We start from the raw sequence: 60,948 nt of genomic DNA, 5'->3' as shown, positions 1-60,948 counted from the left end.
GGGTGCATTAGACATTTACCAGTGTCGTTGACATCGAGTGAGCACAAAATTAGGCTCAAAACAGAGCCTTGAGGCAAACTTTTTGTGATAGGGATTTTATTAGGTGAAACGTTGTCCACAGAAACAAGCTGAAAATAAATTTTGATTTAAAGCTTTCGTGACTGCAGTAATTCATATTCTTAGCTCTTTTGGTAAAGTCACGTTGAAGGGAAACAATAAAATAATAAAATATATATAACAATAAAAATTCTCACGACGTTTCAACCATAACACAAAAGGTCATCATCAGGTGTGAAAAACCAACGGCAAGAACATTTTTATTGTTATATATTTTTTTATCTTATTATTGTTTCCCTTCAACGTGACTTTACCGAAAGAGCTAAGTATATGTGTAGTGGAGTAAACAATACGCATAGGAATTGGCCATATACAGTACATACAGACAAGGAGAACGGGTCACATGAGGTCGAACAGGTGGTCGAGTCGCGGGTGGCGTAAACAACCCAAAGTAATTAAGGAAGTCGTGGCACGAGGACTGTGATTGGTCGAGAGGCTGTTAATGTTAAGTGGTGGCGTCTGGATGTCTGATGGTGCGAGCTGGCGGAAAACAGCCAGCGAGCCACGTGGCAATTAATTAAGGCTAATGCGAAAGGGGATAAAACGCGAGGTGGTTTTGAATGGAGGGGAGTTGTTGCTGGGGAGTTGTTGTTGGAGACTGTCCTCCAGACAGTCTCGTCCCTTCACCTGATGAAGGCTGCTTGTGTTGTAGCCGAAACGTCATGATTTTTTGTTATTTTTTGTTATTTTATTTTGACAAATAATATTAAATTATGAAAAATGAGAAAAAATAATGTAAAAATAAAAAAATGGAATATTCTTGATTTGAAGCTTTCGTGACCTTATTAATGCTAAAGGTAAAATGTAATTAAACAAAAATTGTGGTGTACTTAAGAATGTTATTGTTTTATTAATGTGATTGTCTGATCTCGTGTGTATAGTTATTAAGTTGTCCGATTATTATTGGCTCTCGTTGTCTAGAGGAATCACCAATCGTGATATCAATGATTCTCGCTTTAACATTTATGATTCTCGCTTTAACAATTATGCGTATAATTAAGTCAGGTCTCGGGATTCACCACAAGATACAGTTCGTCATTACAATGATGCACGAGTTTAGGAAAGAAGCACTCGGAAACCTGTATTTAATCGAAGCAACTTTAATCTCAACTTACCCTTACATCCAACAACTCTTATCATCAGAATTCCAATAACAGTGCCTATGTAAATATGCATACTCATCAATCCGTACTGGATGATGATAAAAGCATCAATGGTCAAATCTCACGATCACGTGGTTAAACCAGATTAGGAAACGCTGTACAAGGTACAGTTAAAAATAGTGAGTGTAAAGTTAATGCTTCTCATTATTTCTTCTTTTTTAACAATACCTCAAGTCCCACAACGATGTGTAGAACGGCAGGCTTAGTCCACGGCTATAGTGCACTAGCGGCCCCACTGCTCGCTGCTCCTTCGCACCGTTGTCTGTGCATCGTCGTGCTAGATCCACGCTGGAGGGTGTTCGGGGGCTCCCGAGTCAGCACGCTCGTGGTCAGCCGTTAGCTGCTGCAAGTTTTGCAGGTTATCTGCACGTCAATCTCGATCTGCAGTTGGAGTGCTCTGTGGCCACGCTGCTCAACACATTCCTTGTCAGCAGCTGCCTGCTTCGCACGAGCACCCTTGGTGCCCCCCCCTCCCTCGGGAGATTTAACGCTGCTCCTCACTCACTCTCCAAAACTCTCCAAAATTCATAGAACATCAGTCACTTTGACAACATAACTTTTCCAGACTAAAGTTTGGACAACATTTCATGCACAGTCATAATTGGTGTCTAACTCAAATATCCACTTAACTTCTCACATGTATTAGCTGATCACAGTATTATATGAAAATGCATTGGTACACCTCTAAGCTTCTTACAACTCTTAGCTTAGTACGTCTCTGCCATGCGGAGACAACCTTCTGAGGATCAAACCAAAACAATCACTTTACCGTACATAGCAGGGGTTACCAAAAAGATTTCCAAAATCTTAAACAAACACAAGATCCAGGATCGTGTCAACACAGTGCACAAAATCCGTGATTTAATCCCATCTGGAAAGGATGTGATTCCTGACATGCAATACCCTGGTGTCGACAAACTGAGTTGTGGTTGTGGCAGCAGTTACATTGGGGAAACGAAACGTCTCAGACCGCGTCCATGAACACAAGGCAGATCTGAAACACAGCAGGACCAATACCTCTGCCGTTGCCGATCATTGTTTTAACGCTGTGGGCTCACACGAAATTGATTTTTCCAAGACGGAGGTACTCTGCAAACCTACCGGCTACCTTCAGAGATTTGTTCATGAAGCCATCCAGATAAATAAACACAGACACAACTTCAACCGAAAGGATGGGTACAAACTGAGAAATCATTGGAAGGACGTTATTAACCAGGTAAAGTCTTAAATGACTGTGATGTTTTCATCCTACCTGCCTGTCAGCTGTTATTCCGACTCTCTCTCTATGCCTCTCTCTTAGATCGCTCATGCTCACATGTCCTTTGCATTGCACTCTCATGCCTTTGGATTGCACTCTCATGCCTTTGGATTGCACTCTCATGCTCACATGTCCTTTGGTTTGCACTCTCATACTCACATGTCCTTTAGATTGCACCCGTTGGGTTGCACTCCCTCATCGAGGCGGCCGCTCTCCTCCTACTATCTTACAGTTACATGCTAATTTCTCACAATAACATCACTAGCCCCGGAAACTTCTTTAAGACCATTGGGCTACACCCTCAGCAGCAGACCATGCTTTCCCACCTGATGACGGATGCTTGTGTTGCGCCCGAAACGTCGTGATTTATTTTATTCCTACGTGACTTTACCGAAAGAACCAAAGAGTATGAAAAATGTAGAATAAAACTTTCAGCGATACTCAAGAGTCTGTCAGCGAAGAACTCAACACTTAGCGACACAGGTCCTTTTCCTCTGCAAAACTCAACCCTTGGCTGATTACGGGTGCCAGTCCCGGAAGTTGCCTCTGCAAAACTTAAAACATGGCTGGTTATTGGGTGCCCCTGGAGTTTGTCGTTGCAAGACTAACTTATATGATTTTCGTATAATGTATTTCTTCCTTAAGACACATCAAAAGGCCAAAGCTCCTCCCACTATCACGCCCCTTGCATTAATCTGGTAAGCCGCTAGTTCCACTTTTGTTCTGGCTGCCTGGACATCCTGATGCCTGATGTTATAACCCCGATCAAACTCCCTCACTCCGGAGGTCATCCCACAATTTGAGTGGGTACAGACCCACTTAATTGCCTCGAGGTGTGGTGTTCATATATAGGTTTATCCCTTCTCCTATTGAGCCTGGATTGCAGAGTTTGAGTCCCACTCACAACTAGGACTTGATAGCTTCATTAATTTACTAAGACACATTAAGGCCCGAAGCTTCCCCCACATTTGCAAATGTGGTGCATCCATTGGGTCAGCCCGAGTTCATCCTTGGTTCTGGTTCAGCAGACATCCTGGCGCCTGATGCCATAACCCCTATAAAACTCTCCTCCCTCCGGAGGTCATCCCAAGATTGTGTGAGCGCAGACCCACTTAATTGCCCCTAGGTGTGGTGTGTCTGTAGCCTTGTCTATTGTGAAACGGCCTTCCTCCCTCTTTAGGTCGACTCATCTTAAAATAAATTCCTGCTGCAGCATGCAATAACAGCCACTGGGAAGACAAAGGCGGTCGGGTGTGGCTTGGTTGTATTTCTTGCATTATCAATACATTTTTCCTGCTTATTTCAGACCGTATGGCATAATAGTAATTGTTAATCAAAATATGCCTAAACTAATATTAAACCTTTTGATCTGAGCTACATCATTATATAACAGTACATTTGATCATCAAGTTAATGTTTAATACATTGATGTTTGAAAATATTCCAATTAGGTGGTGGTCAATCCATACTTTTCCAAGCCAAGGCTTGTGAATGATTAACTTTCAAATACGAGTCTCCTTTGACTGAGGGACACTGCCGAAGCAGCACGGGGTGTTCCTTTGTTGTTTCAAGGGAGGAGTTCACAGGCCTCCATTACTGCATTTTTTTAGAATGCGCTAAATCCAGATAAATGAAAAAAAATAACTTACGTAAAAAATAGGCAATATCACTCTTAATATAAAATTTTGGAAATGTCATATATACAATAGAACCAATAACATTCACATGCATTAGAAGTGAGATGCAAAACCACACGGCACAATGAACACCTGGCACAATTAACATGTGGTAACAGTGCAAAACATAGCGCAACTGCGGTGACAAATGAAAAATGAACTGCACAACTGTGCTGGCAATTGGACAATGAACTGAACGCGACAAATGTCAAGGACGTCTCTGTGGCGAAGAAATTGCCATCAGCTGTTGTAGCCAAAGGCTCACGTATGTGCTCGGGTCATGGGCCCCTGGACGTTGAGTTTCTTTGGGCGAGCTGGCATGGGGGAAGCCACTGCTGAGTCTACAGGTGGAACAGACCCAGGTACATCAAGCAGAGCAGCCGGCGTTTGGGGTCGACGTGTGACACCTCAAGTGTCGTAGGACGGTGGTGGTGTGGGTGATGGTGTGTTATAGGATGCAGGTAGTGGCGATAGAATGGACAGAGGCTCAGCAGCGAAGGGCTTAAGGCAAGATGGGTGGACGTACCACTTACGACGTCCCCACTGAATTAAAGCACATTGTGGGCATAATACTTTAAGGACCTTGACCGGCCCTTACCAGAGCTTATTCAGCTTTGGTGAAGTATGTGGAGGAGCCTGGGGGCAGAGAAGCCGCCGTGTCCCTGGGGTGAAAGGTCGGCGCATTAGCTGTGCAGCCCGGTGTTTTTTTTTATTTTGCAATTGGGAAGGCAATGAGGCTGACATTGCCCATTCGTGCACCTCGTACCAATGTGACAGCATGCTGCGGATGGACTGCGGTCACAAGGACACACGAACAGGAATATCTGCCTATTTTTCCTTCCAAGGGGGAGTTGGCTCTCAACCGTATATTAGAGAAAATAGTGAGTAGCCAGTCAATGCATGAGGAGCCAGGCAGTATGCAGAAAGGGCTGCAGGAATATGTAGGTGTGTGTCGTTGACGACGTGGGATAGCATGAACGGCAGAGTCCTGTTCATCCCCTCTACCATGCCATCTGTTTGTGGGTGATAGAGTGAAGTTCGTATCTTTTTGGTGCCCATGATAGTGCAAAGGTCGCGTATTAATGTTGACGAAAAATTGCGGCCCTGGTCAGTCAAGATGCATTCTGGGGGCCCCTTGTCAACGACATAACCATTTAATAATGCTTCTGCTATGGACTTGGCCATTTGGTCGGGGAGGGCCAAGGCCACAGGCCATCTGATGATATATGTATTCCCCCTCGAAGTGTGTGGAAACATCCATAACATGTCAAGTGCAATTATTTTGTTCACACGGGATACAGAAATGGATTGTAGTCGAACTTGAGGTTTACGTTGCAGTAGGCTCCGGCGTGTGCATGGGCGTATATCCTTACTTATGGCTCGCCAGAAGTAATGCTTCTGACATAGTTGCTGGGGTCTTTTTATATCCTAGGTAGGGCAATTTTCCCCCATGGACGCGGTCGAAAAAGTTTTTCGGACAAGAGAAGGCACACTTATCCGTGTTCGCTGTAACTGCATGTCCCACCACATTAACAGTTTCTCCTGTACAAAGTTGTGCGAGGCCTTTCCCGGTGCTGCAGGCTGGCCTAATATAGTGGGGTGTTTCGGCTAAACACCTGAGGGAGGTGTCCTGGCCTTGAAAGCTAATTCAATCAGCCCTGGTGAATCCTAGATTATGGTCAGTAACAGGCAGGTGTTCACCCATCGCCATGGGCTGTACTGGTGCAAGAGTATCCACTATCTGTGTATGAAGGGACTTGCGCGTCGCTGCCCCTTCATGGCTGCATGTAGATTTGTGAGGGGCAAGCGAGATAGAGCATCGACATTTGAATGTTTGAGCCCCTTCTGACGAACGATATCATATGTGAACTCCCATCTAGCTAATTGGCTTGAAGGCTGGTCAATTCGCAGGGTATAATTCAAGGCGGCGTGTTCTGTCCTAATGGTGAATTTTTGACAAGTAAAGCATAAATTATTCTTGGTTCTTTCGGTAAAGTCACATAGAAGGGAAACAATAAAAGAATAAAAATATAAAACAATAAAATTCTCACGACGTTTCGACTGCAACACAAGCAATCATCATCAGGTGTGAAAACCACAGCAAGAAAATTTGAAAAAATTGGCGGTTTTTTTAACGTTAGCACCACGGAGAGCAATTTGGCAGTTATTCAGATGGACGAGTCCATTTATGTTCGGAAAAGAGGAGGGGGGAGACGAAAATAATGGATGCGGTTTGAAAGCCACCGTAAACGTAAACAATCAATAAAGACCCGAAATGGTTTATCAAATCCTTCCAATGATTTCTAAGCCAGAATCCATCTTCTCGGTTTAAATTGTCTCTGTGTTTGTATATGTGGATATCCTCATGAACGAATCTCTCATGGTAGCCAGATGGCTTGCAAAGAACCTCTGTCTTTGAGAAGTCAATGTCATGTGAGCCTACTGAATTATAACAGTGATCTGCCACGGCCGAGGTGTTGGTCCTACCGTGTTTTAGGTCTGCTTTGTGTTCACGAATGCGGTCCGAGACATGTCGTTTGGTTTCTCCAATGTAACTACTATCACAGAGGCAACTTAGTTTGTAGACGCCAAGGTACTGTATGTCCGGAATCACATCTTTTACAGACGGAACTAGATCACGGATTTTATGTAATGTGTTGAATCGGACCTGGATCTTGTGTTAATTCAAGATTTTGGAGATCTTTTTGTGATCCCCGCAATGTAGCGTAAAGTGTTGATTTTGAAAGGCTCCTCAAGAGGGTCCTTCTTCATGGTTGTAGTGATAGCTTTGCGGATTGTGTAGTCAGAGTAACCAATAGCCTTAAGAGCTTGGTGTACGTGCTTGAGTTCACTGGCTATGTGTTCCTGGTTGGATATGCATTGGGCTCTATGGTGCAGAGTCTTGATGAGGGATGGTGGTGGGAATCAGGTTTGGAAAAACCAAACGACATGTCTCGGACCGCATTCGTGAACACAAAGCAGACCTAAAACACGGTAGGACCAACACCTCGGCCGTGGCAGATCATTGTTATAATTCAGTAGGCTCACATGACATTGACTTCTCAAAGACAGAGGTTCTTTGCAAGCCATCTGGCTACCATGAGAGATTCGTTCATGAGGCTATCCACATATACAAGCATAGAGACAATTTCAACCGAGAAGATGGATTCTGGCTTAGCAATCATTGGAAGGATTTGATAAACCATTTCGGGTCTTAATTGATTGTTCACGCTTCCGGTGGCTTTCAGACCGCATCCATTATTTTCGTCTCCCCCCTCCTCTTTTCCGAACATAAATGGACTCTTCCATCTGAATAACTGCCAAATCGCTCTCCGTGGTGCTAACGTAAAAAAAAACGCCCATTTTTTTCAAATTTTCTTGCTGTGGTTTTCACACCTGATGATGATTGCTTGTGTTGCAGTCGAAACGTCGTGAGAATTTTATTGTTTTATATATTTTTTTATTTTATTGTTTCCCTTCTACGTGACTTTACCGAAAGAACCAAGAATATTAATTCCTGCAGTCACGAAAGCTTTAAATCTAAATTTAAAGCATAAATTGTTGAATGAAATGCACCATGGCTAGGAGTTCTTTACGAGTAACACAGTAGCATCATCCTGATGCTGACACGACCCTGCTCCCGGATGCGATAACCATCTCATGACCACCCTGTATTTGGGAGAGGACTGCACCCACCCCAATGTCGCCGGCGTTTTTATCTCAGATAAATGGCAGGAAAAAATCTGGATATGTGAGTGGCGGAGCATCTATATGAGCGAAATTAGGCGAAGTTCTCTTGTTGTTATGGGCCCCATACGAATCTCAGATTTTAGCCTGCAATGGCATTTAGTGGTTTAGCAATTGATGCGAATTTAAGGTACGAAGCAGCAGTAATTGGAGACAAAGCCTACGAACATGCATACGTCTGTGACTGATGTGGGTTTTGGCCAATTGCGTACGCATTCTGTTTTTGGAGGATCAGTGGCAGCTCTGTTGGCACTTACAATGTGGCCCAAGTACTTGAGAGACGTCTGTATTAAGTGACATTTTAAAGGCTTTAACTTCAAATGTGCATCCCTCACCTGTCGCAAGCAATTCAGATGTTCATTGACTGTCTGACTGAACACTCTGACATCGTCTAGGTATATCAACCAGTGTAAACCTAACATGAATTCCATCAACCTCTGAAAGGTTGTGGGGGCTGTATTTAAGCTTATTAGAAGACTAGCTGTACTACCCGGCTTCGCCCGGGACTTGGATTCACCACACCCGGCCGCCGTTGTCTCCCCAGTGGCGATGTTCACACCACAACAATTACTCGTTTGAGGGTGAGTCGACCTAGGGGAGGCCCAGGAGTGGTTCAAATAATCGTCACCAGTGGTGGCTGTGAGCGGGAATCGAACTCGGGTCGCCGGGTTCGTAACGCAGCGCGCGAATTGCTACGCAGTCCCCCCCCCACACACACAGGATAAAGACAAAATCCCCTGTGTAGCCTGTAGGGGGCAAGTGCTGTTAGCGAGCACCTATGAAGGCCGGCACGGCACACGAGGGGGTGGGTGGCCAGCAGCACGCCCGGCCGCCTTTGTCTCCCCAGTGGCGATGTTCACACCACAACAGTTATTCGTTTGAGGCTGAGTCGACCTAGGAGAGGCCCAGGACCGGTTAAAATAATCGTCGCCGGTGGTGGCCATGAGCGCGAATCGAACTCGTGTCGCCAGGTTCGTAGCGCGGCGCACTAACCGCTACACTACAATGCGTTACACTTCTACATGCGAGGGTCACGTGACAGATTTTGACGTCACAGCTCACTTGCCATGCAAAAAATATATGCATTATTGAGCTCCCCCCCCAATAAAAAGTGTACTTTTATAATTTTTGCATGGTGTACAGTCTGGAAAGTACCCACATGGCAAATTTCAAGTTTGCTGCATGTCGGGAAGTACGCTAAACATTTTGAACAGACACACATATTCACAACTTTGTCTTTTATATATATATGGAGATAATTGAATTCAAATAGGCCCTGAGATGTCCGAAAAAGTGTTTTTGGTCTTGACTTGCTCGCTCGTGGCATTTGCCAAAATCTGCAGGACAAGGTGCTGAAAAATGTGGGCCCAGAGAAGGTGTCCAGAGAGCCGTCTATCCTTGGGAAGGGATATGCATCCACTAGAGTGATGTTGTTGAGGCACAAGAAGTCAAAACAGAATTGGGAGGACCCATTAGATTTTTTCACCAGTACCCCAGGTAATTTTTGCCTAGAGTAATTCCTGCACACTCTTGGATTTGTGCCTTTTCCTTGGGGCTCATCCTGTGGGAATTTAATCAAATCGGAGCAGCGTCTCCTGTCTTGATGTGGTGTTTGAGGACAGAGGTCCGTCCAATGTCATAAGTGCACCAGCTAAAAATGTCTAAATACTCGTGCAATAATTGGTGAAGGTGGTTCAATTCCTGTACAGCTACCTCTGCGTTCCACAAGGACATAGTGTCCATCCATCCATCATTGTATTTGGATTCTGGTTGTTGAACGGCCCCTACTGTGGCGGGCCAGTGACTGTGGAGCCCAGTAAGTATGGTTGCAATCAGTGTCCCTGCATGTACCTTAGTGCGCGTCTTAGTGGTATTACGAACCTGCATAAATAGTTGTTTATCCCTTCTCAGTAATGTATCTGCAGCTATCAACGCATGGTGTTCAATGGTTTTGGTGACCGGCATAACGATGAGGTGTGAGTGTGATTAGTTTGTGGTGAGAGGTGTGCGGCAGCGCAGTGGAGTGTTTGTGCTTAAGGGGGAAGGGTTATGTCCTGACTTACGAGAGCATGTACTGCGGATTTGCTGTCCTTTGCTTCGTTGGTTTTAAAAAATAGAGGCAGTATCTGATGGGCGTTGACACCCCTCTGCTGTGAATATTTTTAGGGGTATTCTCCTTCGAAAATCTGTCCTTAATAGGCAGGGCACCGTGTGCTGGAGACCAAAATCGGTCCTGCAAAGGACAGTCCTCCAATGCACACTGAGCCTCCACCTGCCCCAGTATTCCCATAGACCACCCCTTAGCTGCTATGTATTGGGTGTATACAGGGTGTAGTTTTTGGACATAATGGTCGCCGCTGCCCCTGTGTCTACCAGAATCCATACATTGACCCCTCCCACGAAGCCTGTGAACAGTGATGTCCCCGAGGTCACACCAACCATCTGGCTAACTTGCGCCACCGAGTCCTCGACACGGGCCATGGATGATTAGGTTCATCATGGGGTATTGATCCTGGCCATGTAGGTGATGCCTTATTGGTGTCTGGTATGGCTCGTGGGACCCTGTGATTGTGAATGTGGTGAATGTCGCTGGGGGCCTGAGGTGCCACAACTCGCCTGGGTTCCACCTGCAGAAGTAGTCGGCCATGGTTCACGAGAAGAAAACCCAGGTGGAGCAGAATCTGTTTGGCACCCGATGACGATGTGGCCTCCTTGGCCATAGCAGTGGTAGATTACTGGACCCCGGCTCTGGCTTCGGGTCTCCGAGTTCCTTGACGGCCATCTTCATGGGTGATGTGTCGGCTCCCTCTGCACTGCAGACCAATCTCCAGATGGAAGCTGCAGCATCGGGTGTTGCCTTGTGCCTTCCAACCCCTGTTGCTGTGCTTGTCACCTTGCCAACTTGGGCTAGGATCTGGACTGGGCACCTTCGGTCTTCATACTCTCGTATATTCTGAGCGACCCATAGAGAAGTACTGTCATCTGCACTTGCGATGGACAGGAGGATATCAGCCCTCCTGGTGTAACTAACAAGACGCTCGGCTACCATGCAGTCGATGTTCTCTTCGTCGACTTTTGGGAAGGCTTTTCCGGCGAGCATGATGATTCCCCAATAAGCCAGTGCTGACTTGGAATCGAATTGGCCTTTGAATTGGCCTTCTTCGCCGGGGAGATTCCTTTCCAGATGCTGAGAGCTTCATCGTTGAGGACAGTGGGAAGCGATTTCAAAGACTCAGCTTCCCGCCAGTCCTGAGCTTGATACGCAGATCTGAATCACCTAACAAACTCCATCCAATCACTGTGGGTTGAACTCAGTGGCCCCTGCTCGCAGGCCCGAGAGGCACTGCCGAGGGGTCGCAACCTCCACCTGCAACGGTGGTGGCTGATAGTCCTCCGTGCTCTCCTCCTGATGGGCCCCGGCTTCCAGTGTCTGCAGCGCACCTCCTGGCCATGACCGTCGCAAACGGAGACGTGGCGAGCTTGGTGGGGAGACGTGGCGAGCTTGGTGGAGAGCCGCGCAACTATCCCCAATGAGGGATGGACCTCTCTGGAGACCGCTGGGGCAATGTGTTGAGAAGGCCCCTTCACGTCAGCTGTCTCACCAGAATCGTTATCACCAGGCTTCAGCACTCCACATCCAGAACTCATCTCTCTTGCTCTCGTCTCTTATACCCTGGTCCACATTCCTTGCCAGTCACTGATTGTTCAGGGCCTTTGCCTCATACTATGATAAACTGGACAAGCATATTTGAGTTTCATAGTTAATCCCTGCCAAGGGTTTTGCCCCAGGTTATGATAACTGGCTCGGTGCTGCCGAGTCTGTAAATAAGGTGAATGCTATGGAACTTCTTTGTGTCACACTCTTGGTTACAGATCTTCCCAGACTACACTTCACATGTGCAGGGCCCTCCTATTCTGCTTTTTCCAAAAAGTCGACCCACACCTCCACATCCACAAACTTCTGGGGATCGCCTCCCTCTCCCTTACAGTCCGAATCCTCCTCCTGCTTCACGTTGCTGCCATGCACCTGGAGGTCGGGTCCTGAAGTCGAATCTTCATCTTCACATTTCACTTCACTTTTCACCTTCAATATTTCACATTCCACCTTCACTTCTTCACATTCCAGCTTCATTTCTTCACATTCCAGCTTCACTTCTTCACATTTCACCTTTACTTCTGGCCACGATGCAAAGCTGGAGTTTTCTTCTGGTTCTTGTTTCATGATAGATAAGCTCATTGCAACACTCTGAATTTCACTTGGTGATTTTACTTTTTTCTCCTTGTGGATCTTCTCATGCTTGTTCCGGACTCCTGACCGTGCAAATGCTTTACCACACACAGTGCACTTGAAGGGTTTTTTTCCTGTATGTATTCTTTGATGATTGCAAAGATGTGAAGACTTTATAAATGTGTCCCCACACACAGAGCACTTGAAGGGCTTCTCGCCTGTGTGTGTTCTCTTGTGAATATGAAGATCTGCTGGCCATGTAAATGCCTTTCCACACACAGTGCATTTGAAGGGCTTTTCACCTGTGTGAGATTTCTGGTGAATACGAAGAGATCCTGACTGGTTAAACGCTTTCCCACACACAGTGCACTTGAAGGGCTTTTCGCCTGTGTGTGTTCTCTGGTGAATATTAAGATATCCTGACCGGGTAAATGCCTTCCCACACACAGTACAATTGAAGGGCTTCTCGCCTGTGTGCGTTCTCTGGTGAATAATAAGATTTCCTGAATTTGTGAATGTTTTCACACACACAGTGCACTTGAAGGGCTTCTCACCTGTGTGTGTTCTCTGATGAACATTAAGAGATCCTGCCTCGGAAAATCCCTTCCCACACGTGGGGCACTTGAAGGGCCTTTCTCCAGTGTGTGTCCTCTCATGATTCTTCATGTTGCCAATGTGATCCGTGCTGTACAGACACTGCCCACATTGGTGTCTTTTAGCATCAGGTTGTGCCGAGTGTCTCTGATCCATGTGATTGAGTCTGCAGATAGAGGTATACAGTGCACACAATACGCACACATGCATTACATGCACAGCGCACTGACACACAACATATAGAATCACATTATAAAATAAAAAATATCCCCCCTAAAGCCTAAACAGACTCTTGGGGCAAGTGCTGGTAGCAGCACCTATGAAGGGAGTAATGAAACAACAGGGGGTAAGTTGCCAGCACAACGCCCTACCACTGTTTTCTCCCCAGTGGAAATGTTTACATACTGCACCAGTTACTCATTTGAGGCTGAGTCGATCTAGGGAAGGCCCAGGACCTGTTCAGATAATCGTCAGTGGTGTTGGCCATAAGTGGGAATCGAACTCGAGTTTCCAGGTGTGTAGCGATATTTGTCATTTCCAAAATTTCATTTCATATATGTGTGTTCATTGCCTTCCGAAAGTTGAAAAATCACATGGGACAAAAAACAATTAGCACTCAATTGAGAAGATAGCTTGGGATGACAAGTGGCAAGAACCTGTGAAACATTTTCCTGGTAGCGAATACAGATATACTCCCAGAATGGCCATGAATGGATACCCTGTTGTTTTAAAAGTGCCCATGGCAGGAAACCTACCACACTTGGCATCAGAGCTATTTTAATTAATAATAAGTCTTGGCGTTTGGAGATTTGAAACTACGCTTCTGCGCTCTTGCACAATGGGGCGATTTTAATTAACAAAATAGACAGGAAGGACAAGATCAAAGGGCTCGCATAATATACATGCATAATGTACGTTGCCTCAGTAATCCCCCCCCCCCACCACATTGTGCAAGAGCGCAGAAGCGTGGTCACCACATCTACACCTCTATATAAGGAACGAAAAAGTAAGATTTCTCCACAAACCTGGCTGTCGCCTGATGAAGCTAGTTGTAATTACTGGTGAAACGTCCTTCTCAGATTGTAAATGTTGTGGCTTGGCTCTCCAAAACACCGGTGCGCTGTACTAGTGATGAAATGGCACGTTCTGTTTACATGACAACCCTTACTAGTTGGCTGTGTCAGGTGGTGGCGGGTTTTAACGACACATTTATATATTTACGCGATCTAACCCCAAAACCTCTATTATGGACAGAAAATACTGTCTCTTTTTACAGTAGGATATTTATTTTTGTCTATTTGTATGTTTATTTATGCTAATTTAACATAGTAAACTAATTTAAAAGACTAAAAAAATATATATAACGCCAAAAATGTACTCTTTGGTTCATTCGGTAAAAGAAAAAATAATAGATCACGACGTTTCGATCACCACACAAGCAATCGTCCTCAGGTGGGAGAGCGAAAACAGGCTGCTGAAACATGTCCGTATATATAGAGCCGAGAGGGGGGGAGGGGTTGCCGCATCGGGCAAGAGGGTGGGGGCTAGAGATTGTGCCTAGGTGAGTGGAAAATCCTAAGATGGGAACTGAGATAGAGGGGGAAGGGGGGATAACCTCCACGACGACGAGCTGAGGAGGTGGTCATTGTATTGTGAGAGATTAGCATGTCAATGCAAACGAACCAACGCAACAGCGGCTGAGCTCGTGAGACATCCAATTTGTTAGAAAACAAGGGGAACAACAGAGGGACAAACCACATCGAGGGAAGGAGAGACACACACCGAGAGGCACACCCACGCACAGAGAGAGAAACACACAGAGATACACATAGAGACACACCTAGAGAGACATAGAGAGAGAGAGACACAAACTGAGAGACAAACACAAAGAGAGAGACACACACATCACAGCCAGTTGTAGTCTGCTAAAAAACGAGAACCACCACCACATCGAGGGAAAGGGGCAACGTTGGATTTGTTAGTGAGACATTTAGCCCGTTAATATAAAGACATTTAACTTGGTAATGTAAATTGGTAATGTAACTCAGAGTCAGAAATATGCAAACATTTGATTTTAAATAATGCTTAGTGATCATCCAGCGTTTTGAAAATCCGGCACCCCGTCCCCCTAAGCCACCGGAAAATTGATTATCGACCCTCCATACATACTCACTGAGTCGCAGACATTGTCTTGGGAGCAACACTATTTATTTCACCATCTCAACATAACATAATAGAACCTACACTTGGGTGTTGAATGCCCATCTAGCCACGCTACGGCAGAACTAGACATGTTTCGCTATCCCGGCCCGGACCACAAGCTGGGTTCCGGGCCATGTGGCTAGAGGCTTCTTTTACCCGACGTGTATCTTCTTCACCAGAAACCCGAAGAACCCCGAGCTCCTCCCGGGGCCCCCGTTATATTGGACTGGGCTGGGGCTGGCTCCGCCCCTCGCCCCACCCACCTTCTACATCTCTCGAGCTCTTTCCCGAAGGCTCCCGAGAGCTTTTTATACCACGTGACCGCCCAGCGGCCCCCGTCCACCGGTGGCCCCCCTCAAATATCATCCAGTCACGTGTCGACAGGTCAACCGGCATATCATGCCCCAACGTAACCCTGGCTGGCTGACGCTCCCTCTCAATCCTTCACCGGGAGCCTGCACTTAACACTGGACGTGGTGCCTCCGCGCTGACCAGCGCTCACCCAAGCCCCACTAGGTCTGGTACTATGCCCAGTAAGCGGGCTACATATAATGCCAACACATTATCCGCCGTGGCTTCGTAAGCCCGGCACCACACAGTGACATTCACAGTCACTACACACTCACACACCATTGTGACATCCAATTAAAAGCCAATCTCACCTAACGTGATGCAAGAAGAAATCTACATTGGGCCCTGTTGATCCATCATAATATCCTTATTGGCAAATCTGCGATATACTTGGCTAATTATTTAACCCAAAAAAGCTAAGACATTCGTCTAATTGCCTTTTAACCATCCCTGAACAAGGTGACAAAGCCTTTGCCGTTGCAGCACCACCAACACTACAGAACAACCTCGTTTCCTCCCGTAACATCATAAATCTTCCTTCAAAAAAATATCCCAAAGCAGAAGATTAGTGCTAGATGCGACCACATGTGCAAATGTGATCTGTAACTATGGTCCTTATCTATGTATCGATAGTTTTAAGTTTAATGTACATTTAAGAGAGTACCGAAAAGGATACAATTTCAAACTCCAAAATGTTATTTCTTTTTATTTAAAATGTCTGATTTTTATTTATTTATGTGTATTTGAATATAACTGCCAATAACCCAAAAGAAGGGGTAATAGCATAGGTAAAAAGGTAAATGTAATTTGATTCACGTCGTTTCGATATTCGTCGCACCTTTCAGGAACAGATCACTGACGTACACACATCACACACATAATATAGACACAACAAACACACGCAACATAAACATCTCACACACAACGTACCCTAGAACAACCGCCATTTGACAATAAGTGGCGGTGACATCACCACGGCACCTGTGCCTGGCTATGTGCACTTTAAGGCCACGTGAAGTGTCGAACACCCGCTAAGTAGGTCACGGGACAGACCCAGGTGCCATGGGTTGGCCGACTGAGATGACTGGCCGATGCACCATCACACTCACAATGTACACATCATCTTACCTATGAACGTAATTTTTAGTCTATCTGTCCATCTGTCAGTCTGTCTGTGTACATGCAACTTGCGAAGGATGTGGCTCGCGAACCGTGGGGTTTACATTTTTTATATTCTTAGCTCTTTCGGTAAAGTCACGTCGAAGGGGAACAATAAAAATAAAATATATATAAACAAAAAAATTCTCACAACGTTTCCACCATAACACAAACGGTCGTCATCAGGTGTGTCGGTTCTCATTAATTTATTTATTTTAAAGCAGTGTATTTATTTATTTTTAAAAAACGTCAGCGCCACGCACAGCGATTTGGCAGTTTATTTAGAAGGACTAGTCCATCTATGTTCTGAAAAGAGGAGGGGGGAGACGAAAAATTAATGTATGCTGTCTGAAAGCCACTGTAAGCATGAACAATCAATTAAGACCTGAAATGGTTAATCAAATCTTTCCAATGATTGCTAAGCCAGAATCCATCTTCTCGGTTGAAATTGTCTCTATGCTTGTATGTGGATAGCCTCATGAACAAATCTCTCATGGTAGCCAGATGGCTTACAAAGAACCTCTGTCTTGGAAAAGTCAATGTCATGTGAGCCTACTGAATTATAACAATGATCTGCCACGGCCGAGGTGTTGGTCCTACTGTGTTTAAGGTCTGCTTTGTGTTCACGAATGCGGTCCGAGACATGGCGTTTGGTTTCTCCAATGTAACTACTACCACAGAGGCAACTTTGTTTGACACCAGGGTACTGTATGTCCGGAATCACATCTTTTACAGACGGAACCAGATCACGGATTTTATGTAATGTGTTGAAACGGACCTGGATCTTGTGTTTATTCAAGATTTTGGAGATCTTTTTTGTGATCCCCGCAATGTAGGGTAAAGTGATGGTTTTGAAAGGCTCCTCAAGAAGGTCCTTCTTCATGGTTTGAGTGATAGCTTTGCGGATTGTATAGTCGGAGTAACCATTAGCCTTAAGAGCTTGGTGTACGTGCTTGAGTTCACTGCATATGTGTTCCTGGTCGGATATGCATTGGGCTTTATGATAGAGTCTTGATGAGAGAATTCTTCTGTGATGGATGCAGCCACGAAAGCTTTAAATAAGTAAATAATAAAACAAACGTGGGGTTTACGTTTTAAAAAAAAGTACCCGGGTACCACGCCGTAAGCCGTGGTGAGCCAGCGTTTTCCCATCCGTAAACTATAAAGTAGTTAAAAAAGTGTTTTTGCGATTTCTCTTTATTTAGGTATATACCTTTAGCTCCCGGTGCGGGACAATGCACGCAATTGTGCATGCGCGAAACGCTGATACGAGTTGCCCCTAGGATCGCACAATCGCTTAATATTTCATCCGCGTTAACAATGCTTAAAAAAATACACACAACGCTGAGGTTCATTCTTCACAGCCTTATGTCCCCCCCCCCCCCCACCCCAATGCGTGCAGTTACTGATATAAAGTCCGTAGATATTAATATTATATCGCTTACATAGCATTATTGCAGTGCGGGTGGGGAGAGTGGCCCAGCCCGGCAATGTGTCACCTATTCTGGCTGGGCAATTGAGGCGAGGCCGCGGGCTCTGCATGGGACTAGGCCTCACCACAGCAATGTAAATTACTATTTTATTGAATCTTCGCTAAGAACTCAGGTTCATTATTTACTATTATGAAACAAATAAGTTGGCAAATTTTACAATGTTTGTGTGCGACGGTGTACTGCCAGTCTGTGCTGTGGCCTGCTGCCTGCTGATTAATTAACGTGAGTGCATTGGCACTTATCTACACTGCTAATTTTGCTTTTGCCCATTATGAGTGTATGCCAGTCTATAATCTGTTGCCTGCTTCTTTACCTCACTCAGTGTACTGCCAGCCTTTCATGTCGACTGTATCCTGCTTTTTCAGCTGCTGACCATATTGCCTGCTTTTTATTTGACTTTAGCAATGCTTGTCATTGAGTCGCCGTACTGGCAGTCTATAATCTAGACTGTAGCCTGCTTCTCAAATTACCTTTGTGTACTGCTGCTGTTTAATGTACACTAATTTCAGCTTATTTCTTCAATGCATTTCTATTGTTTCGATTGTTCACGTCACGCTATAGTACTGCGATGATGATTAATTTCGTCTGTCGTTTTGTTACCCATTTAAATTTTGACGTACCGCACATTTACATTCTACAAAAGTGGGGAGCACGCAGGGAGGTTCAATGCCCCAAATATTGTTGACCTTGCTTTCTTACGGTGGGTGAGGAACATTGTGAGAGAGACATTGTTCTTCCATACCAATAAAACACTATCGCACGATTTCCTGACACTAACAGAGCATACAATGCCCTACAATAACACATTTTCCTGTTGCAAGGACAAGATGGCTACCATGTCCAGATACCTCAAATTATCAAAGTTAAAGGACTAAGTCATCCTCACAAAACTGTTTCCTCTAAAGACTTCTATTCATTCATGATAATGCACAGAGAAGGAGGAAACCATATACTAAGGTGCGCCAACCTCTTTCACCAGTATGTTGTTGATGAGTATGCCAAAATTGAGAGTGAACGCCTTCTTTACATTCGACTCAATCAAACACGCCTGCGTGTTGAACAGTATGCTCATCTCAGGGATGCTATCAATGCTGACGGAGATGCAAACGCTCAGAATTTGGGGAGATTAGTTATTTTGCCTTCATCCTTCACAGGTGGACCAAGATACATGCATGAGAAGACTCAGGATGCCATGACTACATCAGCCAATATGCCACACCCCATCTCTTCATCACCTTCACTTGCAATCCCAAATGAAAGGAGATCCAGGTTTACATTTATCCAAACCAAAAGCCACCAAACAGACATGACATCTTATCGAGTGTCTTAAAACTCAAAGTTCATGACCTCATGATGCTTATTACGACCAATGAAGGCGGCATCTTTGGATAGACAAGAGTAACCTGCACACCATTGGGTGGCAAAAACGTTCTCTTCCTCATGATCACATTTCGCTATGGATGAGGGAAACAATTCGTGCAAGTCACATTCACAAATTTATCAGTGCTGAGCTACCTCACCCCCATCAAGTCCCTGCCCTTTTTCTATGTGGTCTGCAACCAAATGGTCCATAGTCCATGTGGCCAGTTCTATCCAAATGCGCCATGTATGCAAGACCACAGGTCTACCAAGAGGTATCCACGGAACTACTTGAAAGACACTCAGTCGGCCCATGATGGCTATCCTCTATATCGTCACAGAAATACTGAGCATGGTGGATTTCAACCAACACTCAGACCTGCCACTAACTCGCTAATTAAGGTTCACAACCGGTGGATCGTTCCCTAATGCCCTCTTCTGTGCAAGATCTTCCAGGGCCACTTGAATGTGAAATACTGCTCTTCTAAAGAAAGCCAAAAAATATGTTTGCCAATACATCAACAAAGGCTCTAACATGGCTGTCTTTGCCTTACAAAACAGAGGGGTAAAGTGTGCATGAGCTCAAACTTTTTTTTCCAAGGAAAGTACATCATCAACAATGAGGCCATTTGCAGAATTCTTGGCTTCCCCATCCATGACCATTCCCACAGTCGTCTATTTGGCACTTCACCTCCAAAAGTCAACGCATCTACGTCACCAAAGGAAATGCCCAACAACAGGCCCTGGCTCCCTTATGGCATTCTTTGTTTTGTGCCCAAGTGACCCATTTGCTGCCAACCTGCTCTACCATTAAGTTCCCTCCTACTATACATGGACTGCTAAAAAAAAATGGAACCAACGTGCTGCTGACGGTGAATCTGATGCCTTAGGACTAGTCTACACAGTTCATCCCAACAATCAGCAGTGCTACTTTCTCCCAATGCTTCTCCATGTTTCTAAAGGGCACATATCTTTCCAAGACCTCTAAACAGTGGAAGGAGTTGTCTGTCAAACATAGAGGCAAGCTTGCAATCTTTGTGCAATTCTTACGCATGATCCCCATCTTCATAAAGCTATGACACAAGCTACTGTTGGTCAGTCCCCTTTCCAACTGACATTACTCTTCTGCATAAATCTTCAAGTTTGCAGCCCATCTAACCCGATGGGACTCTGGAAAAATACAAAGAGGCCATGAGTGAGGACATCCTCCACAGATCTCAATGACAAAATACAGACATCGACGTCAACTTTTCTGATGTCATGTTCAAACAGGTCCTCATCCTCCTTCAGGACAAACTGCACTCCATTGGTGCAAAATACCTCACGTCTATGGGACTACCAACACCCTACAGGTACAACCTGCATGCCCTTGGTTAAATATGCTATTATGCTTTACAGCTTCTTACATTTATTTAGGAAAATTTACCAAAGTTGATGGATGCACAAATAGAAGCCTACACAAAATCTTGGAACACATTGAGACTACAAATCGAGTCTTTTTTCCTTGATGCACCTGCCAATACTGGGAAGACCTTTGTTTTCAAACTGCTCCTCACTAAGTCTCGCCAGAGAGAGAAAATTGCTCTAGCTGTGGCATCATCAGGGATTTCTGTGTAAGTCGATGTGTGTGTGTGAGTCGATGTGTGTGTTTCTTTTTTTCCCGGGCAACGCCAGATGTCTGTGTGTGTACGTTGATGTGTGTGTGTGTAAGTCCAAGTGTGCGTGTCAGTCTATGTGTGTGTGTCAGTCGCTGTGTGTTAGTCGATGTGTGTGCATGGCTCCATGTGAGTGTGTAAGTCACTGTGTGTGTCTATGTGTCAGTCGATGTGTGTGTGTGTACGTCAATGTGTATAGGTGTGAGTCCATATGTGTGTGTATATGAGTCCATGTGTGTGTGTGTAAGTCGATGTGTGTGTAGGTCGATGTGTGTGTGAGTCTACGTGTGTGTGAGTCGCTGTATGTGTGTACGTCAATTTGTGTGTGTAACTCCATGCGTGTGTGTATCTAAAGTCGATGTCTGTGTGTGTGAGTCCATATATGTGTGTGTAAGTCGATGTCTTTGTGTGTGTGTAGGTCGATGTGTGTGTCTGTCTTTTTCGTCCGGGCAACGCCGGGTACTTACCGCTAGTACACAATATACAGGAAATCCTTTGCGTAATGCGCTCCACCATAGGCGCGAATTCACAGTTACGCGATTCATCTTTTAGGGACTTACGCGCTCAAGAAAATGGAAAACAATTATTTGAAACATGCGTGGTCCACGCCGCCTCCAGCACCGATCAGCCCACAACCCTCCACAAGCAGCCCAGGAAAGCATTCAAGAAGCCCTGAAAGTACTTATCCTTAAGCAAGTAGAAATATTTTTAAACTTCATCATTATAATTTTTGTTATCAAACTCCGTATTAAGTAATTTTGTAATATAAATTTTATTATAATTAAGAATTAAATTATATTCTTTGTTCTTTCGGTAAAGTCACGTATAAGGGAAACAATAAAATGATAAAAGTATAAAATAAAATTCTTATTGTATTGTTTCCTTTATACGTGACTTTACCGAAAGAACCAAGAATATGAATCCCTGCAGTCACGAAAGCTTTAAATCAAAAGTATTAAATTGATAAGTACTTTGAAAAATCCAGGGCTAAAACAATTAACTATGCACCCCCCCCCCCCCCCCTTATAACATGCATGTCTAAGGGAAAATAGGCTTCTTCATACAGCGTGATTCGACTTACCCGCTGTTTTTCAGGAACGCATTGAGGGATACCTGTTTCCACATTACACACAATACACACACATCACACTCGCAATCCGCAAACATCACGCACAAATGTACACACATCATACACAAAGAATATACCCATATATCACACACACAAACACCACACACACAATGTACACACATCACAAACACAATATACTATACATATGTCAAGGTGTAGAACCACACGGACTCGGAGTTTCTTGTAAGGGCTTCCGCCGGTTCATTAACACTGTTAATAATCACACTAACTCACACCAGAGGTAGGTGCACACTACACTCGGCCCTTCCCTTGGACCTCGGCTCTACTCTTGTCCCCAGGCTATTCCCTTGGGGCTCTCTCGACGGCTCTCCCACGGACGGGGGTTCAGCCAACTCCGTGCGGCCACGAGAGCGGGAGAGGCCTCCTGCAGCCGTGACACGGCCCGGGGCTCCCACAGCGACCCCGCCCACGTCACGGGGGGTCCCCCTTCAGTGCTGCTTTACAATCCCCGTCACGTGACGTCATCCCACTACCCCATGACGTCATCAGGCTACTCAACACATAGAACATGTTTTAAATCTAGAACATGTCTCGATTTGAAGCTTTCGTGACTGCAGGAATCCACACTCCTTGGTTTTTTCGGTAAAGTCACGTAGGTAAAAATAAAATACGGACGCCGGCGGTGGATAGTGCACCCGTCCCGGCTCAAACGCTATATTCCATCTACCCTGGGGGATCCACCCCCAACTCCGGGGCGGTCGGTGGGTGATGCGTCCGTCGTGCCTGTCCGGCCGGGTCCTGTTGACGGGGGCGGCATTCGCCCTGTCTGTGTGCCCCCAGGGCCCTTCCAAGTAGCGCCGGCGAGGACCCCCCGGCCACCGAAGGCTACGGCGGTGGGCCTGTTGCCTGCGGACAGCCCACCTGCACCGGCAGCGGACGCCACACGGGGAAGCGGGCCGGCAGCGCATACCCGTTCAAGGGGGATGCGGCTCCGGTGATGGCCTGGGCGCCCGTTCGTCGGACCCAGCCCCGGCGCCCGCTCGGCACTGCCGGCCGGAAGAAGCCGTCTTACTTTTTTCCCGTTCATTTGGTTGTTGTTATTGCGATGCCTGGGATGCCGTGCTGCCCTAAGGTTGGAGTTTTCTTGCAGCCGGGTCGGCTGTTTTTTTTCACAGGGGGGGGGGGGGGTAATGTAGAGGAGTAGAATGGGGAAGTGGCGTCACTTGTGCTGTCCAGGGCGATGACGTGACGTCATGCGCTCGGGGCAGCAGAGTGACGTCACGGCTCCTCAAGGATAAAAGGGGGACCCCGTGACGTAAGCGGGGTCGTAGCTGGAGAGTCGGGGTCGGAGAAGGGTGGAACGGGGAGCCAGGGGCAAGAGGGTAGGGATAGGGGAGAGCACAGTGCCAGGCTAGACGTGGCTGTGCTCCTCGGTCGGCCGTGTTGGTTGATCCCACGGCCGGGGCAGAGGAGACAGCACAGGGCAGCCGGCTGTGTCGGGACCTAGCCCGGGACCCCTAACCCCTGGGGAGTTGTTCACCCCTGTGTATTGTTAAAGATTTGTAATAAAACCTTGGCGGAAGCCCTTACCTTACCTTAGCCTCCGAGTGAGTCGTCGGGAACTCCTTTACACTTAGAACATGCACACAACGTACAGTGTACACAATGTACACATATCACTCACACATTGTACACAGTGTACACAACAGTAAACACTTAGACTACACACAAAACACAATGTGCAGTGTCCAGAGTGTAGACACACGCAGCGTACACACACCGTGTACACACACGCAGTGTACACACGCAGTCTATACAGACACAGGGTACAGAGACAGTATACACACAGTGTACACACGCAGGCTATACAGACACAGTGTACACACACATTGTACAGAGACAGTGTACACACTTACACAGTGTAGAGAGAAACAGTGTGCATAGTGTATACACAGACTACACTCACTGCTATGCAATATTCCTTTAAGGACCCTGCACTGTACTCGTTCCCAACAATATTAACAATGTTGTTGTTTCCTGAGCTCACGCACACAAGGGGCTCTGTAAAGCAGACGGAGAAACGTGAAAGGAATCGAAATCGACCTCAACTCGAAAACCACTCCGATCGCAATACTCACAGCCTCATCATCATTAGACCTCCATTATTACACTCACAGCCTCATCATCATCATTAGACCGCCACTATTACACTCACAGCCTCACCATCATCATTAGACCTCCACTAATATACTCACAGCCTCATCATTAGACCTCCACTATTACACTCACAGCCTCATCATCATTAGACCTCCACTATTACACTCACAGCCTCATCATCATCATTAGACCTCCACTATTACACTCAGCCTCACCATCATCATTAGACCTCCACTATTACACTCACAACCTCATCATCATCATAAGACCGCCACTATTACACTCACAGCCTCATCATAATTAGACCTCCACTATTATACTCACAGCCTCACCATCATCATTAGACCTCCACTATTACACTCACAACCTCATCATCATCATAAGACCGCCACTATTACACTCACAGCCTCACCATCATCATTAGACCTCCATTATTACACTCACAACCTCATCATCATTAGACCTCCACTATTACACTCACAGCCTCATCATCATCATTAGACCTCCACTATTACACTCACAGCCTCATCATCATTAGACCTCCACTAATACACTCACAGCCTCATCATCATTAGACCTCCACTATTACACTCACAGCCTCATCATCATTATACTTCCACTATTACACTCACAGCCTCATCATCATCATCATTAGACCGCCACTATTACACTCACATCCTCATCATCATCATTAGACCTCCACTAATACACTCACAGCCTCACCATCATTAGACCTCCACTAATAGACTCACAGCCTCATCATCATCATTAAACCTCAACTATTACACTCACAGCCTGACCATCATCATTAGACCTCCACTATTACCCTCACAGCCTCATCATCATTAGACCTCCACTATTACACTCACAGCCTCACCATCATCATTAGACCTCCACTATTACACTCACAGCCTTATCATCATTAGACCGCCACTATTATACTCACAGTCTCAATGTCAGCCCGCTCACTCGCGCTCTTGGGCTCTGACGTCACTACTCCGTGTGACGTCTTCGGCGTGAGACGTCAGTGCGGTGGTGTCCCGCGCTGGCGACGTCACGTCACCATGCGGCTGAGCGTGACGTCATTTATCTCTGCCAATATCTTTTCCAGTACAATGCTTATTCTTGGTTCTTTCAGTAAAGTCACGTTGATAGAAACTAAAAATGTAATTGAAATTAAATTACAAAATAAAAGCAAAAAACCCACGACGTTTCGATCGCGACACATGAAGAGCGCTTGTGTTGCGAGGGAGGGGGGTTTCCCCCCCCACTTCTGACGTCATGCATTTCACCTCTCGGCGCCGCGTGACGTCACGACTCCCGAGTCACTTTGTTCGCCGCTCGCTGTAGGCCCAGGTGAGACGTTGACACCGCGTTGCTGCTGCTGGTGGCTCCTGTTGTTGTGATGTTTGCTTGTTGTTTACCCAGGTAAAGCCTCGCTTCTCCTTTCTCTCCTGGGGATATCAATTGAGCAGCAGTTACGGATCGATGTCCACGTGTGGCCTAGCCATACAGGGCTTTGCCTTCGCGTTATTTTATTTGCTTTCATTTTCTAAGTTTAAAAATGTTTCTTCGTCTGGCTGAAGACTTTAACCTCGCCGAGTCTCAGTGTCCTCGTCCAGGAGCTGTCCTTGCTGAGCTCGTCAAGGAGCATTCCATATCAACGCACCGGGCAGCAGCAGCAGCGAACCATCAAACACTCTACACTACTGTACACACACCACAACTGTACACACTACTGTACACACCGCTACTGTATGCACACCGCTACTGTACACACTACTGTACACACACCGCTACTGTACCCACACCGCTACTGTACCCACACCGCTACTGTACCCACACCGCTACTGTACCCACACCGCTACTGTACCCACACCGCTACTGTACCCACACCGCTACTGTACCCACACCGCTACTGTACCCACACCGCTACTGTACCCACACCGCTACTGTACCCACACCGCTACTGTACCCACACCGCTACTGTACCCACACCGCTACTGTACCCACACCGCTACTGTACCCACACCGCTACTGTACCCACACCGCTACTGTACCCACACCGCTACTGTACCCACACCGCTACTGTACCCACACCGCTACTGTACCCACACCGCTACTGTACCCACACCGCTACTGTACCCACACCGCTACTGTACCCACACCGCTACTGTACCCACACCGCTACTGTACCCACACCGCTACTGTACACTACTGTACACACCTCACTACTGTACACCACTACTGCACACCACTACTGTACACACCACTACTGTACGCACCACTACTATACACACACCACTACTGTACACACACCACTACTATACACACACCACTACTGTACACACACCACTACTATACATACACCACTACTGTACACACCACTACTATACACACCACTACTGTACACACCACTACTGTACACACCACTACTGTACACACCACTACTACACACACGCCACTACTGTACACACCACTACTACACACACACCACTACTGTACACACCACTACTATACACACACCACCACTGTACACACCACTACTATACACACCACTACTGTACACACCACTGCTGTACACACCACTACTGTACACACCACTACTGTACACACCACTACTACACACACGCCACTACTGTACACACCACTACTATACACACACCACTACTGTACACACCACTACTATACACACACACCACCACTGTACACACCACTACTGTACACACCACTACTACACACACCACTACTGTACACTCCACTACTATACACACACCACTACTGTACACACCACTACTGTACACACCACTACTACACACACCACTCCTGTACACACCACTACTATACACACACACCACTACTGTACACTCCACTACTATACACACACCACTACTGTACACACCACTACTATACAAACGCTACTATACACACGCTACTACTATACACACTGCACTAATGTACACACGACACCACTACACACTGCACTACACACTAACTTACACACTACACTACTGTACATACTACATTACTGTACACACCACTACTGTACACACCACTACTGTACACACCACTACTGTACACATTACACGACTGCACTCATTACACGACTGTGCACTATACACTAATGTACACTCCACTGCTATGCACTCTTGGGTTTTTTTTATTAGAAAGACCAAAAATTACTCTCGGAGGGGAAGCTTCTATCCTTCGCCGTGTTCGAATCATTCAGATTTAAACATCATAAAATGCGTATTTTTTTCGTTTAAAACCTCTGTTCGCAAATGCTTGAAGCGACGTCCAACATACTCTTTGGTTCTTTCGGTAATGTCACGTAGGTATAAAATAAAATAAATCACAACGTTTCGATCGCAACACAAGCGGTTGTCCTCACGCGGAAAAAATATAATCCAGCAGTGGAACTGCTGCTGAAACATCGTGATTTATTTTATTGTCTACTTCCGTGACTTTACCGAAAGAACCAAAGAGTATGGATCCCTGCAGTCACGAAAGCTTCAAATCATCACCATCCAACACAATAAAGAATTAAAGCTTTCGTGCCTGCATAAATTACTCATTGTTTTTTTTTCGGTGAAGTCACGTATGAAATAAAATTAAAATAAAATAAATCAATCACGACGTTTCGACCGCAACACAAGCGATCTTCATCAGGTGTAAAAAACAAATAGCACATAGGGTGACATCAACGCAACACATAGAGAGCGCCAAACTGCACGGAGGCAAATACAACAAGAAGATGAGAGACGAGAATTCCCCAAACCTATGAAAAAATTTACGTGATGCAAAACCAGTCAGGCCAACAACACAGTTAGACACTCACCTGGCGGACCACGAATTTCAGAAGAATGCTAAATTTCGTGTTCATCCTCTGGGTTGGACGTACCAGCATAGACCGAGTGAACAAATACGAGGTGTAAGATAGCATAAATACATATACAGGGACACCAAGAGGTAAGAAGAGGAAAGACGGACAGGGCCGGAGTGATGAACAGAGGCTTGAAATAAGTAGTAGAGGTGGGGGGAGGGGCCAAAGAAGCAGAAGAGGGGGGAGGGCCAGGAAAATGTAAGGGGGCGCAATTAGTTTAGTACAGAATTGTAAAGGTAACTTCCCCGTAGAAGTGTGTTAATAAATAATTAAAGCTTTCGTGACTGCATAAATTACTCATTGTTTTTTTCGGTAAATAAATATAGACAACACGTTCTACTTAATAAATAAACTTTTTTAATAAATGTTTTCTGCTACAACATCAAGAGTGCAGCACCACATTAAATACGCACTACAATGACAATAGTTTAAAGCGATTTGAAGCATGTCTTATATATTTTTTTGCGGGGGAAGGGGGGGGCAGAGCTTTGTGACGTCATATTTGAGGGGCGGGTCTAACTTTTTGTGACGCCGTGTGACGACGGGGGGGACGGGGTCCAAAATCGTCCAAAATCGCGTGACGTCATTTATGGATGGCCCCCAAGTCGCCCGCGCTTTTCCATCGCCTTACGGGCCCAACGCCGCGAGGCGCACTTGCCCCTCCTGTGACTCCCAGCTGGCGCTCCGTGCCTCCCCTACTCCATCCCGGGATGATGACCCGGCTCTCGCAGGCTCTTCCGTGAGTTAGTGCCGTGTTGCCGACTCCACCCCAGCCAGTGCTTGCGGGAAGGGCGTGCGCTCGCAGTACGCCATTCTCGCCGCCTCGCTGGTGAGTGCCTTGCAGGGGGGGGGCTGCCTTACGCGTGTGACCGTGGAGTGCTCACTGCTGTGTCCGGCCGTCTTTGTCTCTCCGGAGACATCACCGATGTGTGGCCAAGCCCCACCATTGGTTCTCGCTGGTGATAGTCTGCTGGGGGGGGGGGGGGGAGGGGGGCTGCACAATGCGCAGTTTAATGGTTTGTTGACTGTTGCGCCCCCGCAGACTTCGCCGGTGTGTCTGTCGCCTGTGTTCCACCATCGGTGGTCGCTGGTGAGTACCAGTCGGCTGCTGCTCAGGCTTCCTCCTTGGCAGTTTGCTGGCAATTGCTCCAGCCTGCCCCTTCATGTGGTTGTGCAATTGTAGTGGGTTCCAGGACACAGACACGGCAGAATAGAAGCAGCACTATTTATTTAAACCTTAACAAGGGTTACACTAGAAGGGGTAGCGGCCCCTCCACCCGTATAACTCAGGAACACACCCCAGGCTCTCTAGCCTAAGCTCTAGACTCCCAGTTCCTCCTGGTAGGGCTCTAAGGGAGGCTATCAGATCCGGCCCTGGTTAGGCACAGATCTCGGCACCCCGCCGACCAGACCGGCCCTTGGAAGGACTCTGGGGCTCTGGGGCCGCACCACCGGCTTGCTGTGCCGGCCCTGAAAAGGGCAGCGGTCACAGGAGTTCCAGGGTCTCACCTAGCTGGCCTTCTTTCTTCACTGGTTGCTTCAGCCTCGGGCCCCACACTCTGCCCCGAGCTCTCTGGCTCCCCGCACTTTATACCCACTGGAGCCTTAGCGGACGTTGTTGTAGCCACCAAGGTGTGGGTGAACCACACCTTCCCGTGCCATGTGTTTATTCCCCATAGCACCCCTACACAATCACCAAATCGCTGCTTTGCCTTCGCTGGGCAGCGGTCACCGGGCTATTATATTTGCCACTTAGCCGCCCTCGGTCCACCGCTAAATATACTTAAGCTACCTGCTCCATTCCATCATATCTCATGCAATCCAACCCCTTCCTAATCTCCCCCCCCCCCCTCTCCAATTCTCCACCATCCGCTGCTCCACTCCGTACTATCAATTTAAACTAGGGCTCTGGAATGCACGTTCCATTTGTAATAAATCTGCTTCAAACCTTGATAGTTTTCTGTCCCTCCATCTTGATAACTTCACTCTCAGTGAAACTTGGGTCTCACCACGTAATGCTGCCACTCCTGCTGCTCTGTCTTCTTCATAATCTTCTTTTATCCATACTCGCCAGTCAGCTGGTCTTTTTTTTCCCTTCTTGGATTCCTGCTTCCCCCATCCCTTCAACGATTCACTTCCCTTCATTTGAATTCCAACTCACATCCTTTTCTTCCCCCAACCCCATCACTTTCCTTATAAGCTACCGTCCACCTGATACTTCCAATTCCTTCAACCATCTCGACGGCCTCCTCTCCTCAGTCCTTCCATTCACCCACTCTAATTTTTCTTGTAGATTTTAATCTCCAGGTTAGCACCCACCCATTGCCTCTACCCTTCTTCCCCTCACTAACTCATTTGACCTCGATCTTCTTCCATTCCCACCCCTACTCACACCTCTTGCAACACTTGACATCTTCATTTCCACTTACAAAGCCTCTATCACTACGGTCCCTCTCCCATCCTCCGATGACCTCCCCCTCTATTTCTCTACCATCCCCCCTATCCACAGTCCCATGATGGCTCATCCAATTCTGCGTTGCAACCTCCGCTGCCTTCAAATTAGTTCAAAAACTGCTCATATTTCCTTTCTCCTTCCTATTTCCAACTTCTCATCCTTGAACGCTGACTTAGCTTCCTCCATACTCTCTAATTATCTTTCATTTTCTCTCAACCTAACTCCCTTCCATCTCTGCACCCCCTCATCTAAGCCTCCATAACATTGGCTCACTCAATCCTATCATTCAGAGCATCGACACCTACGTAAAGCTGAAAGGCTTTCGAAATCTACTCCTTCACTTCAGAACATTTCCCCCTACCACTCCCTCCTTTCCCAATTCCAACGTGCCCTGGAACTTGCCAAACTACACTACTTCCTGGCTCTCATCTTTAACCTTGCTCACCACCCCCAACAACTATTCACTATTCTTACCCCAACACATTCCTACCTTACCCCTTCAGCTCTCAAATTTACCCATTCTCCACCAACATTTAATCTATTCGTTATACCCGTCTATCCTCCTTCCTGAGCTCACCTCAGCAGCCGCTTCCCCTACATCAACCCCACAATGACTGCTTTCACCATTTTCCTTGCAACTTCTGACTGAACTTAATTCTATCTCCAAAGCCCATTCGACTTCCTCTCCCCTGGATCCCATCCCTGCTTCCCTTTTACCCCAACTCTATCCTTTAATTCTACCCGACCTAGTGTCCCTATTCAATTCCTCCCTCTCCGCTTGTGTCTTTCCTGCAATATATTAGTCAGCCATTATTGTACCGCTCCTTAAAAAATCCTCTCTTTATACCTCTTCCTCTGCCAACTACCGACCCATTTCCCTTCTCCCCTATTTCTCCAAACTCTTAAAACGCCTGGTACACTCTCATCTTATATTATAACTCTACCCCAAATTCCAATCTCGTTTTTGTCCCTCTCATTCAACTGAAACGGCTCTTATTTTAGTTCAGATTCACCTGGCTAACTCTGCCCATGCTGGCCTCTCTTCTATTCCTATACTCTTCGATCTGTCCTCAGCTTTCGACACGGTTGACCATCACTCTTTTCTCTACCCTCTCTTCTCTTGGTATCTCTGGCATACCACTTTCCTGGCTAAAGTCCTATCTATGTGTGCATCTCTGCGATCTCATTCAATAATGCCACTTCCGCCCCAGCCCCCTTCACTGTTGGTGTTCCCCAAGGATTTGTTCTTAGTCCCCTACTTTTTTTTCTCTATCTGTCCGCTTGCAACTCTCCTTTCTTCGCTGAACTTTCCCCATAATTTTTGCGGAGATGACATCCAAATGTTCTTCTCCTTTCCTTTTCCCCTGACCTCTCCTCCCACATCTTATTCTGCCTGGTTTCTATCTAATCTTGAATGTCACGTACTCTTTGTCCCTCAACCCTTCCAAAACTCAAATAATCTTTCCCCTGCCTCCTTTTCCCCTCCTCTCTGTCCCACCATTTCCCCTCCTTTTTCTATTTCCCCTACTTCCTTAGCCAGCAAAATTTGTATTATTTTTGACTCTTCCCTCTGTCTTACTGATCACATTTCCACGACAGCGCTGGAGTGCTGTCCTCCAGACAGTCTCGTCCCTTCACCTGATGAAGGCTGCTTGTGTTGTGGCCGAAACGTCGTGTGAATATTATTGTGTTATTTTATTTTTCAATTTATTATTTTATTCTCATTCTACGTGACTTTACCGAAAGAACCAAAGAAGATGAATCCTTGCAGTCACGAAAGCTTTAAATCGAAACAATGGTTCGCTTTAATTTACTTGTTTAACGCTCTATCGAATAAAAAAAACCTGCAATCTTTTATTTGAACCATTTCTGAATAACACGCACAAACATGTTCATGGCGGACTTAAAATCGATATTTCAGGGCCTTAAAATGAAAAATCTAAAAGCCACCTATAGACCAAATTTCAGCTTTCTACCTTGTCGGGAAGTACCCGAGAGGTTATTGAGACGTACATCCAGATTAAGATCTTTATATATAGTAATCAAAATTATAATTTACGTTTGTAGAGTTGGGCATTTCATCCATAGATACCACCAATGTGCCCTGTATATGAAAATCAGGAAATAGAAAATGCAGGGTAAACGGCCAGAACTAGGGGTGGTGGGGGGGAGTAAAGATTAATTTACCCACCCACTTACTCACCTGCTCACCAACTCACCCGCTTGCTCACTCAATTAACTACTCGCTCACTCAGCTCTGCACCCACTCGCTCACCCACACACTCACCAACTCATCTACTCATTTACCACCAATACTCTCACCCACTTGCTCACCTGCCCACTCACCCACTCGCTCAACAACAACTGCAATTCACCACTTAGTGGAGGTGATGTCACTAAGGCACTTGTGCCACGTCATGTGCACTTTAAGGCCAGGTGAAGTGTAACGCTCGCTGGCAGGAGGCCATGGGACAGATCCGGGCGCCATAGGTTGAATGACTGAGATGACTGACAGATAGATGCACCACCTGTGCCCCCTACTGTGACAACTTGCTGTACTTTATCTGCCTGTGGCTCTGCTCGTTATTGCGTCCCTCCTCTGCCCTCAGCTGTTGTTTAAAGGCGACTGCCTCTAACTGCCCAGTAACAGGCTTTATGAGCCTCCTCCACAGGGGTTGATTTTGACACCACTGTTATCAGTCACTGGCAAGTCCACTCAGCTCTATTGACTCGTGTACCACAAGAGTCAATCTCTTCTCTAGCCCATGCCACAGCCGTTTCTCCCCATCAGTCCGGTCAAACAAAAGCTGTTTGGGCATGCGGGCTACATGACCCAGCCAAACGCAACCTTGCCTGTCAGATCTGCTCACCAATGGGACTTGTTTCCTGATTTTTTGAGGATTTGTGAGCTCTGCACACAATCCAGCTGGGTTAAAACCAGGATGGATCGTAGGCCACTCACGCATCAACTCATTTATCCACTCACTAACCCACATTCTCACCCATCCTCACTCTCACCAATGCATACACTCTCACGAGCCCAATCGCTCAACCAGGGTAAATGGCCATAAGTAGGCGGAGGGAAAAGGCTCATTTCAGGAGATGCTTTTTCAAGACAGACTTAACTATGTCTCACGACTCTGTCTTACTAATCAGAGTGGCTGCTACATTTGACCAGAGTGGTGAACCGAGTTTGCTGTGATTGATGACAGCACAGCAGTGGGTTCAGCCTGCTGAACGGCACATGGGCAAAACCTGCCCTGGCATTGGGAGAGGAAGTAGATTGAGCGGTACCTTCCAGTCAGCATGGGTGCCCTTATACAAGCAGAGCTCGCCTTCGTGCTCCTTAAGATGCTTTCCTCGAAGTGAGTACCAATTGTATCAGCCCTAAAAGGGGTAATCATACCGCATTGTATACTACATGGGGATGCATTCCTGGAATTACTTACCTACGAGCAATATATGAGGGCTTCATTGGGGTATCGGTAACAGTGTTCATAATAATTGATAAACATTTCGTAAATAAAAATGTATGAAAATATCACTTTATGTACTGTACTCATGAGTGCGTTTTACTATACTGCAAGGCAGTGGTGAGAGACAAGGTTGGAGGAGCTGCTGCTGCATTTTCAATATGTTGTTTTCTTGGAGAAGAGCTCCAAGAACTTCGTAATCTGGTATGTTCAACTTCTTTTGCACCATGCGTAGCCAACCGTGCTAATCAGAGGTATAACTTTCTGTGCAGAGGTTTCTTTTAGGTGGAGCCCTGAGACTCTTATCCTGGTCTCGCGAGTTCTCAACCTGGTTAAGTAAATAAAAAAAAATGTCTTCAATGTAATTGTGGACGTGGGGTCTGGTTTGCTCAGAGACGTGCGTTGCTCTCGTTGGCTGAGCGGATGATGGGGACAGTAATGTTTCCAAGACCAGCGCTGCTGCTGCGTGTTCTAACTTGCGAGTAAGCACTTTGTCGATTTTTCTTCATTTTAAAGAAAAAAATATCCAGAAATAAAGCGCGACAGGGAATTGGTACTCTACGGGGTTGTGCTAAGCGAGGGCTGCTTGTATGTGCTGTGTAATATGCATGTATATATCTGCAGAATCGTTCACATGGAGCAGTGAGACTTGGGGCTGGAATTACAAGGCACCGATGCTTCCAGTGTCCATACAGCACGAATGAGATGGGCAAATTGAAGAAACACCAGAGAACACGCACGAAAGAGAAGCCCTTCAAGTGCATGGTGTGTGGGAAGACATTTACACAGTCAGGATCTCTTAACATTCATCAGAGAAGACACACAGGTGAGAAGCCCTACAAGTGCACTGTGTGTGGGAAGGCATTTTCACTTTCACGAGATTGTCAAATTCACGAGAGAACACACTCTGGCGAGAGGCCATTCAAGTGCACTGTGTGTGAGAAGACATTTGCATGGTTACAATGTCTTCGTATTCATGAGAAAACACATTCTGGCAAGAAGCCATTCAAATGCACTGTGTGTGGGAAGTCATTTGGGCTTCTACCAAGTCTTAAACATCATCAGAAAATACACTCCGGCAAGAAGCCCTTCAAGTGCACTGTGTGTGAGAAAGCATTTGGGGTGCCAGCACATCTTCAAAGACACCTGAAAACACACTCTGGCGAAAAGCCCTTCAAGTGCACTGTGTGTGGGAAGCCATTTGCACGGTCAGAAGGCCGAACGAGGCATGAAAAGATCCACAATGAGTCGACGGTGAAATCGAGACGTGGACGTAAAAAGAGTGCTGCATTGAGCCCATCTCGCATGGAACAAGGACCAGAAGACAACCCCAACTTTGCAACGTCGCTAGCAGTGAAGGTGAAACATAAAGAATTGAAGGTGAAATGTGAAGTGAAGGTGGAATGTGAAGAGGTGAAGGTGGAATGTGAAGAGGTGAAGGTGGAATATAAAGAAGTGAAGGTCAAATGTGAAGATGAAGATTCAACTCCAGGACCTGACCTCCAGGTGGATGAAGTCCGCGTGAAGCAGGAGGATTCAGACTGAGGGAGAACGAGGCTACCACAGGAAATTTGTGGATGTGGAGGTATGAGTAGACTTTTTTGGGGGAGTGGTGGTGTAACGACGGCCGGGTTTGATTCCTGCTCACGGCTAACACCAGTGACGATTATTTGAACTGGTCCTGGGCCTCCCCTAGGTCAACTTGGTCACAAATGAGTTCCTGGTACGTGTAAACATTGCCACTGGGAAGACAAAGGTGGTTGGGCATGATGCTGGCTACCCATCTGTCACATTGCCTATCCACGGAGGGCTGATGTTTTGGGTGTATTGCGTCGAGCTGGTGTTAGACCACTCAGAGGTCTGGCTGTTAGGGATGTCAGCTTTTATTTCTACACGAGCTGACACCTTCCACCCCCAAGCAGAGGAGCTATATCCTGGTAGCAGGCTACCACAAAGCAAATCAAACGAATAAGAATAAATCTTGACTTAAGCTTAAGTGACTGCAGGAATTCATATTCTTGGGTCTTTCAGTAGTCACGTAGTTTCAAAGAAAATAATAAAAAATAACAGAAAACTACGACGTTTCGATCGCAACGCAAGCGGTCGTTTTCAGGCAAAGGGAGGGTTAGCTTCCAAGGGAAACTGTTTATAAGGGTTTTAAATGGTCATAGCCCAAATGTCAGCAGCCAATGATAATGTTTGGCAGCGAGCCCGGCGGTGGTTCGTTTTCTCCAATCAAGTGTCAAGTTCAAGTTTCATTTATTAGGTATAGCCCTGTGAGCCATGCGGCTCTTAAGTCGGGTGCAACCGCAACAAACAAAATTTGAACACAGAACATCCCAAAGCGACGATGCGCAACAGAAACATCCTGGAATAAACCAGCAAATATTCCACACCAAAAAAAACCGTATTAAAACGCTGTGCAAAAATCACAATGTGGTGCAAGCCAACAACAACCATAAGACAATTTAGATTAACCATGTTTTCGAATCACCAAAATAAACTTATAAAAACAATGTAACAACAGTAATCATAGGAACTGTGATTTTAAGTTTAACAATAAACGATATACATAACACATACGACAAAACCTGCGGCCATAGCAGCAGTGTGAGTGAGTGTATGATGTGCGAGTCAGCGTATGATGAGTGAATCAGTAGTAGCTTGAGTGAGTGATGTGTGAGTCGGCGCACGATGTGTTAGCCAGTGCATGATGAGTGAGTCAGTATATGATGTGTGAGCGAGGCAGCGGTAGTGTGTGAGTGTATGATGTGCGAGTGAGCCAGCACACGATGAGTGAACCTGTGTATGATGAGTGAATGGGTCAGTGGTTGTGCGAGTGTATGATGTGTGAGTGAGTAAGCGCATGATGAGTGAGTCAGTGCATGATGTGTAGGTGAGTCAGTGCATGGTGTGAGTCAGTGTATGATGTGTGAGAAAGTGTCGGCTCCCTCTGCTCGCGCCATCGCCCCCCCCCCCCCCCGGCTACGTCGCCCCCCCCCCGGCTACGTCGCCCCCCCCCCGGCCCCGTCGCCCCCCCCGGCTCCATCGGCCCGACTCCGTCGCCCCCCCCCCCAGCTCCGTCGGCCCCCCCCGGCTCCGTCGGCCCCCCCCCAGCTCCGTCACCCCCCCCCGGCTCCGTCGGCCCCCCCCCCCGGCTCTGTTGGCCCAGCTCCGTTGGCCCCCCCCCTGGCCCCGTCGGGCCCCCCAGCTCCCCCGGCCCCGTCGGCTCCGTCGGCCCCCCCCAGCTCCGTTGGCCCCCCCCTGGCTCCGTCGCCCCCCCCCCTGGCTCCATCGGCCCCCCCCGGCTCCATCGGCCCGGCTCTGTCGCCCCCCCCCAGCTCTGTCGGCCCCCCCCCGGCTCCATCGGCCCGGCTCTGTCGCCCCTCCCCCAGCTTTGTCGCCCCCCCCCAGCTCTGTCGCCCCCCCCCCCAGTTCCGTCGGCCCCCCCCCAGCTCCGTCGTGTCCCCCCCTGGCTCTGTCACCCCCCCCGACTCCGTCGGCCCCCCCCCCCCGGCTCCGTCGGCCCGGCTCCGTCGGCCCCCCCTGGCCCCGTCGGGCCCCCCAGCTCCCCCGGCCCCCTCACAAACGGCCCTGCCAGCCGCTGCTGTGAGCGCACCCCGAGAGCGCCCCGGGAGCGCGCGCCTCAGGCGGCCATCTTGCTCACCGTACACGGCTGCCAGGTGAAGATTAGCATGTTAAAGAGAGATTAGCATGTTAATGGAAGATCGCAGAGCCGCAACCAAGGGGTCGGCGCGCAAAGTGACTATTAAAGCACAAGTTTGAAATGGGCGTAAAGCACAACTAACATCGGAAGGTGGTAGGATGGGAACATCAGCCAATTATGACTTAAACTGGTTGATAACGTCCTTCCAATGATTGCTCAGTTTGTACCCTTCTTCTCGGTTGAAATTGTGTTTGTGTCTATATATATATGGATGGCTTCATGAACAAATCTTTGTTGATAGCCAGTGGACTTGCAAAGTACCTTCGTCTTAGAGAAATCAATTTCGTGTGAGCCCACCGCATTAAAACAATGATCAGCCATGGCCGAGGTATTGGTCCTACCGTGTTTCAGATCTGCCTTATGTTCACGAACACGGTCCGAGACATGTCGCTTAGTTTCCCCAATGTAACTCTTGCCGCAGACACAACTTAGAGTCTGCTAATAAGCAGAAAACAACCCACACACATCCAACAACACCTAGTGTTCCTAACGCCTTCCTGAGACACAGAAGTCTCGGGGGAAGGGGGGGGGGTCATACACCACCCCTACCCTCCCATATGCAACTCTGCTTTACAGATGGCTCCGTGTTCCTCCTCAGGCATTTCCACCCCTCGCCTGCTAACCCCTTGCAGTGGTCAGCTCGTGCCTCGAGCTTATCCCCTCTTCGAGCAGTGGGAGATGTCCACAGCCAGCCAAGCAGCCACCCAGGGAACCAGATGGCAAGTCTCCACGCTTGGCCAGTGCCAGGCTGCAGCCGGCTTCGTTCCTTGCTCCTGCCGCTCCTATCATGCCCTTGCTCCGTCCCAAAAACCCACCTGCCCTGGTTCAATCCCCAGGTCGGCCGCTGGAAACAGATAATAATAATACTGTCACCTAATGTTTCCCTATAAAATATATATTCCATTGAGTGGGAGACAGCCCTCAACTGCTACTTACAGTGAAGATCCCCTGGTCCTCACGTCGCTGCTTGAGAGTGGGAACTCGTCCAGACATTACGGATGGGTGGTTGTGGAGAAATACTGCCACCACCACTGCTGCTACTGCTGCTTCTCCGTTGAGATCCACCCAAAACCCCGCCACTGCCGATTTGGGTGCTCCTTTTATAGTGCTGCTCTTAGCGCATTGTTTAGCCCCTGGGCCAATCACGTGAGAGGTCTGACTATAAATGGTCTGACATTCCCTCTCCCTGGTTGGCCTGTTCCGCGCAAAACCTGTCCCTACGTTGGTCGACCACACTGTGGTGGCCCCTGGCTCCACACAAAGGACTGCACCCAAAAACACGAGTTTCCCTCTCCAGCTTAATGGGTATGCCGCACGTACTATGCAACACCATCCCCTTGTATGCCGTGCCGGCCTTCTTAGGTACTCAACAGCAATTGTCCCAAAAGTGTTAAGACTATAACGGGGATCTTTGTCTTTGGAGTTTTGGACAATGCAGAGTAGAAGAGTGCTGCATATTTGAAGTGGAGTCTGGGAAGATTTGTAACCAGGAGCTTGACACAATCCCCATAGTAGTCGCTGTATTCACAGGCTTCTCTCACTACAAGAGTCAAAAGAGCTGTAAGCACCATCCAGCCTGAAACGGAACTTTCAGCAAATTTGATGTAATTTTAACACATAGGCTTTCGCGACCAATATCATTCATAATAAAGGTTTTTGGGTTAGATCGCGTTATTTATAAATGTGCCATAACCCTCCACCACCCGACACGGCCAAACAGTAAAAACTGTGTCACGTTTACAAAGGACAAATAGTTCACTACTTTAGCCCACTGGTGTGTTGAAGAGTGAATGAACATCATTTGAAATTTGAGTACGACGTTTCACTCGTAATTACATCCAGCATCAGCGGGCAATTCGCCAGAATGGTAAAGCCCTCACTTGCTCCCGGTCTTAAATAGAGCAGCAGGGTGATGTCATTTAACTCATTCAGGTGCAGTGATTTGAGGCGGAGGGGGGTATTGTAATTATATAATCGATTGGTAATCAGAAAATGGTTATGAGTTGTAGATTAGTAATTAGTTGTAATGTGTGTTATTGTGATTATACGCAACGTTAGTAATCCGTTAATTAGTATGTGTTTCCCCTATAAGGAATTGTATGTATTATTTAATAATACGCTTCCAAGCCGCACTAAGCCTGTAGCTGTCACAGCGATTAAAGATATTTCTATTTCTCTCAATTTCAATGGATTCTCTAATTAGTCTTTACCAGTGATAATTAGTTTTACACAACACTTCAACGTTATCAAAATCAATTGAGTGTCCTTGTTGACAAGCATGTTCTGCCACTGCCGACAGTTGTGTTTGAGATAATTTAATGTCTTTGGTGTTCTTTTAGTCTCATGCTGATGTTACGTCCCGTCTGTCCAATATGTAATTGCTGCACAGTATTTAGTGCCCATTATACAAATAGTAGGGATGCCTTTTTTATCATTTAGCATTGTAATTTGTCGGATATGTATTTCGTGATTGTGGTTCTATTATAACGGTTGCTCATTGCTTTAAACTTGCAGCCAGGTATGGCTCTGCCATTCTGTTTGCTCCGTAGCCTATTTGTATAATCTTCTTTGGTTCTTTCGGTAAAGTCACGTAGAATGAGAATAAAATAATAAATTAATAAAATAACACAATTAAATTCTCACGACGTTTCGGCCACAACACAATTGGCCTTCAGGTGAAAGGAACAGACCTGTCGGGACGACAGAGCTTCAATGAACGTTGTTAAGATTTGTAGCGTCTTTTAAGCTGGTTTAGAGAAGTGAGGCACCTTGACAAAGGGATTTACATATCAAACAGGATAATTTAGCATTGAAATAGCTGAGTGATTCGCTTGTGACTGGTCATAGAAATAGCTATGTTAAAGTCAAAGCTTACACATCCACAGAGGCACCTAGTACAAATCAAACAGGATAATTTAGCATTGAAATAGCTGAGTGATTAGCTTGTGACTGGTCACAGAAATGGCTATGTTAAAGTCAAAGCCTACACATCCACAGAAGCACCTAGTACAAATCAAACAGGAGAATTTAGCATTTAAATAGCTGAGTGATTAGCTTGTGACTGGTCACAGAAATGGCTAAGTTAATGTCAAAGCCTACACATCCACAGAGGCACCTAGTATAATTCAAACAGGATAATTTAGCATTGAAATAACTGAGGGATTAGCTTGTGACTGGTCATAGAAATAGCTATGTTAAAGTCAAAGCCTACACATCCACAGAGGCACCTAGTACATGGGCGCCAAAGGGGCTGCAACAACTCGACTATCATATAGTAAACCGATGTGAAAAAACCCAAGTCTAAATTACATCAATATAATAAATGTACTCAATATATTCTTCAATAAGCTGAGCTATTAATAGTAACTGGGTATACACTACACTACATAATGAATACCAAATACTAAACCAATAAAAACTAAAATATAAACTACCTCAATGTTATCAATAAACTCTATATATTCTCCAATCAGCTAAGCTACCAACAATAAGTCGTTATATATCACAATGCTATATGGCGAAAAAAATGTGTGGATTCTTAGCTACGAGCCCCGTTCAGACGGACGAGTTCATCCATGGTCGGAACGGAGGAGGGGGAGAGAGACAGCTGCGAGGTGCTGTTATACTCCATGTTGTAAACCATACCATTAACCGTGGTGTGAGAGGTATGAAGAGTCAATGCCAGCGAAAGAGCTGGGGTCTGAAGATCATCGTAAAATACAAGTAATTAAGAACCGAAATGGTTTAAAACATCTTTCCAATGGTTACTAAGCCAGAATCCATCTTCTCGGTTGAAATTGTCTCTGTGCTTGTATATGTGAATGGCCTCATGAACGAATCTCTCATGGTAGCCGGTTGGTTTGCAAAGAACCTCCGTCTTGGAGAAGTCAATGTCATGTGAGCCCAATGAATTATAACAGTGATCTGCCACGGCAGAGGAGTTCGTTCTACCATGTTTCAAGTCTGCTTTATGTTCGCGGATGCGGTCCGAGATATGTCGTTTGGTTTCTCCAATGTAGCTACTACCACAGAGGCACTTTAGTTTGTAAAAGCCCGGGTACTGTATGTCTGGAACAGCATCTTTTACAGATGGAACCAGATCAGGGATTTTATGTACTGTGTTGAATCGGACCTGGATCTTGTGTTTATTCAGGATTTTGGAGATATTTTTAGTGACCCCTGCAATGTTGGGTAAGGTGATGGTTTTGAGTGGCTCCACAAGAGGATCCTTCTTCATGACTGGAGCGATGGCTTTGCGGATTGTGTAGTCGGAGTGACCATTAGCCCTGAGAGCCTGGTGTACGTGCTTGAGTTCACTGGTAATGTGTTCCTGGTCAGAAATGCATTGGGCTCTATGGTATAGAGTCTTGATGGGGGAGTTCTTCTGGGATGGATGGTGGTGAGAATCCGGTTTCAAGTAAGTATCTGTATGGGTAGCTTTCCTGTAGACAGAGTGGCTCATTGAACCATCATGTCTTCTTTTAATTAAGACATCCAAAAATGGTAGTTTGCCATCTTTTTCGACCTCCATGGTAAATCTGATGGCTGGGTGTATGGAATTTATGTGGTCGCGGAATTGGTCTAGAGCAGGCTGGCCATGTGGCCAGATGACAAAAGTGTCATCCACGTACTTCTTCCACAAGTTCGGGCGTAGAGTGGCAGTCTGGATGGCGTCAGTTTCAATTTTTTCCATGAATACGTTGGCTACAACCGGAGATAGGGGGATCCCATTGTGGTGCCCTCTGTTTGTAGAAAGTTCCATTCCAGGTGAAGTATGTGTTGGTTAAGCAATGTCTCACCAGGGGGGGTACATCAGTATGCAGTCCCTGATGAACCAGGTCTTCAATGATAGCGATAGTGTCAGGTACCGGGACTTTGGTGAACAAGGACACCACATCAAAACTGACAAGCAGGTCGTCTGGGGACAGGGAAATGCCTTTGATTGTCGATACCAGGTGAGTGGAATTTAGTACCGCAGAGGTGGTTTTTCCAGTGAAAGGTCACAGTATATCAGCAAGAAAACGTGCCAGTTTATAGGTGGGGGAGTTGATAGTAGAGACGATGGGACGAAGGAGTGTATCTTCTTTGTGTATCTTTGGAAGGCCATATTATCTTGGTATTCTGGCAGCAGAGGGTTTTTAACGAGAACTGTTTGGTCTGATCAATTAATGCTGTTGAATCAGAGATTATTTTGTTCGTTTTGGTAACCAGGCTGTTGGTAGGATCTCTTTTTATTTTTGTATAGCTGCCATCGTTGAGTAGTTCTTGAATTTTGTTGTTATATTCTGTTTTGTCCATGATGACAGTGGCATTGCCCTTGTTGGCTGATGACGACAATATCATCTCTCTTTTTTATTGAGATAATTCAAAGCGTTCACCTTTGCTGATGTTGCTAGGTGGCAACTTAGCGTTTTTGAGGGTTGCAGCGATTTCAGATCTTGCTACGTCTGCAGAGATGTGACTCAAGCCCTTGAGTGCAACGTCGACATGGGCAATGATATCATTAACCGGTATGTGTCTCGGCGTGACAGCAAAGTTTAGACCTTTAGCTAAAAGGGATTTCAGACCATCAGAAATGGAACTGTTACTGCGATTAATTACGACTTTGTTGACGTCTATCTTTTCGGTGTGTGGATCCGATTTTTTAACATAGCCATTTCTGTGACCAGTCACAAGCTAATCACTCAGCTATTTCAATGCTAAATTCTCCTGTTTGATTTGTACTAGGTGCCTCTGTGGATGTGTAGGCTTTGACTTTAACATAGCTATTTCTATGACCAGTCACAAGCTAATCACTCAGTTATTTCAATGCTAAATTCTCCTGTTTGATTTGTACTTGGTGTCTCTGTGGATGTGTAGGTTTTAACTTTAACATACCCATTTCTGTGACCAGTCACAAGCTAATCACTCAGCTATTTCAATGCTAAATTCTCCTGTTTGATTTGTACTAGGTGCCTCTGTGGATGTGTAGGCTTTGACTTTAACATAGCTATTTCTATGACCAGTCACAAGCTAATCACTCAGTTATTTCAATGCTAAATTCTCCTGTTTGATTTGTACTTGGTGTCTCTGTGGATGTGTAGGTTTTGACTTTAACATACCCATTTCTGTGACCAGTCACAAGCTAATCACTCAGCTATTTCAATGCTAAATTATCCTGTTTGATTTGTACTAGGTGCCTCTGTGGATGTGTAAGCTTTGACTTTAGCATAGCTATTTCTATGACCAGTCACAAGCTAATCACTCAGCTATTTCAATGCTAAATTCTCCTGTTTGATATGTAAACCCCTTTGTCAAGGTGCCTCACTTCTCTAAACTAGCTTAAAAGACGCTACAAATCTTAACAACGTTCATTGAAGCTCTGTCGTCCTAACAGGTCTGTTCCTTTCACCTGAAGAAGGCCACTTGTGCTGTGGCCGAAACGTCGTAAGAATTTTATTGTGTTATTTTATTAATTTATTATTTTATTCTCATTCTACGTGACTTTACCGAAAGAACCAAAGAAGATGAATCCTTGCAGTCACAAAAGCTTTAAATCGAAATATTTGTATAATATTTACTTTTCAGAATTTAAATTTCATCTACTTTAAATAACAAAATTTTTATTTTAAAATGTAACATCGGGCCTACCTATACAGGCGGCTTCCAATGATCTTGACTGCCTTTCTTTCACATTTAAATTCTTTCCCATTCATTACTTTAATTAGTTTATATAATAGTATAGCTGTATGTTTACGACACCGGGTATTTGTGAAAGCCAACTGTACATTCCTCGTCTATCCCTCCCCCGCATCATCAGTGTTACCCTGCCCGTCTCCATAGTCATCCTCCATCAACGTATTCTTCTTGTCATCTTCACCTCCGTTTTCTCTCACGCATCATCATCGTCCTCATTTATAACATTCACCGCACCATTCCAGCTCGTCCTTTGCCACAGTGTTTTTGTACTACCGATAATTCACTATACAGCGCTTTGGTTAAAAAGCTTTACAAATATAATTAAGTTAAGAAGTTAAGTTTTGTACCAGCACGCTACAAACAACAGCCACCATTCGCCACCAAGTGGCAGTGACATCACCACTTTGCTTGTGCCAGGCTAGGTGCACTTTCAGGCCACGTGAAGTGTCGAAGGCTTGTCAGCTGGAGATCACGGAACAGGCCCAGGTTCCGGTAACCGGGATGCAGACCCCAGGAGGGGGCTGGGGGATGACATCACCCCCCAGGTCCTGCTAGAAGGTTCGAGAAAGAAGGTGTGGCTGGGGCGGAGCGAGCCACGGCTCTGCATAAAAGCCGGACCTCTGAACGATCCTGGCAATCGTCGTCCACCTGACGATCAAGAGCTTCTGAAGAGAAAAGCCCAATGGGCAGAGCCGTACCCCTGGCAAGGGTCGGCGCCAGCTGATTACCAGTGAAGACCAAGCTTCACCCAAGAAGGGTTAGAATAGTCGGTGAGAGGCGCATTAGTATATCAGGTGTAAGGGGCCGTTACCCCTTTGTGTTAAGGAATTATTAAATAAATACGTGTTGCCTCAGACTCTCCTCTAGTCATTTGACCCACTACAACTGGCATCAGAAGTGGCTACGAATATGGAAACTAGAAGGAGAATCCGTACCAAGAGCCCCGGCGAAGACAACGACGACTCGGCTGCCGTAGGGACGGCAAGCCTTGCAGAGGACGGCGAGGTGCTGCCAGCTGCCCAACAGCCGGCTCAGCCATCGGGCGAATCACCGACATCGGGAGGTGCGCTCTGAGCTGTGCACTCCCGCCACGCTGAGCTGCTACGTGCCGCGGCCTCCATGCTGGAGGAAATCAATCGCGGGGGGCCAACGGCGGAGGTGGTGGATGGAGCGGGTCCCACTGCAAACGGCCGTTCCTGCTAGCGCTTGCGGAAACCGCTCGACTCGGAAGCATCGGCGAAACAGTGTTTTATTGGGTCTGTCGAACACCGCGGTTAAAGGTCTGGAACTGGTAGCCGCGCAGACTCTGGTAGCAGGTGACAGGGACCCGTTCATCCAAGGCCTGAATGCTGGGTTGCATCCGACCGTTATTCCCCAAGAGAACATGCTCACTCATGTGACGCCGGCGCCCCTGGGGACCCGATCATTACTCATGTTGGTACCGGACCTCGGCCCCAGCCGCACTCGGACACGGATGACCGGTTGGTGGATTCACTCTGTGTGGGGGCTGATAACCTGTCCGGGTTGCAGTGGGCCAAATTGCGCGCGCTCTTGCGGGAATTTACTGTCGTTTTCAGTAAAAGTAAATTTGATATTGGATGCACTAAATTGTTACATCACCATTTTGACATGGGTGACGCTGCTCCCATCCGGAAAAATCCATTTTGGCTTAGCCCGGCCGAAAAGGAGCATGTCAAGTTGGCCGTTAATGACATGCTGGCTGCAGACATAATCTCTCCATCGACCAGCCCGTGGGGAGCTCCTATTGTGCTCATGAAAAAAACACGACAGTAGTTGGAGATTCTGCGTAGATTTTCGCCAACTGAATAAAATAATAATAATGCAATTTATAACGCGCGCAAATTTGCGGATGTAACGGCCGACGCTTATCCGCTCCCGCGTATGGACGAATCGCTGGACGCCTTGGCGGGGGCTCGTTATTTCTCAACAATGGACCTTCTGTCAGGGTTTTGGCAACTTTCCCTTGACGATGTGTCCAATCCCAAGACTGCCTTTCGAACGCCTCAAGGCCTCTTCGAGTTTAATAGGTTACCCATGGGCCTCCACTTGGCCCCAGCACCGCTCCAGTGCCTCATGGAACTTGTCCTCGCTGGGCTCCAGTGGTACTCGTGCTTGAGTTATTTAGAGGATATCATCGTTTGAGGAACACCTCGAACGGTTGCGGGCCGTCTTCCTGAAAATGCGCGTTGCAAACTTGAAATTCAAGCCGCAAAAATGCCACCTTTTGCGAAAGTCTGTGCGGTATCTGCGGCATGTTGTCAGCCATTCGGGTATTTCCGCTGACCCAGAGAAAACAAAATGCGTTAGCTTGTGGTCGACTCCTACTTCAGTGGGAGAGGTATGTAGCTTTATTGGGTTTGCATCGTACTATCGCCGCTTTGTGGCTGACTTGGCGTCGATCGCAAAACCTCTCCATGCCCTGACCAGTCGGCAGCAGCCATCACTGAGGCCTTTTTCCAGGGCTACGTCCTGGTCAAAAGCGCTCCTGAACGGCTGCTGACCAACCAAGGGAAACATTTTTCAAGCACTCTATTACGCGGCGTATGTAGCCTCCTAGGAACAAAAAAGGTCCGCACCTCGCCATACCACCTGCAAACTGATGGTATGGTGGAGGGTCTCCATAGGACACTCACTTTCATGCTGTGCCACCAGGTTAGTGATTCCCAGCTCGACTGGGATCTACAAATCCCCGGGGTCCTGGCCGCATACAGGATGGCGCCTCACGCTGCGACCGGATTCTCACCCTTTTTTTTCATGTATGGCAGGGATGCGAACCGCCCGCATCAAAATCTAAGATATTGGACCACTTGCGGTTTAACATCCACAAATTGGCTGAGGCACGTAAAGCCACCATTGAAAATTCGGGCTCTCGCCAAAGAGCCAACGAGAGGCTGCATGACCTCAGGTCATCCTCACACATATGGGCCGTGGGGGACAAAGCCTGGCTCCATTGCCCCGAGGTGCCCTTGACAACATCGCCTAAGCTCCTCAAGCCCTGGAGGGACCCCGTTGACATTGTTCAGGTCGTCCGCCCAACGTGTGTAAAGATCAGATGGGGCAGGCGATGCTGGTTTGTCCACCCTTGACACCTGAAACCCTTCGTCGCGCCACGCACTCCCATGTCACCTACACACCGTGGGGGCCGAGCTTGTGACATATCCGACGAGCCAGGAAATGCATCCGTGGTGCCTAACCCTCAGCACAGTCGTATTGTTACTCCAGATGTCGAGGGAGTGGGGGCCCCATGCCTACTCAATACTCTTTGGTTATTTCGGTAAAGTCACGTAGGTAGAAATAAAATAAAACATCACGACGTTTCAATTGCAACACAAGCGATCTTCATCAGGTGGGACAACCACAGCAAGAAAATGCTGAAGTCGGCGGGAGAGCTGCCGTGGCAAGAGGTTATATAGGTATGAGAAGGGGGAGGAGGCAAGGGGGGAGAGAGAGAGGGGGGATAGGGGGAGGGGGGGGCGTGAACCCTAGGAGAAGAGGACGTGAGGCTGGGGGGGGGGGGGGGGTGTGGGCGGGGCTAGCAGTAAACCGACAGGTAATGATGGAAACAAGTTAAGGCATTACCTGGTTGATAACATCCTTCCAATGATTGTTAAATTTGTATCCATCTTCTCAGTTGAAGTTTTGTCTATATTTATATATCTCGATGGCTTCATGAACAAACCTTTGATAGTAGCCCGAAGGTTTGCAGAGTACCATCGTCTCGGAAAAAAACTATCATGCGAGCCCACAGTGTTATAACAATTGTAATAGGTTATTTAAGACGGCGTAGACAACTCGGTAGAGGAAACGCTTATTACAATGGTTACACAACACACTACGTGGATATACAACCTTCCACTAGAAGGGGTAACGGCCCCTTCACCCGCTCGCTAGCTAGGGGAAGTCTGTCCACGGCTAGCTCACCTACTTCTGGGCTAGGGTCCCGAGTCCTCTGGCTAACAGAGTCCTAGGGGAGGCTAGCTGACCTGACCCGGCCAAAGTACACGGACCCGGCCCTGATAAGGACGCCGGGCTCCGAGCTTCCAGGGTCGTACCACTGGCTTACTCTGCCCGGCCCTGATAAGGACGGCGGGTGAAAGAAGTCCCAGGGTTCTAGCTAGCAGATCTTCGGTCTTCACTGGCTCTTCTGTCTTCAGCTGGCCCAGACCGACTCAACGCTCCTGGGACCCGGCCTTTTATCCTGCTCTGTGGCTTGCTCCACCTTAGCCACTCCTCCTTTCCCGAACCTTCCACCAGGTTTTGGAAGGGTGATATAATTCCCCCACAGCCTCCTACCCCCTACCCGGGGGCTGTGCCCATTCGTTCCAGGATCCGTTTTCCTGACTGACTGTTGGCCCTTTGGGTCATACCCCATCGGTACTGGCTCAGCCCGTTGACTGCCCCCTATTGGTAAGTATTAGCTCTCCCCTTGAGAAGGTGTATGCTTGCCCAATAACACCGTTACAAAATAGTCAGCTACGGCAGAGGTATTGGTTCTGCCATGTTTCAGATCTGCCTTATGTTCGCGAACACGGTCCGAGACACGTCGTTTCGTTTCCCCAATGTAACTGCTACCGCAGGTACAACTCAGTTTGTAGACTCCAGGGTATTGCATATCAAAAATGACCTTCACAGATGGGATTCGATCACGGATTTTGTGTACTGTATTGAATCGGACCTTGATCTTGTGTTTATTTAAGATTTTGGAAATATTTTTGGTAACACCTGCTATGTATGGGAAAGTGATGGTTTTGATTGGATTCTCAGATTGTTTCTCCATGGTTGGAGAAACAGCTTTGCGAGTGCGGTCCGAGTACCCATTCATCTTGAGGGCTTGGTGTACGTGTTCCAGTTCACTGGCTAGGTGGTGTTGGTCGGAGATGCAGTGGGCCCTATGGTGTAGTCTTTTGATGAGGGAATTCTTCTGTGGTGGGAATCAGGTTTTAGATAGGAATCTGTGTGGGTGGCTTTGCTGTGGATAGTGTCCCAACGATCCGTCAGGCCTGTCCGCACCGGCCGCCCCTGATGACGAGTGCCCGGACGGCCTGCTGAACGTAACTACCAAGGGGCCCGTCACATCTGCACCACCGATGAAGCCCCCTGTTCCCTACGACGGACCGGCGACACTCACGCACACAAAAACTCTGCGGTTCACATGACTCTTTTTCTTTCCACACACGCACCGCGCCTTCCACTTACCTTATTCCCGCCTGTTCATCTCGGTCGGTAACCGTTGCCTGCTTCATTGCCATCGGTCGGTTCCGCCCTTTTTGCCATGGTTGGCGAGTCCGTTGTTGCGAGTTGTGTGGTCGCGCGCGATTCCTTTGTATATACGTCCATAGTGTATATTTGTAAGGGTTGGGGTATTTATGTCGGGATGTTGTTTTGTTCTTTGTTGTTACGAGGCACACGTGTTCCATTTTGTCGTTGTAGAAATTTATTAAGGAGACTATTGACAGCCGGGATGGCTGTGTCCTACGAAGGGGGGGGGGGGGGGTGGTGATGTAGAGGTATTATTGTGCACTTCCCGTGCTGTTAGCCGGTAGCATCTCATACGTAGCAATAGGCGGCGGAAGAGGGGCTGAGCCCCAGTGTTAATGGACTATGGGCCACGGGCCCAACGGTAACCAGGATATTGACCCCAGACTCTAGGAAGGGGGCTGGGGGATGACATCACCCCCCAGGTCCTGCTAGAAGGTTCGAGAAGGAAGGTGTGGCCGGGACTGAGCGAGCCACGGCTCTGTATAAAAGCGTGTTGCCTCAGAGAGACTCTCCTCTAGTCATTTGACCCACTACAAAAACTTATTTTTTTATTTTCTTTTAACCTATCTACGTGACTATACCGAAAGACCCAAATAATATGAGTAAAACAAATCACATTGTGTTGAGAAGCTCAACCAGTTGTTCATATACTTGCTCACGCACTCACCTACTCACCCACTTACCCTCTCACCATAGGTCACCGGGTTCATAGCACAGTGCACTAACTGCTACACCGCTGCTCCCCATACACTCACTTTCACACACGTGCACACACACGGACACTTCCAGCGCTAGGCTGAGGATCACTCCGATGAACAAAATAATTATGTGGCTCGGTTTGCAAGTGCGTGTTTGTGTTGTAAATCAATGTGAAATATTTATATTTTATGGAAGCTGATTCGTAAGTTCGAGGATTGCCTTTATGATAATAGTGAACCATTATTTCATGATATAGCTGACAGCAACTGCATCTTTAATTATTCAACCAAATGAAGTCTATCCCTGACACTTCCCGAGCATCTCCGCACCCTTTGGTCATCCTTAATTCGGTAGTGTACCAGCTGCATTTCCTGGATTTGCACTCTGGGCGTGTGATATGGGCAAGCTCGTCCATAATTCCAACAAGAGGAGTTGAGGTCTACCACCTTAACTACACCCCCAGGAAACACTGCCATTCCTATCGTGGATGCAATATGTGTAGTGATATGAGTAATCTTTTGCTTTGGGCGAAATTAGGTTATTCTGATCTCTACCCGAGATGTGCTTAAAGGAAAAATGAATTGGGCTGATAGCAAAACAGGGACTGAAAATGCTACCTCTGTACTTGATACGTGTTCTATTATTTGACCACGGGTTAAAATAAGATCAATCGTGTATCCACCGGTTTGAGTCGACAGGTTGACGACCTGTTCAAATCCCAGACTTTCAATAAACAAGGTGAAGTTTACTCTTATGGGCAGTTCGTAAATTTCAACATGAACATTGAAATATCCTGTGTTAAGTACATTGTCAGAATATATAATTAAATGTGAAGGAAGAATTGCAAAGAAATAAATAATCCAATGCACACGCTTTTAAGTGGGTGGTTTAATTTTCTTCATGCCAGCCACCCACTTTTATTCAGCATATACAATTTATTTATTCTGGGGTAATAATGTTTTTCTATAAAATTGCGTGCATGGATAAACTAGATTTTTTTGAACCTATTTATGTTGATCTTGTAAGAATAATGTTTATATGTACATATTCATTCTAAGATACAAACAATAACAGTTAATTATTGTCTGGCTAATTCTAATATATTTTAAATAGTTCAATAAAAAGTTAAGTAAATAGCACCTAGAGGCCCAAGATCGGCGGGACCTGAACCGGTGCTTTGAATGCAATCTTTAATTGCCATGCAAGACGAGTGCACAAGATTTAAGATCAATCGGCTTCACAGATCCGAAGATATTAAGCATCAAATATTCGATAAAATATAAACAGACAACAGGCCAAGTTAAATAAAAGTGTAAATGGTGAGGGACAACCTGGGGGTCTACAAACAGTTACAGTTAACCAAGAGAGATGGGGGTGGGGCTGACTTTTAACAAGATATTCGAATGGGGGATAGCCAGGGTGTTTATTTGTTTATCCATGATAAGGGGTACATCAATGCCCGTTATTTCACACTAAGCAATGGTGATGTCACCATGGGGCCTGTGCCAGGCCAGGTGCACTTTGAGGCCAAGTGAAGTGTCGAAGGCTCACTCAGGTCATGGGACAGACCCAGGTGCCAAGGGCTACAACATCACCTCTTCGACAAGCACGTGCATGCTCATAAAAGTCAATTATCTGGGATTACAAGGATGAGAGAGTAGGTCACACGCATCATGCTGCATCAATAGACCAAGGTTATGTTCCTGATAATTACCAGGGACTTTTTATTAAGAGACCTCACATTTAAATGAGCCTACCTTTTTTGAGATCTTTTTTTTCATTTGGGCTTGAAGGCATGGATAAAGTTACATTTATGAAATTACTTATTTTTTTAAGCGTTAAGGTATTGGCAGAACGGTTTTCCACGTGCAGATTGGTAATAAGAGAGTTCCTAGTAGCTGTTTGGCTGCCATGCACTTGAATAGATGACTGATGCACGAGAATGGTTAGTGAGCTGGATACAGTCAAGTTTAGACCCAATATGACGGCCTTATACATTATGCAAGTATTATGTAAGTATCGATTTAAAGCTTTCGTGACTGCAGGGATTCATATTCTTGGTTCTTTTGGTAAAGTCACCTAGAAGGGAAATACAAATAAAACAATTAAAAATTACATTATGAGACCTCCTTTGCCAGTAACAAGATATAGTAATAGGTTTTACCCTTTAACTGGCACAAAAACTGAAACCTTTATTCAAGGCATCATGTTTGCAATAACCGCAACACAAGCAGTCAAAATGCAAACAAAAAGACAACTCTGATAATAATATGCACTGTCCTTGAATTTGATTGGTCCACACCCGAGACGGCTTTCTTTAGAGCCTAGTCTCCACTGGTGTTGGACCAGAAGACGCCAAAAGGCGTACAACTCAAGGACAGTGCATATTATTATCAGAGTTGTCTTTTTGTTTGCATTTTGACTGCTTGTGTAGCGGTTATTGCAGACATGATGCCTTGAATAAAGGTGTCAGTTTTTTGTGCCAGTTAAAAGGGTAAAACCTATTACTATATCTTGTTACTGGCAAAGGAGGTCTCATAATGTAAATGCTCACCCCGAGCCCTCAATACTCTGATAGTGTGCTGTTTTTGAGTTGTACGCCTTTTGGCGTCTTCTGGTCCAACACCAGTGGAGACTAGGCTGTAAAGAAAGCCGTCTCGGGTGTGGACCAATCAAATTCAAGGACAGTGCATATTATTATCAGAGTTGTCTTTTTGTTTGCATTTTGACTGCTTGTGTAGCGGTTATTGCAGACATGATGCCTTGAATAAAGGTGTCAGTTTTTTGTGCCAGTTAAAAGGGTAAAACCTATTACTATACAATAAAAATTATCACGACGTTTCGATTGCAACACAAGCAATCATCATCAGATGTAAGAACTACAGCAAGAAAATTTTAGCTGAAGTGGGAGAGATGCTTTGTTAAGGGGTTATATAAGTTAGAGAGGGGGGAGGAGCAAGGGAGGGGGGAGTAGGGGGAGGGTAGCGTTGCGTGGAATGCTACTGGACGGGGGGGGGAGCGGGCGGGGCTAGAAAGGTGCAGAAAACCAATGCCACTACAGCAAAGCCAATGAAAGACAACAAAGCAACAGTAGCAGACGTTGGAGAAGTGCAAAAAAGCCAACACCACTGGTAAAGCCAATGAAAGACAAAGCAACAGTAGCAGTACTGCCAAACGCTGGAGATGCAATTAACTCGGCAGAATAGACGAGTGCTCGGTAAATATGATGGAACCATAGACAGTTAACGTTTTACCTGGTTAATAGCATCCTTCCAATGATTGCTCAATTTGTATCCATCTTCTCGGTTGAAGTTATGTTTATGTATCTGGATGGTTTCATGACAAACCTTTGATAGTATCCAGGTGTGCAGAGCACCTTAGTCTCATTACACTATTTATTATTATACAATCTACTATACACCATACCATTTCACGTGACGGTCGATGGTATGGTGTATAGTAGATTGTATAATAATAAATAGTATAATAGCGTAAGAACCAAAGAGTAATTCCTGCAGTCACGAAAGCTTCGAATCTAGTTGTCTTTCCTCCGCACCTGAAATTAGTGCTGTTGGCTAAGTACGGTGCGAAAAAAGTTCAACATACATACGTACATGGTGATGATGGCTAGAACATCTGCCTGACGCATGAGATTAGGAATCTTAAAGAGTTCTGTTGTCTCTTTCCTTTGCGGTGCAGCTTATCTGATATAGATGTATATAGCGGCTTATTCCAGGGTGCTTTACAGCAATTATATAATTTTACATATGATAATGGTTTAAATAAAGTGGGGTTATTAAAAGCGGTGGTGTATTTATTGTGACAGGATAACAGATGGGAGTGGTTAAGGAGGGGTTTATAGGGGTTGGGGTAGTGATAGTGGTTGGGGTACTGATAGGCATTGGGGGAGTGAGGGTTAGTGATAGGAGTCGTGATAAGGGCTGGGGTAGTGATAGGGGTTTGGGCCAGTGATAGGGGTAGTGATAGGTGTTGAGGTAGGCCTGATCGTAGCACGATGGGCTCGGTGAGAAGATATGGGGGTTGTTTTAAGAGAAGAACGGCAGGTGTTATAGTGAACTTCATTGTTTTTACGTGCAGTCGGAGTTGGTTCCAGTGAAGGGGAGCAAGAGAGAGCGAGACTGGGTGCAGGGTGAGGGAAGCACAGCGAGGGGCGGTAGACTGGGAGCGTAGAGGATGGGGTGGGACAGCATAGTATGAGATGAGAGAAGCAAGACAGTGTGGGGCAAAACCATGGAGGGATTTATAGACTAGAGTGAGAAATGTAAACTGACAGCGATATTAGACAGGGAGCCAGAGGAGTTGGGAATGTAGAGCAGAAGTGTGGAAATTGTGGGGGAGGTGAAAAATTATCCTGGCCGAGGCATTTTGTATCAGTTGAAGAGGGGTGAAGACCTCGTATTTCTGACAAAAAATGCTTAAGTGTGTCTTTATTCCATCTACCAATGCAAAGAGGTTGGTACAGGCATTTGTATTCTCACAATACATTTGCTTGGGGTCCCAAATAAGGTATTTGGCAAGTTAAAGACTGTAGAATGCGGCAGCACTGAGACGGCTCTATACTAAAGACCACTGATGATCCCTACAAGATCATGGATGACTAAACTCCCTAGCTGTGAACATCAGGCTCCCAGATAGTGTTGATATCCTGAAAAAAAGTTACTTTTTAGAGGATTCAGCTCATGCCGTGTTCAGCAAAGCTCTTCATTAGATGACCCACAGATAACGTCCCCAGTCATACACCAGGTAACACACCACGCTCCAGCACTCCGCACTCAGAACTCCCTCCTCTCTCGCTCTCCTCGTTTATTCCCTGGTCCGCATTCCTTGCCAGTCAATCGTTTTCCAGCGCTTTGTCCCAGAAGATAACTCACTGACCATGCATCTCTCAGTCTCCTAACCTATCTTTCCTCTGGGCTTCTTCACAGGTGATAATTTATTGGCCAGGCGCCGCCGAGCCTCCAACAATTTTTAAAGGTTTTATCGCAATCAGCTTTCCTCTGGCTCTTATTTTGCCACCCTGTTTCGTTATCTTGCTCTTTTCATGCATGGTGCCTTGATACGTTGTATTTTTTATTTCGATTTTTTATTTAACGAGAGATCGATAAAAAAAGCATAAACCAGGACAAGGGGAGGCACAAACTCCACGGACGTGAGACATTGTCAAAGGCACCCCTAAGTGCAAAGTATTAATATTGTCTGGTGTTTGTGGCGCATGAGGCCACCTAGTGATAGAACATGGGAGTTGTGTATGGTGTGCACACAAAATAACGACAAACCACACAAGTCTGGTCGCCATACGACTCCACGCATCATACACGTGCAAACGATGTCGCGGACCAAATACGTGAGATGCCAGCGACTCAGTCCACCGCCACCACTCCTGTAAATGTTTCCTGGCTTTGTTGGCAAGTTGGGATTGCGGTCTAGGATGTGGAGTGCACCTAACGGGCTCATGTCTCTGTTGTGATAATTATGTTTGTGCTCTTTACTTTGGTGCCATTTCTTAATTTGTTTATTCATTTTAGATTTTAATTGGTAGCAGGGTTTTCATTTTCTTTGTATGTATTGGACTTCTTTTGTGCCGTATGTAGCCAATCGAATATATGGGATTTGTTACTTATATATAAGTACAGTGGTGTGGCATGCTGTTAGCATGAATGATGCTATATAAAATTAAAGTATTATTTAAATATTACCTTGGTTTTATCCTAACATTTCTGAATTAATGAGAACTAGAGCTATAGCCTGGAATAAAGCTAAAACATCAAATAATATCTCTGATTTGATTAACTATAGAACAGTAAGAAATAGATGTACTCGCCAAATAAGAAACGATATATTGCCTTACTACCACCAAACTATGCTAAATTCACAATACTTCAAATGGACTTGTGAAAAGAGCTTTAAAGCTTATCGCATTCCTCCAGTATAAAGAAATATTCTGATATTGAACGTCTTTCATCTCTAATCAACAGTTCAACCACTTGACATCATAATTTCCCAGTAATCATCAGCATGGATTATGTTAATCATGGTTTATAGGCGACTTGTTATCTTGATCTCAAGCCTGGATAAATATATGCAGTAGTTAAGAGATCGCCAGTCGGATACCTTCATCAATAACGTTGGTGTTCCGCAAAGCTGTTTCATCTCCAACATTATTTGTTCTCTTTATTAATTATTTTACTCATATGATCCCCTCCTTTGCAGATGACAGTGCACTTTATTGAAATCACAAGATGAACGCAATAGACATCTAGCTGTTCAATGTGCACATACCGCACCATCAATCACTATTTGAAACTTCTGGATTGGGGTGATAGAAACTGGGTCACCTTCAACAACAAAAACACAAAGTGATATCGCGTGAGACTGGTAATATTTGTTTGGTACAACAAGCACGCCTGACCTGTCATGGAATAGCTATATTACTAACCTGGTTAAGGAGGCTTCAAAGGCTTTGCTTTTTTTGTGTGCGAATGCCTTATTGAACAAAAAAGATATATACCATGACTATACAAGTCATAACTTTGGCCAACGTTGGAATACTGTTGTCAAATCTGGGGTGGAGCATCCAGTTCATACCTCACAATGCTGGATATAATTTAAAGCAGTTCGGTTGATTGGTGATCCAGCACTTACAGATTCACTCCAGACACTCACTCACTGGTGGTGTCTTCTTATCACTCTTATAATCAATACTACCACGGTTACTTTTTCCATGAACTTAACTCATTAATTCCTCCAATCCAAGTGAAGAACTCGGTCTACAAGAGAGGCGGTTTAATCTTAACCAAATTGTATCTTAACCAAACTGTATCTCTTTCTGCTTCCTTCCCTGCACTGTTCTAACTACAACATTGTCTCATCATCTCAAATTCCAAGTTCTCATAATAATGCTCAATCCAAGAAATGTGTGAACACTCATCTCTTACACCTCTAATTGTGCTGTTGGGAACAGCCACTTAGCCTTGTTTGGGCATTTGGACCTGTTCTTCGCAATCGGAAATAAAAGTTTTTAAAACAAATGCTAAATAGTCAATCAGGACTGATAACTCAATCATCAGAAGATATTTTTTTTTAGTTTTGCTATGAGAAAGATGTTTGTTTTGCTGGCATTCAATATATTTTTTGTGTGTGTGTAGTTACATCCAAGTTAATAGAATGTATGGTGGCTCACACCAGTAATCTAACATTTGATTATGCAGACACACGACTACCAAAACCAATTGGGCCATAAGATGGATAGGTGGAATTACAATAAATTAGTTGAAGTCATCTGCGTGGGCATTTGAGTGTAATCTCCTCGTGTCTGTGGATTTCCTTTGGGTACTCCGGTGTCCTGTGATGGGACTCATGTCCCCATTTCTAATCTATATCCATGTGGAAAATCTTTATCGAGAAATTCATTCCTCTGGAACTTCATTTTCAAATGCACTGTGGTTCTCGAGTAGTTTTTTTCTGGATGCTTAATTTTGCTCTAAATAAAATCTCTTCTGTTAGTTTGCAAACTCTTTTGTCAATAACGCTGTCTTGATGCGATCCCTTTCTCCTTCAGAATGCCTGTCTAAGCTTTATTACTGAAATGGATAAGGCCTCAACCCTGCAATTCCATTTAGTTGTTGAGTGTTTTGATGATTGCAGACATGTTCAGGCATAATAGGGGTAAACTCCATAACCAGTACTGTGAGCCTTGCCATCCCTCGGCACGAGGCACATACAACCTCTGACACTGGTCGTATACAACTTCTTACGTAGATAGAGGTTTCTTAATCTTTACATCCAAGTAGTGTAGATATTTTAAGGGCCAATATGTTTACCCAGAGCTACGAGTAACAACTGGCGCAGCTAACTGGTTTGTAATTTTCAATTCGTTTCGAGCTATTGAAGATGACTTGATATGATCTTTGCCCTCCTGATATATTCCTCACTGGCCATCTTCCTCATGTCATTGTGTTTGATAGCTGTTCCCACATGGATGCCGATCTCCACTGTGGGTCAAAATGTGTACTTTGAGGCTTTATTAATTAAAACTACTCCCACACACAGATCACATGTGGTTTCTCTCCCGTGTGGGTTTTCATGTGATTCTTCAGGGTTGTAGAGTGCCTAAAGTCCTTCTTACACGCAGAACACTTATATGGTTTCTCTCCCGAATGGGTCTTCATGTGACTCTTCAGGGATGTAGAGTGTATGAAGTCCTTCTCACACACAGAGCACTTGTATGCCCTCTCTCCCGTGTGGGTTAACATGTGACTCTTCAGGCCTGTACACTGCTTAAAGTCCTTCTCGCACAGAGAGCATTTGTGTGGTCTTTCTCCCGTATGGGTCTTCATGTGACTTTTCAAGGCTGTATATTGCTTAAAGGCCTTCCCACACACAGAGCACTTGTGTGGCCTCTCTCCCGTGTGGGTCATCATGTGATTCTTCAGTTCTGATGGGCGAATAAACCCTTTCTGGCACACGGAGCATCTGTGGCGCCACTCTCCCGTGTGGTTCCTCATGTGCCTCTTGAGCTGCACCGACTCCGTGAATCCCTTTCCGCACATCGAGCACTTGTGTGGGCTTTCGCCTGTGTGGATCATCATGTGACTCTTAATGGCTGATGGCCGACTGAATCCCTTTCCGCACACGAGGCACTTGTGCACCTTCTCTCCGGTGTGCATAGTGGCGTGGTTCTGAAGGGTTGACAAGCGGCCGAATCCCTTTCCGCAGACGGGGCACTTGTGTGGCCTCTCTCCCGTGTGGGTCATCATATGAGTCTTCAGTACAAATGAGCGACTAAACCCCTTCCCACACACGGAGCACCTATGGCTCCACTCTCCAGTGTGGTTCCTCATGTGGTCCTGGAGCTGCATTTCCTTTCTAAATTCCTTTCCACACAATGCACACTTGTGCGGGCAATCGCCCGAATGGATCACCACATGGCACTTCAAAGCAAATGGTCGACTGAATCCCTTTCCGCACACGGGGCATATGTGTGGTTTCTCCGTGGCGTGAATAGTGGCGTGGGTCGCAAGGGTTGATGAGCGATTGAATCCCTTCCCACACACAGAGCACCTGTACGGCTTCTCTCCGTTGTGGATGCTCATGTGATTCTTGAGATTTGATGCGGTAACAAAAGCATTCTCACACATGTAGCATTTGTACGGCTTCTCTCCCGTATGACTCATCACATGGTTCTTCAGATCCGATGGACGAACAAAGCTCTTGCTGCACACGGAGCATTTGTGTGGCCTCTCTCTGATGCTCGTCGTCGGGGCATTTGCTTGGGAGTGTATCTCCAGGCCATCGTTCACAACTGTTCCTGTCACACAAACAGACATTTTTTTTCATTGGCGTGAAATCATGAGACAAAGAAGCCATATGGATCCTGCGCAGAGTATTGCACCACTTAATGTAGGGGAAAGGCCCACAAAAGCAGTTATCACCAAACCACCTCGAAGATCCCTTTAAATTACCACCGATCTACCAAGTAGAGAGCAGTACTTTCCCCACCTAAAACTATTTCAAAACTATTTTGTTTATTTTACCAGGTAAGGCCCACTGAGCTATGTAGCTCTTTTTCAGAAGCGACCTGGCCACAAATGATAGCTCAACAAAGTGGTTTATGATGTGGAATTTGTAGCAGCCAAATACTCAAAAGGCATGTTTCTAAATGTGGAGCGAAAAGACAGAATTGGAGAAAAATCCACGCAATTACAGGAGGAACATGCAAACTGCAAATATACAGGCGTCAGGGTCGGGATCGAACATGCAAATTCCAATTAACACCTGCCCTACCACGTGGCAGTAATGTTTTTTTCCCAATAGTCAAACCAATATTAACACACCAGAGCTGGTAATTTGGCCAAATTAATTGCAGACGCACATTTTAATGCGATTCTTTTTTGCAGTGATTGGTGGGAGAGCTATGAACATCAGCCTACGACACTTGAACTTGGAATCTCAGCCGTGCCATCTCAGTCCTCTGAACTCTTGAGCCACCCAGCAAGTTCCAGAAGAAACATTTTAAACCATCTGAAAATGTTTCTCCACGATTCACACATAGGGATCCTGCATATGACAGCCTTGCCAGCTACACGTGCCAATAACGTGTTATGGGGAAGGGTTAATTTTGAAATGTATAAACAATTATTAACGACATTCTATAGCTAACATTTCTCAAATAACATAATTTATGGTTAATGCTTTAAAATTAAAATATACAAGGTGAATTGTACACCTGAGAAATTACATCAATGTACAATCACTGTAGTCTCTATAATATTTCTGCATTGGCTCAATTTGTCCTATTAAGCAACGCTGTGATCAGACTTTTTTTCCATGTAAATTTTTTTGGAATTATCTTGGATTACTACAAACTCTGTCATGAAAATGAAACAACCTGTACACGTATATCAACAGTTTTCAGAGTACATAAAAACAAATTCTAACAATATGGGATTGCTGGTACCTCATTTTGGCAAACTGATAATAGTTAT

The 60,948-nt window shown here is 46.0% G+C and overlaps 3 protein-coding genes across 9 annotated transcripts in view; 1 reads left to right on the top strand and 2 right to left on the bottom strand.

Annotated features, from left to right (window-relative positions):
* Nucleotides 1-1,201: 1,201 nt before the first annotated feature.
* LOC116958510 (uncharacterized) lies at nucleotides 1,202-25,290 on the bottom strand. 2 transcript variants are annotated; one of them, XM_076057128.1, is made up of 2 exons: nucleotides 25,195-25,290; nucleotides 1,202-12,949 (listed from the first exon to the last, which is right to left on the bottom strand). In XM_076057128.1, the coding sequence occupies exon 2, from the start codon at nucleotides 12,937-12,939 to the stop codon at nucleotides 11,872-11,874; it is 1,068 nt and encodes a 355-aa protein (XP_075913243.1). In that variant the 5' UTR covers nucleotides 12,940-12,949; nucleotides 25,195-25,290; the 3' UTR covers nucleotides 1,202-11,871. The 2 variants fall into 2 exon arrangements, with proteins under 2 accessions (XP_075913243.1, XP_032837030.2); XM_032981139.2 differs by lacking the exon at nucleotides 25,195-25,290 and adding an exon at nucleotides 22,083-25,182.
* A 268-nt stretch (nucleotides 25,291-25,558) lies between these two features.
* Nucleotides 25,559-36,639, top strand: LOC116958513 (uncharacterized). Its single transcript, XM_032981155.2, has 4 exons — nucleotides 25,559-25,604; nucleotides 29,174-29,221; nucleotides 34,178-34,263; nucleotides 34,684-36,639. The coding sequence occupies exon 4, from the start codon at nucleotides 34,765-34,767 to the stop codon at nucleotides 35,602-35,604; it is 840 nt and encodes a 279-aa protein (XP_032837046.2). The 5' UTR covers nucleotides 25,559-25,604; nucleotides 29,174-29,221; nucleotides 34,178-34,263; nucleotides 34,684-34,764; the 3' UTR covers nucleotides 35,605-36,639.
* Nucleotides 36,640-54,876: 18,237 nt separating this feature from the next.
* The window catches only part of LOC116958500 (uncharacterized), a 13,314-nt gene continuing 7,242 nt past the window's right edge, over nucleotides 54,877-60,948 (bottom strand). For all 6 annotated transcript variants that reach the window (XM_076057121.1, XM_076057122.1, XM_076057125.1 and 3 more), the window contains one exon: nucleotides 54,877-59,771. In XM_076057121.1, the coding sequence (XP_075913236.1) occupies nucleotides 58,498-59,771 (1,274 nt within the window). In that variant the 3' untranslated portion in view covers nucleotides 54,877-58,497. The remainder of the gene's footprint in view (nucleotides 59,772-60,948) is intronic.

Source organism: Petromyzon marinus, chromosome 79 (assembly GCF_048934315.1).
Source record: "Petromyzon marinus isolate PM22_M1 ecotype Great Lakes invasive population chromosome 79, UKy_Petmar_22M1.pri1.0, whole genome shotgun sequence".
In the NCBI taxonomy this organism is placed as follows: domain Eukaryota; kingdom Metazoa; phylum Chordata; class Hyperoartia; order Petromyzontiformes; family Petromyzontidae; genus Petromyzon; species Petromyzon marinus.
The sequence above is the reverse complement of the archived record's forward strand: the minus strand, read 5'-3'. Positions and strand labels throughout refer to the sequence as shown.

Bases quoted from the DNA above. Each gene is read 5' to 3' on its own strand.
- LOC116958510 (XM_032981139.2), bottom strand. From the start codon at position 22,252: ATGTGTGTACATTGTGTGTGTGGTGTTTGTGTGTGTGATATATGGGTA. The intron at 12,950-22,082 runs GTAAGTCGAATC...CTCTATCTGCAG, and splicing joins GCGTTCCTGAAAAACAGCGG to ACTCAATCACATGGATCAGA.
- LOC116958513 (XM_032981155.2), top strand. From the start codon at position 34,765: ATGGGCAAATTGAAGAAACACCAGAGAACACGCACGAAAGAGAAGCCC.